At 71.0% G+C, this 54,826-nt stretch overlaps 9 protein-coding genes across 13 annotated transcripts; 5 read left to right on the top strand and 4 right to left on the bottom strand.

Annotated features, from left to right (window-relative positions):
* Positions 1-2,210: 2,210 nt before the first annotated feature.
* Positions 2,211-7,482, bottom strand: CCDC106 (coiled-coil domain containing 106). 3 transcript variants are annotated; one of them, XM_054812142.1, is made up of 6 exons: positions 7,327-7,482; positions 6,414-6,489; positions 6,017-6,124; positions 4,686-4,829; positions 3,631-3,834; positions 2,211-2,538 (listed from the first exon to the last, which is right to left on the bottom strand). In XM_054812142.1, the coding sequence occupies exons 2-6, from the start codon at positions 6,436-6,438 to the stop codon at positions 2,222-2,224; spliced, it is 798 nt and encodes a 265-aa protein (XP_054668117.1). In that variant the 5' UTR covers positions 6,439-6,489; positions 7,327-7,482; the 3' UTR covers positions 2,211-2,221. The 3 variants fall into 3 exon arrangements, with proteins under 3 accessions (XP_054668117.1, XP_054668118.1, XP_054668119.1); XM_054812143.1 differs by lacking the exon at positions 7,327-7,482 and adding an exon at positions 7,090-7,232; XM_054812144.1 differs by lacking the exon at positions 7,327-7,482 and adding an exon at positions 6,928-6,945.
* A 321-nt stretch (positions 7,483-7,803) lies between these two features.
* On the top strand, positions 7,804-9,586 carry LOC129200893 (zinc finger protein 581-like). Its single transcript, XM_054812146.1, has 2 exons — positions 7,804-7,975; positions 8,517-9,586. Exons 1-2 carry the CDS (start codon positions 7,932-7,934, stop codon positions 9,085-9,087), a joined length of 615 nt encoding a protein of 204 aa, XP_054668121.1. The 5' UTR covers positions 7,804-7,931; the 3' UTR covers positions 9,088-9,586.
* Positions 9,587-10,404: 818 nt separating this feature from the next.
* On the bottom strand, positions 10,405-14,436 carry ZNF865 (zinc finger protein 865). Its single transcript, XM_054812154.1, has 2 exons — positions 14,284-14,436; positions 10,405-13,611 (listed from the first exon to the last, which is right to left on the bottom strand). The coding sequence occupies exon 2, from the start codon at positions 13,581-13,583 to the stop codon at positions 10,545-10,547; it is 3,039 nt and encodes a 1,012-aa protein (XP_054668129.1). The 5' UTR covers positions 13,584-13,611; positions 14,284-14,436; the 3' UTR covers positions 10,405-10,544.
* A 538-nt stretch (positions 14,437-14,974) lies between these two features.
* DBP (D-box binding PAR bZIP transcription factor) lies at positions 14,975-19,923 on the top strand. Of its 2 annotated transcripts, none has more exons than XM_054812147.1 (4): positions 14,975-15,834; positions 16,750-16,926; positions 17,529-17,716; positions 18,512-19,923. In XM_054812147.1, the coding sequence occupies exons 1-4, from the start codon at positions 15,453-15,455 to the stop codon at positions 18,725-18,727; spliced, it is 963 nt and encodes a 320-aa protein (XP_054668122.1). In that variant the 5' UTR covers positions 14,975-15,452; the 3' UTR covers positions 18,728-19,923. The 2 variants fall into 2 exon arrangements, with proteins under 2 accessions (XP_054668122.1, XP_054668123.1); XM_054812148.1 differs by having other exon boundaries at positions 14,977-15,834; positions 16,750-16,920.
* A 1,233-nt stretch (positions 19,924-21,156) lies between these two features.
* On the bottom strand, positions 21,157-26,373 carry SPHK2 (sphingosine kinase 2). Of its 2 annotated transcripts, none has more exons than XM_054812150.1 (6): positions 26,244-26,373; positions 25,388-25,799; positions 24,012-24,155; positions 23,660-23,754; positions 23,284-23,399; positions 21,157-22,451 (listed from the first exon to the last, which is right to left on the bottom strand). In XM_054812150.1, exons 2-6 carry the CDS (start codon positions 25,767-25,769, stop codon positions 21,359-21,361), a joined length of 1,830 nt encoding a protein of 609 aa, XP_054668125.1. In that variant the 5' UTR covers positions 25,770-25,799; positions 26,244-26,373; the 3' UTR covers positions 21,157-21,358. The 2 variants fall into 2 exon arrangements, with proteins under 2 accessions (XP_054668125.1, XP_054668126.1); XM_054812151.1 differs by lacking the exon at positions 26,244-26,373 and having other exon boundaries at positions 21,157-21,350; positions 21,391-22,451.
* A 581-nt stretch (positions 26,374-26,954) lies between these two features.
* Positions 26,955-29,158, top strand: RPL18 (ribosomal protein L18). Its single transcript, XM_054812152.1, has 7 exons — positions 26,955-27,077; positions 27,310-27,396; positions 27,496-27,603; positions 28,243-28,341; positions 28,458-28,581; positions 28,673-28,742; positions 29,058-29,158. Exons 1-7 carry the CDS (start codon positions 27,075-27,077, stop codon positions 29,131-29,133), a joined length of 567 nt encoding a protein of 188 aa, XP_054668127.1. The 5' UTR covers positions 26,955-27,074; the 3' UTR covers positions 29,134-29,158.
* Positions 29,159-29,425: 267 nt separating this feature from the next.
* Positions 29,426-35,802, top strand: SULT2B1 (sulfotransferase family 2B member 1). The gene is made up of 8 exons (XM_054812141.1): positions 29,426-29,473; positions 29,981-30,157; positions 31,659-31,867; positions 31,949-32,075; positions 33,014-33,108; positions 34,214-34,394; positions 35,314-35,500; positions 35,742-35,802. Exons 2-8 carry the CDS (start codon positions 30,025-30,027, stop codon positions 35,800-35,802), a joined length of 993 nt encoding a protein of 330 aa, XP_054668116.1. The 5' UTR covers positions 29,426-29,473; positions 29,981-30,024.
* Positions 35,803-36,740: 938 nt separating this feature from the next.
* IL11 (interleukin 11) lies at positions 36,741-42,325 on the bottom strand. Its single transcript, XM_054812149.1, has 5 exons — positions 42,300-42,325; positions 39,815-39,987; positions 39,490-39,576; positions 38,086-38,244; positions 36,741-36,952 (listed from the first exon to the last, which is right to left on the bottom strand). Exons 1-5 carry the CDS (start codon positions 42,304-42,306, stop codon positions 36,788-36,790), a joined length of 591 nt encoding a protein of 196 aa, XP_054668124.1. The 5' UTR covers positions 42,307-42,325; the 3' UTR covers positions 36,741-36,787.
* A 6,015-nt stretch (positions 42,326-48,340) lies between these two features.
* RASIP1 (Ras interacting protein 1) lies at positions 48,341-53,097 on the top strand (the record flags this gene model as incomplete). The annotated part of the gene is made up of 9 exons (XM_054812155.1): positions 48,341-48,457; positions 49,006-49,151; positions 49,253-49,845; positions 49,989-50,338; positions 50,916-51,602; positions 51,759-51,796; positions 52,402-52,550; positions 52,659-52,768; positions 52,857-53,097. Coding segments are annotated over exons 2-9 (2,302 nt in total), but the record flags the coding sequence as incomplete, so codon positions are not given.
* Positions 53,098-54,826: the final 1,729 nt, after the last annotated feature.

The raw sequence follows: 54,826 nt of genomic DNA, 5'->3' as shown, positions 1-54,826 counted from the left end.
GGCAGAGACCCCCAATGGGGGCGATGGGGGGTGCAGCTCCCCCCCCTCCCAGGAGCACCCCGTGGCGGGGGGGGGGGGAGGGGAGGGGCAGGACCCCCCCCCAAGGGCCCCGGGTGGGGGCGGGGCGGTCCCGGCGGCGTGTGGGGGAGGGGCGGCGGCGGCGGGGTGGGGGCGGGGCGCCGCCCCCGCCGGTACCTTGTTTGTTCTCGTTAAGCTGACGCTCGAACTCGTCGAAATCCGACATGATGGCGGCGAAGGCGGCGGCGGTTCCGGCTCCAGCCCCGGCCCCGCTCCCGGTTCCCGGTTCGGCCTCGGCCCCGGCCCCGTTCCCGGCTCCGACCCCGCGCAGGCCGCGGCGGCACCGTCCCCCCGCTCGGCAACGCTCGGCCACTTCCGGCCCCGCGCTCGGCAGCTTCCGGTCGCCGCTCGGAGTTCCTCGGACCACACTCGGCTCTTTCCGGCGACGTTCGGCTCTTTCCGGCAACGTTCGGCCCTCCCCGCTAGTCTTTGCGTTGCTCGGCTCTTTCCGGAACAGCTCGGCTCACCCTCAGGCTCCTTCCGCCACGCTGCTACGACACTTCCGGCGGGAGGCCCGACTGATTTCCGACCGCCGTTTCCGCGCCTCGGATGCCGGGAACGGGAGGGAACAGCCGCGGTCCCGGCGGGGTCCCGCCTCCGCCCCTCCCGGTGGGCGCTGGGAGATCCCCGGTGCGCGGCTCCGTACCGCCCTGCCTCCACCTCGGCGCCACTTCCGCTTCCGCCCCAGTGACTTCCGCCTGACCCGGCCCCGCCCCGCTGTTCGCCCCTTCGGCAGTTTCCGCCGCCGCTCGGCGCCACTTCGGCTCCTGCTGCACCAGGCGCGCGCGGGCCCCTCCCCTTTCCGAGGGAGCACTTCCGGCGGGAGGCGGAAACGTCGTCACAGGGAGGCGGGGCCACCCGTGCCCCACGGGAGACACCCCCCCGCGTGGGGATCCCGTGACACCCCCCGTGACCCCTGACCCCCGTGACCCCTGACCCCTCCCCGAGGCGGAAGTGCCGCACTTTGCCCAAATCTCGGCGGGGTTTTTTCCCATTTATTCGCAGTTTTCCTCTTTTTTTCTCTTTTCCTTTTTCCATTTTTTTCTCCTTTTCCTGGTTTTTTTTTTTTTGTGGGTTTTTTTTTTTTTTTTCCCCCCCGGGCTGGGGGGGGTCGGGACGGGGACCCCGGGGGGGCGGGGGAGGACGGGAGTGGGGGAATGGGGGGGACCAGGCCCCCCCCGGCCTGAGCCCTGGGGGGGGGTGGGGTGTCCTGGGAGGGGGGGTCCCTGTCCCATGGGGGGGTCTGGGGGGTCCCTGTCTGTCTGGGGGGGGGTCCCTGTCCCATGGGGGGGGGTCTGGGGGGTCCCTGTCCCATGGGGGGGTCTGGGGGGGGGTCCCTGTCTGTCTGGGGGGGTCCCTGTCCCCATGGGGGGGTCTGGGGGGTCCCTGTCTGTCTGGGGGGGTCCCTGTCCCATGGGGGGGTCCTGGGGGGTCCCTGTCCCATGGGGGGGTCTGGGGGGGGTCCTTGTCCCACTGGGGGGGTCCTGGGGGGTCCCTGTCCCATGGGGGGGGGTCCAATACAACAGAGGGAGCATTTTGGGGGGGGTCTTGTCCCTCTGGGGGGGTCCTGGGGGGGTCCCTGTCCCTCTGGGGGGGTCCAACATGACAGAGGAAGCATCTGGGGAGGGGGGGGTCCCTGTCCCATTGATGGGGTCCTTGTCCCACAGGGGGGGTCTGGGGGGGGGTCCCTGTCCCATTGGGGGGGTCCCTGTCCCATTGGGGGGGGCTCCCCTGTCCCATTGAGGGGCTCCCTGTCCCATTGACAGGGTCCTTGTCCCACAGGGGGGTCTGGGGGGGGGGGTCCTGTCCCATTGGGGGGGTCCCTGTCCCTCTGGAGGGGGTCCCTGTTGCATTGGGGGGGTCCCTGTCCCTCTGGGGGGGTCCCTGTGGCATTGATGGGGTCCCTGTCCCATTGAGGGGGGGGGTCTGGGGGGGGTCCCTGTCCCCCTGGGGGGGGTCCCTGTCGCATTGGGGGGGTCCCTGTCCCACAGGGGGGGTCTGGGGGGGGGGTCCCTGTCCCATGGGGGGGGTGTGTGTCCCCCCCATCCCACCAGCAGCAACACGGCGGGGAGGGGAGGGGGTGGAAATGCCAGGCTGCGGGCACCTTCCCCCCCCCTTTCTCTGTCCCCCCCCCCCCAGCCCCTCACCGCTTGAAGCGGTAGGTGATGGGTAACAACAATTTGCTTTTTTTGAGGGCCTGGACCTTCTGGAGCGTGTCGGGGTCGAGGGCGAGGAAGCAGCGACGAGAATATTCCAGGAGCCGTTCCTTGGAGGGGTCGAACTCCCCCACCTCCGCCAGCTTTTCGGGGGCCACCAGGAGCAGCTCGGCGATGGGGGTGGTGAGCGCCACGGTGTTGCGGTCGACGCGGTGATGCTCGAAGGCGCGGCTCATGCTCTTCAGCTTCTGGAAGGTGGTCAGGATCTTCTTGTAGCGGGAGAGGACGCCGTCGGCGTCTTTCACTGCGGGGGTGGGGGGATAGCGGGGGGGGGGAGGGGGGGGATACGGGGATGGGGGGGGATGTGGGGATGTGGGGGGGACAGGGGGATGGGGGGGACACGGGGATGGGGGGAGGACACGGGGATGGGGGGGGGGTGGGGGGGGGGGGGACACAGGGATGTGGGGGGACACAGGGATGGGGGGAGGACACGGGGATGGGGGGGGACACGGGGACGTGGGGATGTGGGGATTGGGGGGGTGGGGACAGTGGGGGGATTATGGGGATGTGGGGGGACACGGGGATGGGGGGAGGACACGGGGATGGGGGGGACACGGGGATGGGGGGGACACGGGGATGGGGGGACACAGGGATGTGGGGGGGACACGGGGACATGGGGATGTGGGGATTGGGGGGGTGGGGACAGCGGGGGGATTATGGGGATGGGGGGGGACACGGGGATGTGGGGGGACATGGGGATGGGGGGGTGGGGGGGGATGTGGGGGGGACATGGGGACACGGGGATGTGGGGGGACACGGGGATGGGGGGGACACAGGGATGGGGGGACACGGGGATGTGGGGGGACACGGGGATGGGGGGGGACACGGGGACGTGGGGATGTGGGGATTGGGGGGGTGGGGACAGTGGGGGGATTATGGGGATGTGGGGGGACACGGGGATGTGGGGGGTGGGGGGGGATGTGGGGGGGACATGGGGACACGGGGATGTGGGGGGACACAGGGATGGGGGGGACACGGGGATGGGGGGATGTGGGGGGGACATGGGGATGGGGGGACACAGGGACGTGGGGATGGGGGGATGTGGGGGGATGGGGGGATGTGGGGATTGGGGGGGTGGGGACAGCGGGGGGGTACGGGGATAGGGGGGTGTGGGGGGACACAGGGACGTGGGGGGTGTGGGGGGCACCAGGGGGACATGGGGGGGACACAGAGATTGGGGGGGGGGGACACACAGACGGGTCGGGGGGGGGACAGCCACAGGGCAGAGAGAAGAGACATCGTCACCTCCAGCCTGGGGGGTCCCCAATGTCCCGGGGGGTCCCCAATGTCCCGGAGGGGGTCCCAGGGGGTCCCCGGGGTGGGGGTGGGGTCTCACCCCGCTGTCGCTCGCGGGTCCGGGCTTTGCCGACGCGGCGCCGGGCGACGCCGGTTTTGGGTTTGTGCCTGCGGCGGTCACCGGCGCCGCCGTCCTCGGAGGGGCCAAGGGACGACGCCGCACTGTCGTTGTCCGTCACCTCCCCGTTGTGGGGGTCCCCCGCGTCCCCCCGACGCGGCGCCGACTTCCCGCGGCCGTGCTCCTCTGCGGGAGGGAGCCAGGGCTCTGGGCAACCCCCCCCCGTGTCCCCCAAACCCCCGTGTCCCCGTGTCCCCCCCAAACCCCGTTACCCCCCCGTCCCCCCGTGTCCCCCAAACCCCCGTGTCCCCGTGTCCCCCCCAAACCCCACATCCCCCTGCCCTGCCCATCCCCTGTGTCCCCCCATTCCCCCCCAGTGTCCCCCAAATCCATGTCCCCCCCCGGACCCCATTACCTCCTTGTCCCCCCGTGTCCCCCCCGTGTCCCCCCCAAACCCTTGTCCCCCCCATGTCCCCCCAAGTGTCCCCCCCCAGACCCCATTACCCCTTGTCCCCCCCCAGGTCCCCCCCATGTCCCCCCCAGTGTCCCCCAAATCAGTGTGCCCTTGGGGTCCCCCCAGACCCCATTACCCCCGTGTCCCCCCCATGTCCCCCCATGTCCCCCCATGCCCCCCTCACCGTCCCCCCCCCATGCCCCCCCATGTCCCCTATGTCCCCCCCGTGTGTCCCCATGTCCCCCCCATGTCCCCCCATGTCCCCCCCATGTCTGTCCCCCATGTCCCCCCATGTCCCCCCCACATGTGTCCCCATGTCCCCCCCATGTCCCCCCGTGCCCCCCCGTGTCCCCCCATGCTCCCCCACATGTGATGCCCCCATGTCCCCCTGTGTCCCCCCCATGTGTCCCCCCCGTATCCCCCCCATGCCCCCCCCGTGCCCCCCTCACCGTCCCCCCGTGTTGCCCCATGTCGCCCCCCGTGTCCCCCCTCGTGTCCCCCCATGCCCCCCATGTCCCCCCACATGTGTCCCCCCCATGTCCCCCCCATGTCCCCCCGTGTCCCCCCCCCCGTGTCCCCTCACCGTCCCCCCCGCGGGCGCCCGAGATGAACTTGTCGAGCTGGCAGCGCAGGAAATCCCGCTCCTCCTCCAGGTCCTCGATGCGTTTCTGCAGCCAGGCGTTGCGCTCCAGGGCCAGGTGCAGCTGCGCCCGCGCCCCGGGGGGCTCTGGGGACCCCAGGGACCCCCTCAGCCTGGGGACCCCCCCTTGGCGTGGGGACCCCCAGCCCCACGTCCCCAGGGACCCCCTCAGCTTGGGGACCCCCCCCTCAGCTTGGGGACCCCCCTCGGTGTGGGGACCCCCAGCCCCACGTCCCCAGGGACCCCCTCAGCTTGGGGACCCCCCCCTCAGCCTGGGGACCCCCCCTTGGCGTGGGGACCCCCAGCCCCACGTCCCCAGGGACCCCCTCAGCTTGGGGACCCCCCCCTCAGCTTGGGGACCCCCCTCGGTGTGGGGACTCCCAGCCCCACGTCCCATAGGGACCCCCCCTGCCAAGGTTTAGGGGGTGCTGGGGACCCCCAAGGACCCCCCTCAGCTTGGGGACCCCCCCCTCAGCTTGGGGACCCCCCCTTGGCGTGGGGACCCCCAGCCCCACGTCCCATAGGGAACCGCAGGGACCCCCCCCCAGCTTGGGGACCCCCAGCCCCACATCCCCAGGGACCCCCCCTGCCAAGGTTTAGGGGGCTCTGGGGACCCCCAAGGACCCCCCTCAGCTTGGGGACCCCCCCACAGTTTGGGGACCCCCAGCCCCACGTCCCATAGGGACCCCCCCTGCCAAGGTTTAGGGGGTGCTGGGGACCCCCAAGGACCCCCCTCAGCTTGGGGACCCCCCCTTGGTGTGGGGACCCCCAGCCCCACGTCCCATAGGGAACTGCAGGGACCCCCCCTCAGCTTGGGGACCCCCCCACAGCTTGGGGACCCCCCCCTCAGCTTGGGGACCCCCAGCCCCACATCCCCAGGGACCCCCCCCTGCCAAGGTTTAGGGGGCTCTGGGGACCCCCAAGGACCCCCCTCAGCTTGGGGACCCCCAGCCCCACATCCCCAGGGACCCCCCCTGCCAAGGTTTAGGGGGTGCTGGGGACCCCCCCCCAACTGAGACACCCCACCCCCCCCAATCCCACATCCTATAGGGACCCCCCCCACACCCCAGAGGGGTTCAGGGGACCCCCAGGGACCCCCCCCCCCATCTTGGGGACCCCCGGCCCCACATCCCTGGGCACCCCCTCAAACTGGGGGACACCCCCCCCCCCCGGCCCCACATCCCGTGGGGATCCCTCACACCCGGGGGGGGGGGCTCTGGGGACCCCCCCCACTCCCCCCAAAAAGGGGCCCGGGCACCCCCCCCTCCCCACACCTTCAAAGCTGCTCTGGGGGGGGCTGAGGCTGTAGAAAATGGGGGGCTCGACGTGGGGGGGCTCCTCGAAGGGGATGGAGATCTCAAAGGCCTCCTCGTCCTTCTTCACTGCGGGGGGGGGACACGGGGGGGGTCACGGTCACGCACCCCCCCAGGGGCACCCTGACCCCCCCGCACCCCCAAGGGGGTCTCTGCCCCCCCCCAAATGAGGCCTCTGCACCCCCCCCCCCCGGGCCCCCCAAAACCTCTTGGGGTCCCTGCCCTCCCCCAGGGGTGCCCTGACCCCCCCCCCCGGGTGCTGCCCCCCCCCCCAGGGGTGCCCTGACCCCCCCAATAGGGTCCTGCCCCCCCCCTCCCCCCCGGGTACCCCCAAAGCCCCCCCGGGCCCCCCCAGTACCGGGGCGGCGGCGGCGCTCGGCCATGGCGGGGACCCCCCCGGCCCCCCCGCTGCCTCCGGGCACCTCGGCGGGACGCTGCGGGGGGGGGCGGGGGTGTCACTGGGGTGCGGTGGCACCGAGACACCCCCCACCCCCCCCCGGGACCCCCCCAAATCCCTGGGACCCCCCCCAACCGGGAAACCCCCCGGGACCCCCCAAATCGGTTCCCCCCCCCCCGAGAAGCCTCCATTGAGCCCCCCCCGGAGACCCCAAAACCCAGCCCCCCCCATACCGAGAACCCCCAAAACCGGGACCTCCCGCACCGGGACCGCCCCCTCCCCAAAAAACCGAGGCCCCCCCTCCCCCCAAACCAGGACCCCCCCCCAAAAAAACCGAACCCCCCCCAAAACCCGAGACCCCCCCAAAAAACCGAGCCCCCCCAAAACCAGGACCCCCCAAAAAGCCGAGACCCCCCAAAAAACCGAGACCCCCCCCAAAAACCAGGACCCCCCCAAAAAAAACCGGGACCCCTACATGGGGGGGGGTCCCCCCCAAATCGGGCGGGGGAGCCGGGCCGGGGGGGGTTCCCAATGCGGGGGGGGGAGGGGGTGTCTCTGTTTTTTTAGGGGGGTCCCGGTTTTGGGGGGGTCCCTTGCCGGGGGGGGGGGGGGGTCCCGGCCGAGCCCCCGCGCTCACCCCGCTCCGCATCCGCCCGGCGGCCGCCGCCCGGGCAGGGACCGTCTGCAAAGAGCCGCCGGGGAGCGCCGGCGAAAAACGACGCGGGGTGGGAGTGGGGGGGGGTGGGGGGAAGATACGACTATTGGGGGGGGATGGGGGGCGCGGGGCCCGGTTCCTCGCCCCCTCCCCCACTCCCCCTTCCGCTTCTCCCCGCTTCCGCCCCCCCCCTCCCCTTCCCCCCAACCGGTCCTCCACCTCCGGGGGTGTTTTTCGTCTCCGTTCCGTAGCGGTTCTTTCGCGACGCTCCCTCAGCCACCGCCCGCCCCCGCCTCCCGCGCAGGGACCGGGGCAAAATTCCGAGCGCGGCCGCGGGCGAAAGGCGAAGAGGGGCTGGAGGGGGGGGGCTGGGGGGGGAGCGTCACGAAAGAGCCGCCCCTGAGCGGAGGCGAAAAACATCCCCCCCGGAGGGGGAGGGGCGAGGGGGGTGCCCACGGACACGCGCGTGAGCACGCGAGGCACCGCACTGACACACACACAGAGACACGCGTGGGAGGGGGTGTCAAAGTGCAGAAGCGCCGCGTCCCGTCCCCCCCCGCTCCAGCCCACCCACGGGGGGGGGGGGAAGGAACGCGCCTCCGCGCGGCGTTTCCACCCGGACACCAAACGCTGCGACACCGGCGTGAGCCCAGCCCCCCTCCCCCCCCCCCCGCAGCCCCCCCCCCCCCCCACCGGGCGCCCCCTCCCGCCCCGCGGGGCCGGGGGACCCCGATGCGGCGGCCCCGGACGCCCCCTCCCGGCCCCCCCGGGCTCGCAGCCGGGGTCGGTCCCGATCGGAGACGCCGCGGCCTGAGCGGGGCCCCATGAAGGGCCCGAGGTGGGGCCCGGGGCGCGGAGCCGCCGGGAGGTAACGGGGGGGGGCGGGGGGGCCCGGGGGGAGCAGCGGCGTCCGGGACCCCCAGGTCTGCCCCACATCCCTGGGGACCCCTATTCTCCCCCCCCCCATTCCTGGGAACCCCGGCGTCCGGGACCCCCAGATCTGCCCCCCCCCCCCCGGACACCCAGGTGTGCAGGGCCCCCATATGACCCCCCCCATCCCTGGGGACCCCCCCCGGGGACCCCCTATTCCCCCCCATCCCTGGGGACCCCAGCGCCCAGGACGCCCATATCTCCCACCCGCGGAACCCCTATTCCCGGGGACCCCCGTATCACCCCACCCCCGGGGACCCCGATTCTCCCCTCCATTCCAGGGGACCCAGGTGTGCAGGACCCCCCTATTCCCCCCCATCCCTCAGGACCCCCATATCCCCCCCTCCGGGGACCCCCATATCCCCCCCCCGGGGACCCCTATATCCCCCCCCCCCCCATCCCTGGGCACCCAGGACCCCTACTCCCCCCCATTCCCCCCCTCCACCTCCCCCCTAATCCCCCCCTTCCTCTCCCCACAGCCGCACCGAGACCTCCAGCCACCCCTCGCCACCGCCCCCCGCCCCTCCGCCCCCCTCCCCACCCCCTCCACCCCCACCCGTGGACCCTCCGTCCTCTTCCTCGACCTCTCGCCGTGGGTCCAGCCCCCCATCTGGGGGTCGCTACCTTCTGATCGACAACCAAGGGTTGCCCTATACGGTGTTGGTAGCCGAACCCGGTGGTCCCGGGACCCTCCGTCGTGCTTTTTCCTGCCCGGTTTGCGGTCGTTCCTTCGAGTACCTGTCCTACCTGCAGCGTCACAGCATCACCCACTCGGAGCACAAACCCCACGTCTGTCGCGCCTGCGGCAAAGCCTTCAAGAGAACGTCTCACCTGGAACGTCACAAATACACCCACGCCGGCCGCAAACCCCACGCCTGCCCCCTCTGCCCCCGACGGTTCCGGGACTCGGGGGAGTTGGCCCACCACCAACGCGTTCACACGGGGGAACGACCCTTCCAGTGTCCCCACTGTCACATGCGTTTCGGGGAGAGGAACACCCTCCAACGACACGTCAGGCGAAAGCATCTGCCCCGGCCGCCGGCGCCGTGATGGGGAGGGGAAAGGGGGTGGGATAGGAGGGGTGGGGGGGGACACACACACAATGGGGAGAGGAGAGGGGGGTGGATGTGGGGCTTGTTGTGGAGGGGGGGGGGGGTGGCTACGGAGCTCGACGTGGAGAGATGGAGGTCCCGGGGTTGGGGATGTGGAGGGACGGTGGCCACGGAGCTCAGGTATGGCAAGATGGTGGCCCTGGAGCTCATCGCGGGCAGACGGAGATCCCTGGGTTGGGGACATGGAAGGGTGGTGGCCCTGGAGCTCGTTGTGGACGGATGGCGGCCCTGGGGTCGGGGACGGACGGTGGCCCCGGGGCTCCTGCACGGAGGGACGGTGGCCCTGGGGACAGGGTCTGCGCCGCCCAGCCCCCTGTGAAGCTGCTCCCCCCGCCCCCCCGTGCCAGGCCCCCCCCAGTTGTCATCCCCCCCCCCCCCCCGGTCTCCCCAACTTGATGTTGGTTTTGGTTTTTAATTATTATTAAAAAGCTCTTGTTTTGGTTTTTCCTTTTCTCTCCCGTTGTCTCATTGTGGGGGGTGGGGGGGTGTGGGTGACAGCCCGAAAACCAATGGCCAATGGCCAACACCCAACCACAAACCACCCCCCAACCCCTGAGCCCCTCAACCAACCCACCCTGTAACCAACCAACCCGGCCACGAGCCAACCCACCCACCCATTAACCAACCCACCCACCCATTAACCAACCAACCCATTAACCAACCAACCCATTAACCAACCCACCCACCCATTAACCAACCAATCCACCAACCAACCCACCCACTAACCAACCCACCAACCCACCCATTAACCAACCCGTTAACCAACCCACCAACCCATTAACCAACCCACCCACCAACCCACCCACCCATTAACCAACCAACCCATTAACCAACCAACCCATTAACCAACCCACCCACCCATTAACCAACCCACCCACTAACCAACCCACCAACCCACCCATTAACCAACCCGTTAACCAACCCACCAACCCGTTAACCAACCAACCCACCCACTAACCATCCCAACCCATCCATTAACCAACCCACCCCCCCATTAACCAGCCCCCCCGTCCCGCCGGCGCCGGAAGGAGCCACCCCCACGCTCGCATCCACGGTTTAATGTCGGCTTCGTCTGTACAGCCCCGGCCCCCGCCCATCGCTGCGGCGAGCTGCGCCCGGTCTCTGCCCGCGCCGGGCCCCCCCCTCGGGGGCGGGGAAACTCCCTTATAGATATTTTATATATTGAGATATTTATATTTGCATTTATTTATCTATCGACGGCGGCAAAGAGTCCTTCTGGGGTGCGGTGGGGGGGAAGTGGGGGGGGTCTCCCCGTGCCCCGGCCTTGTATCCACGCGCCCGTTTTACGCCGCGCCGAGCTGCGCCCGCCGTTGACGTTCCGCGTCGCGACGGTACCGCCGCAACCCGCGTCGCCGCCGCCGCCGCGTCCCGTCCTCAGGCGTCCTTGTTCGCCAGGGCGGCCAGGCGCTCGAGTTTGTGGCCGTGCCGGTGTTTCTTGAGGCCGTAGGTGTTCCGGAAAGCTTCGCCGCAGGTGCTGCACTTGAAGGGTCGCCCGCCCTGGTGGGTCTGGAGGTGTTTGCTGAAATATTTGGGGTCCTTGAAGAGCTTGAGGCAGGCGGAGCAGCGGAGGTCGCGGCGGGCGTCGTGGGAGCGCTGGTGCCGCAGGATGGAGGACAGGTAGAAGAAACTCTTGCCGCAAAGCTCGCAGCGGTAAACTTTTTCTCCCAGGTGAACGCGTCGGTGTTCCAAGAGGTTGGAACGGTAACGGAAGGTCTTGCCGCAGGTTTGGCAACGTTGAGGGCGGGCGACGACGTGGAGGCGTTGGTGTTCGGCCAGGCTGGAGGATTGGGCGAAGCGTTTGTTGCAGAGAGCGCATTTGTAGGCGCGTTCGCCGGTGTGCACGACCTTGTGCTGCCGCAGGTACCAGGAGCGCAGGAAACCCCGGCCGCAGACGGCGCAGCGGTAAGGCCGCTCCTCGGTGTGGCAACGTTGGTGCCGCATCAGCAACGCCGCTTCCCAAAACCGCTTCCCGCAAACCGAACAACCGAAATGGCGTTTCTGCAGGTGACGGCGCCGGTGAAGCAGGAGGTCGTAGGCGCCGGCGAAATTCTGCCCGCAGACGCCGCAGGCCAACGTCCGCCGGACCAGGTGGACGTATTTGTGGGTCACCAGCCCCAAAAAATGCTTGAAGCTCTGCCCGCAGGTGCCGCAGGTGAAGCGCTCGCCGCTCGGCACTACCGGGTGCTCCTCGGGGGGCTGCAGCCCGCTCTCGGCCGGCGGCCCCCCCTCGGGCAGCAGCCGCTCGGGGGCGGCTTGGTGAACCAGCTTGTGCCACATCAGGTTCTCGATGAAGCCGAAAGCTTTGCCGCAGGCGTCGCAGCTGTAGGGTTTCTCCCCGGCGTGGGCTTCCTTGTGGTTGACGGCGCGGAAGAGGTCGGGGAAACGCTCGCCGCATTCGCCGCAGCCGTAGCTCAATCCCTCGGGGGGGGTCCCGGCACCCCCTAAACCGCAGGGTAACGGCAGCCGGTGGATCTGCTTGTGCCGGGTCAGGCTCTGGGGGTAACCGAAAGCTTTGCCGCAAAGCTCGCACTTGTAGGGCCGCTCGCGGGTGTGCACCACGTGGTGCTTGCTGAGGTGGAAGGACTCGCGGAAACGCTTGCCGCAGACGGCGCACTGGTGCGGCTTCTCCCCGGTGTGGATCCGCTCGTGCCGCTTCAGCGTCTCCCGACGGCCGAACGCCCGCCCGCAGATGCCGCAGCCGAAACTCTTCCCCGGCGTCAGCAACGCGGCTGGCGGCGGCGGTGGCGGGGGGGACAAGAAGCCCGCGGCGGCGGCGGCAGCGGCGGTGGCGGCGCCGTCGCCCGCCTTCGCCTCCCCCTCCAGCGTCGCGTAAGCACCGGGGAACACCGACACCACCGAGGCCGCCGTTCCCTTGGGGACGCCGGGGTACGCCGCTGCCACCGCCGCCGATGCCGCGCCGGCTTTGGGTCCGGCGTGGACCTGTCGGTGCCGCAGCAGGCTCTGCGGGGCGGCGTAGGCTTTGCCGCAGACCTCGCACTTGTAGTCGGGGCGTTGGCCGCTGTGGGCGGCTTGGTGCCGCAGGAGGTACGCCGGATCCCGAAACTCCTTCCCGCAGATGGCGCAGGGCACCCGCAACAGCCCCGAGTGCGTCTTGACGTGGCGGGTGAGGCTCTCGCGCCGGTTGAAGCTCTTGGCGCACACCGAGCAGCTGAAGGGCTTCTCGCCGGTGTGGATGATCTGGTGCTGGTGGAGGTGACTCGGCTTCTTGAAGACCTTCCAGCACAGCGAACAGGTGAAGGGACCGTCCGGAGCGGCACCGCTGGGTGCCGGGGCGGCGGCGGCGGCACCGCCGGGCGCCAAAGTGACCCCGCCGGGCGTCGGGATGACCCCGCCGGGCGCCAGGATGACCCCGCCGGGGGTCGGGATGACCCCGCCGGGGGTCGGGATGACGCCGCTCAACGTCGCGTTGACCCCGTTGGGCGGCGCGTTGACCCCGTTGGGCGGCGCGTTGACCCCGCTTGCCGCCAGGTTGACCCCGTTGGGCGGCGCGTGGACCCCGCTCGCCAACGGGTTGATCCCGTTGGGCGCCGGTAAGACCACGCCGGCTCCGTTGGGCGCCGGCACGATCCCGGAGGTGGTGGCCACCACCGAGGGGGTGACACCGGCGCTACCGCCGCCGTCCTCGGCTGTTTCCTTGTGGCAGCGTCGGTGGCGGATGAGGCTGGAGACGTGGTTGTAGGTGCGGCCGCAGGTGCCGCACTCGTACGGCCGCTCGCCGCTGTGCACCAGCATGTGCTGCACCAAGTGGGACGACTGCTTGAAGGACTTCTGGCACACGCCGCAGGGGAAACGCCGCTCCATGAAATACTTCAGCCGGCGGAAATAATTCTTCTCTTCTTTTAACGTCGCTTCCGGGGGGGCCGGGGGGGCCGTCGGGGTCCCCGCCGTCACCGTTCCCGTCGCCACCGTCACCGTCCCGCCCCGTTTCAGCCCCCCGAAGAGGTGCTGGTGGCTGGAGAGGTCGACGATGCCCCACTGGGGCGCGTTGAAGGCGCCGGCGGCCTCAAAAATTGGTTGGGGCGGGGGGGGCACGGCCGGGCTGGGGTACGGGGGGGCCCCCGTTTGCACCCCCACGCTGCCCTCCGCCTTTTTCGGCTGGGAGGAGGAAGAGGAGGAGGAGGAAGAGGAGGAGGAGGAGGAAGACGAGGTGCTGCCGCCACCTTCGGCCTTGAAGTCCTTGTGCTTGGTTGGGGGGAGGCGGTCGAAGGGGGGGCCGCCGGGCGGGGGGGGGTAGTCGAAGGGGGGCTGGGGGCAGGGGAGGGCGGGCAGGGTTTTGGGGTGCTCGTGGCTGTAGGGCTCCATGGGCTCGAAGCGCTGGTGGTTGAGGAACTCGAGGAAGTCGAAGGGGTAGCTCTGGAAGTGGACGCTCTCGTCGCTGACGTTGGCTTCCATCTCCGCCCGGGGATGGGGGGGGTTCAACCTGGGGGGGGTGGGGTGTGTGAATATGGGGGGGGTGAGAAATTGGGGGGGGGGGAGAAACAGGGGGGTGGGTGAGAAATGGGGGATGAGAAACGGGAGGGGTGAGAAATGAGGGGTGGGGGTGAGAAATGAGGGGATGAGAGACGGGGGGGGTGAGAAATTGGGGGGGTGAGAAATTGGGGGGGTGAGAAATTGGGGGGGGTGACAAACAGGGGGGGTGAGGAGTTGGGGGTGGGGGTGAGAAATGGGGGGGTGAGAAGGAGGGGTGAGAAGTTGGGGGTGGAGGTAAGAAAAGGGGGGGGGGGGGTCCCCTGGGCCTGGGGAGGGGAGCCCTGAGGCAGGGTTAGGGCTGGGTGATGGGGTCCCCTCGGCTTTTTTGGGGGGGGCAGGAGGCAGATGGGGGGGACGGGAGGAAGCGGGATGTGGGGCTGGGGGGGGTTCTGAGGCCTTGGGGGGGCTGTGAGGCCTTGGGGGGGTCCCCTGGGCCTGGGGGGGGTTCTGAGGCCTTGGGGGGGGCTGCGAGGCCTTGGGGGGGGGCTGTGAGGCCTTGGGGGGGTCCCCTGGGCCGTGGGGGGGGGCTGTGAGGCCTGGCGGGGGCTCTGAGGCCTGGGGGGGGCGGTTCACGGGGCACAGCTCGGCCGGGGAGGGGGGGGTGGGGATGGGGGTCACTCACCTGGGGGTGAACCAGGCCCGTCCGTCCGGGGCCGGGGGGGGTGTGGGGGGTGGGTGGGGGTGTGTGTGTGTGTCCGGGGCTGGGGGGGGGCCGGGGCCGCCCTGGAGCCCCGCACGGACGGGCCGGGCCTGGCCGGAGGCGCCTCCCCCACCGGAGCCGGAACCACCCCCCCCACCAAGGCCGCGCCTGGGACACGTGACGCAAGCCCCGCCCACCCACCCCCGCCCCACAATCCTTTGCGAAACGGGCAGAGAGAGGAGGGGAGGCAGAACCCGGGAAAGGCGGGGAACCGGGATACCGGGACATAAACCCCACGCGGGACGCGGCGGGGGGGGGGGGAAGAGGGGGGGGGTCGTGGAGACCCCAAACCCGCCCCCCCCAGACGGGAGAAGGGGGGGGAGATAAAGGGGGAAAAGGGCCTTGCCCACAGTAAAGATGGCGCCGCGGCACTCTCCTCCCCCGGCCAAGATGGCGGCCGCTGCCCGGCGCCGAAGGAGGCTCGAGACAAGATGGCAGCGCGCGGCCAGCGGCCGCCCTCACCCAAGATGGCACGCGGAGGGCGCCCGCACGCAAAATGGCAGCGCACGACTTCAGTGCCCACTTCAAAGATGGCCGCCGGGTGATTTTTTTTTTTTTTTTTTTTTGGGGGGGGCGCTCCTGACCAATCGGAGGCGCCGGTTTGGGGGGGGGGACGAGGACACGGACCTGCTGCCGGGGGCGGAAATGACGACACGCCCCGCGGGGAGCCGCGAGGACGAGGGCGCCGGACACGGCGTCCACGGCCCCGAGAACTTGGGGGGGGGGGCGGGGGGTGGTGTCTTGGGGACGGTGACGGCACCGCCCGGGACCTCGTCACGTCGGGAGCTTCGTGGGGTTCCCTAGAGCACCGTGCGCCCCTCCCTCAAGGCGGTCCCGAACGCCGCGGTCCCTCCCACCCGGGCGCGGCCACTTTTAAGGCCGCGGCCCCTTTAAGAACTCACCCGCCCCGCCCGCCGGCGGGCACGTGCGGCCCCACGTGCTCCGGGCCCCTCAGGCCTCGCCCTGCGCACCCGCCCCCTATTGGCTAAAACTGGGTCAGGCCCCGCCCACCGCTCGCCGCCCCATTGGCTAAATCTAGGTCAGCCCCCCCCTCCTTCCCCGCCCCCGCGCGGCGCCCATGGCTGCGCCGCATGACTGCCGGCCCCGCCCCCCGTGCTCCTATTGGCCGCGACGGGCGCCAGGAGGCGGGGCCTGGCAGAGAGAGAGAAGCTCCTCCCTTTTGGGGAGGGGGCGGGGCGACACCTGCAGCGGGGGCGGAGATTGGATGGGGGAATAAACCGAAAGGAGCCAATGAGGAGAGCGCAACGTGCGCCTATGGGGCGTGGCCCGGGCCAGCCAAACAGCGCCCCGCTGCCCGGTGGGCGGGGCGAAGGGCGTGGCCCGCAGGCAGGGCGGGCGGCGATAGGCGCGGAGGAGGAGGGGCGTGGCCAGCGTTAGCCACGCCCTTCTGGGGGGGCGCAGCGCCCCCGCGGGCGGCTCATGCCGAGGGCACGGCGGGGCGCGGGGCGGCAGGTCGGTACCGGGGGGGGGGGGCAGCGGGACCGGGGGGGAACCGGGACCCAGGGGGCAGCGGGACTGGGGGGGAACCGGGACCGGGGGGGGGGGAACCGGGACCGGGGGAGGAGCGGGACCGGGGGGGAACCGGGACCGGTGGGGGGGGAACCGGGACCGGGGGGGGAACCGGGACGGGGGGGCAGCGGGACTGGGGGGGAACCGGGACCGGGGGGGGGGAACCCAGGGGGCAGCGGGACCGGAGGGGCAGCGGGACCGGGGGGGGAACCGGGACCCAGGGGGCAGCGGGATCCGGGGGCGGCAGCAGGACCGGGGGGGCACCGGGACCCGGGGAGGAACCGGGACGCGGGGGGGAACCGGGACCGGGGGGACAGCGGGATTCGGGGGGGAACCGGGACCCACCGGGGCGACACCGGTACCGGGGTGGGGGGACCCGGGGGGGGCGAATCGGGGGGGGGGGGGGGGGGGGACAGCGGGACCCGGGGGGGGCAGCGGGGGGAGGCGGCGGATGCGCGAGTGGGGCACGACCGGGGCTCAGGACCGGGGGACACCCCCACACCCCCCACACCCCCCCCGGGATGCCCCGGTCCCGTTCCACGCCTCGCGTGGGAGCCGGGGGGGGGGCGGGGGGGTTGTCCCGAGGTCAGCTGAGGTGAGGGCGCACGTGGGGGCGGGAGCTCCCACGTGAGCGCGGCACGTGCGCCCCTCCCCTGCAGCCCGCGCGTGTCCCGTGTCCCCCACGCGTGTGGCGCCGTCACGTGCGGCCGGTCACGCGGCTCCCGGGGAATTAACGGGGGGGGGGTGGGGGTGCGTTAGGGAGGGAGAACGGGGGTGGGGGGGGTGTCGTGTGTGTGTGTCCCCCCCAAAAAAACCCCCAAACCCACGCGTGGTGACGCGTGTCCGTGGGCGCGGCAGGATGGAGGAGGCGGGCGGGTGCCGTGGGGCCTTCGTGGGCCCCCCCCCCCCCGCCGTGGGAGCGGCCTGGGGCCGCGGGGGAGTTGGAGTACGTGGACCTGGACGAGTTCCTGCGGGAGCACGGGCTGCCCCCCAGCCCTGAGCCCCCCCCCACCCACGAGAGACCGGCCGGTGGGTGTGAGTGGGGGGGGGGGACACGCACACGCACGACCCCCGCGTGGAAAGCGGCGGGGGGGGGGGAATGGGGCGGGCAGGTGTCCGTGGGGGAAGCCACACGCCGGGGGGGGGGGGCACACCCAGGCATCCCTGGGGAAGACACGCGTGGGAGGGGGGACACGCGTGGGGGGGAGGCGGACGGGTTGTCCCTGGCCCCGCCCCGCTCACGTGCGCAGGGATCCCCGGCTCACCCGCGCCGCCACGTGCGGCCCCGCCACGGGGGGGGGGGGGGGGGGGGGGGCGGACGGGACACGGGGACACAGACACGAGTGTGCATCCTTCCCCCGTGCGGCGCCCTGTCGCGATAGACCCCCCCCAATGAACCAGCCCCCCGATATACCACCCCCCCACCGCAAAAGGAACCCCCAATGCCCGACCGCGTTGCGATAGGGACCCTTCACATTGCGATAGGGACCCCCTATCGCGATAGCACCCCCCCCATTACCTCTCCGCAGCGCGGGGGGGAGGGGAACCCCGCAGCCCTTTCCCCGCAGGATCGCGCCCCCCCCCCCCCATCTCCCCGGGGGACCCCCGGCACTGACCGCCCCCCCCCCCCCCCGCAGCCCCCGGCCCCCCCCGGGGTCCCCCCACCCCCCCGGCCCCGGGGTCGCCGCTGCTGGAGACGGAGGCGCTGGGGGGGGCCGGGGGGGGCCCCTTCGACCCGCGGCGGCTCCGGTTCTCCCAGGACGAGCTGCGGCCGCAGCCCATCGCCCGCAAAGCCCGGAAGGTCCACGTGCCCGAGGAGCAAAAGGTGGGGGGGGGCGGGAATTGGGGGGACCCAGGGGTTGGGGGGGACCCAGGGGTTGGGGGGGGGCGGGAATTGGGGGGACCCAGGGGTGCAGGGGGGGACCCAGGGGTTGGGGGGGACCCAGGGGTTGGGGGGGGCGGGAATTGGGGGGACCCAGGGGTGCAGGGGGGGACCCAGGGGTTGGGGGGGACCCAGGGGTTGGGGGGGGGCGGGAATTGGGGGGACCCAGGGGTTTGGGGGGGACCCAGGGGTTGGGGGGGCGGGAATTGGGGGGACCCGGGGTGAAGGGGGGGCAGGAAATGGGGGGACCCAGGGTTGGGGGGGGGACCCAGGGGTTTGGGGGGGCGGGAATTGGGGGGACCCAGGGGTGTGGGGGGGACCCCGGGGTTTGGGGGGGACCCAGGGGTTGGGGGGGGCGGGAATTGGGGGGACCCGGGGTGAAGGGGGGGCAGGAAATGGGGGGACCCAGGGGTGCAGGGGGGGACCCAGGGGTTGGGGGGGACCCAGGGATTTGGGGGGGGGCAGGAATTGGGGGGACCCAGGGGTTTGGGGAGGGAAGGAACTGCGGGGACCCAGGGGTGCAGGGGGGGGCAGGAATTGGGGGTACCCAGGGATCGGGGGGGGGGACCCAGCATGAAGGGGGGGACCCATGGGTGTTTGTGGGGGACCAAGGTTTCGGGGGGGGGGGGGGGGAGCTGACCCAGCAATTGGGGGGCACCCAGGAGGAGGGGGATAAAGTGTCCGGGGGTGTGGGGGTGTGGGGGTGTCCCCCCCCCTCCATCCCCCCGTTCCCCTCAGGACGAGAAGTACTGGAGCCGGCGCAGCAAGAACAACGCGGCGGCCAAGCGGTCGCGGGACGCGCGGCGGCTGAAGGAGAACCAGATCTCGGTGCGCGCCGCTTTCCTGGAGCGGGAGAACGCGGCGCTACGGCAGGAGGTGGCGGCCGCCCGCCGGGAACTCGCCCGGTTCCGCGCGCTCTTGGCGCGTTACGAGGCCCGGCACGGCGCGCTGTAGGATCCGCCCCGCCGCCGGCACGACGGGATCGCCCGGCACGATCCGGCGCGGCGTCCCCGTAGGGATCCCACGCGCACCCCGCACCCACGCACCCCACCCACCCCCCCCGTCCGCGTCCCCGGTGGAGCGCGGCGCTGGATCCCGGCGCGGCGCTGGATGCCGGCACGGTGCTGGATCCCGGCGCGGCGCTGGATCCCGGCGCGGCTCCTACGGCTCCGGATGCCGAGAGGGAGAAACGGCGGCTGAGAGCCGCGATCCCGAGCCGGAGTTTGGGATCGGTCTGGAAATGGGGCTGGGATCCGGCGCCGGGATCCGGCACGGGGATCTGGTACGGGGATCTGGTACTGGAATCTGGCAATGAGATACAGCTCGGGGATCCGGCACTGGGATCTGGCGCTGGGATCTGGCAATGAGATACAGCTCGGGGATCCGGCACTGGGATCTGGCACTGGGATCTGGCAATGAGATACAGCTCTGGGATCTGGCACCAGGATTTGGCACTGGGATCTGGCACTGAGATACAGCTCGGGGATCCGGTACCGGGATCTGGCACCGGGATCCGGCACTGGGATCCGGCAATGAGATACAGCTCTGGGATCCAGCACTGGGATCTGGCACTGGGATCTGGCAATGAGATACAGCTCTGGGATCTGGCACCGGGATCTGGCACTGGGATCCGGCACTGGGATCCGGCACCGAGATCCGGCACCGAGATCCAGCACCAGAATCTGGCACTGGGATCCGGCCCCGGGATCCGGGAACAAGATCCAGCTCTGGGATTTGGCACCGGGATCCAGTAACAAGATACAGATCCAGGATGCGGCACTGGGATTCGGCACCGAGACAGAACTCTGGGATCCAGCTCCGGGATCCAGCACCAGGGTCCGGTAACAAGATCCAGCACTGGGATCCAGCACCGGGATCCAGCACCGGGATCCGGCACCAAAATCCAGCTCCAGGATCCAGCACCGGGATCCAGCACCGCCCCCCCCCCCAACCTGGAACCGGGATCTGGATCCAGGGAGCGGACAGAGCCCCCCCCCCCCCCCCCGAGGTTTGGGGGGGTCCCCAGGACGGACTCTTCCCTCCCCCCCCCCCCCCAATGCCGGTACCGGGGTGCCCCCCCGCCCCCCTTGTAAATATTTATTCAAAGCACAACACGGGGGGGGCTCAGGTGTCTGGGTGCCCCCCCCCCCCCCCAAAACCACTGCACCCACAGACCCCCCCAAAATGAGGACCCAGGCGTCCGGGAGCCCCCGCAGGGTCGAAGACCCTGCGGGGGCTCCCGGACGCCTGGGTCCTCATTTTTTGGGGTGGGGGGGGGCACCCACCGGACACCTGAGTGTTCCCCCCCCCCCCCATTTCCCCCCCCAGTGACCCATTTCCAGTTAAGGCCAGTAGCGTTACTGGGCGGGGATTGGGGGGGGGGCACCCCCAAACGCCTGGGTCCCTGTTTGGGACTGAAGCCAGCCATGGCTGCCCCCCCCCCCCCCAAAAACCCCCCCCCCCCAGGTGTCCGGACCCCCCTCCCCCTCCCCTGCACTTTGACCACTTTACTGCCCCTCCCCCACCCCCCGCACGTGGGTTTTGGGGGTCCGGGGGGTAACGGGGGGGAGGGAATTTGGGGGGGGGGGGCTTTTTGTACAGAATAAATCTCTGCCCCTGCTGCTGGTTGCAGCCTGAACTGGGAGGCCAAACTGGGAGCACTGGGATGGCTGGGGGGGGGGGATGATGTGTATGCCAGACCCTCCCCCCACGCGTGACACCCCCTGCCCCCCCCCCCCCCAAGGACTGAGCTCGCTCCACGCTCAGGCTTTATTGCATAGGTCACGGGGGGGGGGGCGTGGGGGGGGCAGCACGACCCCCCCCCCCCCCCCGAGGGGACCCACGTGCCTGGGGATGGGGGGGGGTGACACCCGTGTCCCCTCCAGTTTGGGGTGGGAGCAGCCCTGGGGGGTCCTGGGGGGTCGTGTGTGACCCCCCCCCCCACGGTGAGGGAGGAGTGGGGGGCAGCACAGGGGTTCCCCCCCCCCCCCCGACAGCCGGGACCCCCCAGCTGCCCCCAATGCCCGGGTCCCTTGGGGTGCCCCCCCCCCCCGTGCCCCTGGGGGTCCCCTGACCCCCCCAGGTCCCCCCATATCCTTGGGGGGGTCCCCTGACCCTTGGGGTGCCCCCCCACCTGCCCTTGGGGACCCCCCCACCTGTGTCCTTGGGGGGGTCCCCTGACCCTTGGGGTCCCTCAGAGCCCTTGGGGACCCCCCCCCACCCGTGTCCCTGGGGGTCCCCTGACCGCCCCCCATGTCCTTGGGGGGGGTCCCCTGACCCTTGGGGTGCCCCCCCACCTGCCCTTGGGGTCCCTCTTAGCTCTTGCCCCCCCCCCCCCCCCAATCCCTGGGGTTCCCCTGACCCCTCCTGTCCCCCCACGTCCCTGGGGGTCCCCCCCGGGGGTCCCCCCCCCCCCGTCACGGCGCAGCGGGGGTGAGCAGCCGCGCCAGCCCGCGGTGGATTTGTCCCTGGAGGGGTCCGTACTCCACCCGCTCCCCGTCCACCGTCAGCACCCCCCGCGGCGTCAGCGGCTCCAGGCGGAAAGCGCGAGCGGGGACGCGCGACACGGGGGGGCCGGCTACGACATCAGCGGCGGCGGCGTCCCCCCCCCCCCTCACCGCCGCCGCCGCCACCTCCTCGCGCCATGGCCAACAACGCCCGCAGCAGGGCCCCCCGCGAGACCCCCGCCCGCACGTAGCAGAGGTGGATGAGGCCGTCGTCCGGCCGGGCTCGGGGGGCCGCCACCAGTTCGGCCCCCAGGTGGGACTGGTAAATGGCCAGGACCAGGACGAAGTCCCCCTCCAGCGTCACCCACCCGGGGGGTAACGGGTGCCCCAGCGGCACCAGTAAATCGTCGACCGGGCCGCCGCGGGGGGAGGCGTTTTTTGGGGGGGACGCGGGGTCGGAGGCGACGCGATGGAATGGGGGGTCTTGGATGTCTCCGAGGTTGGGGGTGAGGTCGTAAGTGGAGGTGAGGGCGGGTTTTGGGGTGTCCTCAGGTCTTTGGGTGACCTCGTGGATTTGGGGGGCCACGGGAATGGCGGTGGTCCCGGAAATGGGGGGGGTACCCACCGCCACGTCCCCACGTCCCGGGGCGTCCCCCCGCACCGGGGCGTCCCCCCACACCGGGGCATCTCCGACGGCGGCACCTTCCTTCTTCCCGGGGTTCTCCCCAAACTCTGGGGGGTCCCCAAACTCTGGGGGGTCCCCAAACCCAGGGGCGTCCCCAGACCTGGGGGCGTCCCCAAGCCCGGGGGCGTCCTCGCCGTCCCTCCAATCCCCCTCGGGGGTCCCGGGGCCGCTCGGGATCCCCGCGCAGAGCCCCAAATCGGAGATAGCGCGGGGTAAGGGGACGGCGACATCGGCGGTGACATCGGCGGCGACATCGGCGGTGGCGCTGCGCGGGACGGCGGGCAGGTAGGAGAGGCGGCCGCGATAGGTGTGCAGGGCCAGGAGGCGCGCGGCCGCGCCCAAAGCGAAACGCGCCGGGCCGAGGCGTCGCAGGCGTTCGCTTTCGATGTCAACGTCGGCCACCAACCCCCAGGCCACGCTCAGGAAGGAGAAGACGCGAGCGCCCGACGCCGTCGTCACCGACACCAGGTCCAGGGGGGACGGCGTCCCCCGGCACAGCAGCACCGCGCAGTTCTGAAGGAGGGAGAGACCCAGCGCCGGGGCCAGCCTGGGCGGGGAAGGGGGGGGGACACACACGGGACACGGACACGGTCACGCGTGGCGGGGACGCGGTCACGCGTGGGGACGCGGCAGAGGGACGCTGTGTGGGGACGCGGCACGCACGGGGACGCGGCAGACACGGGGACGCGGCATGGGGACACGTCGCAGACACGCGTAACACACAAGAACACGGCACAGGGACGTGTCACACACAGGGACGTGGCACGGGGACGTGAAAAGCACAAGAACACGGCGCGGGGACGCGTCATGCGTGGGGACGCAGCACAGGGATGTGTCACGTGTGGGGACGCAGCACAGCAACGCGTCATGCGCGGGGACGCGTAAAGCACAAGAACACGGCGCGGGGACGCGTCACGCGTGGGGACGTGGCAGACACGGGGACGCAGCACGCGTGGGGACGCAGCACAGGGATGCGTCACGTGTGGGGACACAGCACAGGGACCCGTAAAGCACAAGAACACGGCGCGGGGACGCGTCACGCGTGGGGACGTGGCAGACACGGGGACGCCGCCCAGACACGCGTAAAGCACAAGGACCCACGAAATGCCCGTGGGGACGCATCACGGGGACGCGTCACGCGTGGGGACGCGGCACAGGGACATTTCGCCCGTGGGGACACGGCGCGGGGACGCGTCACGCGTGGGGACGCGGCACGGGGACGCGCGACGCACAAAAACACAACGCGGCGACGTGGCCCCCCGTGGGGACGCGCGTCAGGGACAAGACCACGGCACAGGGAGCTCCCCCGTGTCCCCCTGCCCCCCCCGTGTCCCCCTGCCCCCTCCGTGTCCGTGTGTCCCCCCCCCGTGTCCCCGTACCCGGCGTGGAAGTTGATGGCGGCAGCCAGGGCGTTGCCGGAGCCGCAGGGCAGGATCCCCAGGGGCATGCGCAGCGCCGCGGCCCAGTCCGGCCGGTCCATCAACCCGTTCACCACCTGCGGGGACACCGGGGACACCGGGGACACGGCTGGGTGGCCCCCCCTTGGGGAGGGGGGTGGGGGGGTGTCGTGTGTCCCCCCCAAACCTGGGGGGTCCCCAACACCCTCTCCAGGATCCCTGGGTACCCCCCTTGCAACTCCTGGGTGTCCCCCAGCCCCCTGGGTGTCGTGGGTGTCCCCCCCCAGACCCTTGGGTATCCCCCGGTTGGGGGGGTCCCGTACCCCCCCCCCGATCCCTTTTTTGGGGGGGGCATTACCTCGTAGAGGAGCCCGTCCCCCGAGACGGTGACGATCCCGTCCCACTCGTCCAGGCTGATCCCCGTCACCAGCTCCCGCGCGTGGTTTGCCCGTTCTGGGGGGGGGGAATATCAGCCACGACCCCCGGGGACCCCCAAACCCTCCAGGGACCCCCAAAACCCCCCTACCCCCCTCCCAGCCCCCCCCAATCCCCCAGCCCCCCCTCCTCCAACCCCCCACTATGTCCTGCCAACCCCTATAGCTGCTGTCTGGCACCCCCCTCCCGGCCCCCCTCCCAGCCCCCCCTGAGCCCCCCAACCCCCCCCCCCCCAGCCCCCCCAAACCCCCCCGGCCCCCCCAAACCCCCCTCACCGGTCTGGATGAGGTTGAAGCTGATGTCGGCCTCGGTGATCATGGGCAGGACGTGGCTCTGGCACCAGCTCAGGGCCTGGCCCCGGCCCCCAAACGGGTTCAGCAGCAGCAGCAGCCGCCGCCGCCGCGGCTCCGGCAGGATTTCTGCGGGATGGAGACCCCCCCCCGGATGTGTGGGAACCCCCCCAATCCCAGGGACACCCCCCAATCCCAGGGACACCCCCCCCCAAAATCCCCAGAGACCCCATCTCAGAGACCCCCCGGACACCTGGAGCCTCACCCCAGAGACCCCCCCATGTGCCCGAGCTCCCATCTGGGGACCCCCCCCCAAACCCAGAGACCCCCCCCAAATCCCTGGGGCCCTTTCTGGAGACCCCAGGGTTCCCATCTGGGGATCCCCCCAAACCCAGAGACCCCCCCAAATCCCTGGGGCCCCATCCCAGAGACTCCCCCACGTGCCTGAGCTCCCATCTGGGGACCCCCCCCCAAATCCCTGGGCTCCCATCCCAGAGACCCCAGGGTTCCCATCTGGGGACCCCCCCAAACCCAGAGACCCCCCCAAATCCCTGGGGCCCCATCCCAGAGACCCCAGGGTTCCCATCTGGGGAAGCCCCCCAATCCCAGAGACCCCCCCAAATCCCTGGGGCCCCATCCCAGAGACCCCCCCACGTGCCTGAGCTCCCATCTGGGGACCCCCCCAAACCCAGAGACCCCCCCCAAATCCCTGGGGCCCTCCCTGGAGCCCCCCCAAACAAACACCTGGGTCCCCACCGCAGAGACCCAAAGGGGATCCCCAATGTCCGGGTGTGTGTCCCCCCCCTCCCCCCGCCGTACCCCGAGGGGACCCCGGCGTCGGGGCGGCGCCCGCCCCACCCCACCCCCCCCCCCAACCCGCAGCCTTTCGGGCCGGACTCGTTCCACCTGCCGGGACCGGCCCCACGGGTGGGGGGGTCCCCTCTGGGGGGGGGTGGGGAGCACCCCGGATGGCTGGGTCCCCTCCTCATCCCTGGGGGGGGGTCCCCCCAAATTCCCACCCATCCCTAGGAGTCCCCGATATCTGGGTCCCATCCCTGGGGGGGGTTGTACAGAAACTTGGGTGTCCCCCCCATCCCCACGGCATGGGGGGGCCCCCCAATTCCTGGGGGGGTTCCCCAATTCCTGGGGGGGTTCCCCAATTCCTGCCCCCCCCAATTCCTGGGGGGGTTCCCCAATTCCTGCCCCCCCCCCCAATTCCTGGGGTCCCTTCCCCAATTCCTGGGTCCCTTTCCCCCATTCCTGGGGGTCACCCCCCCAATTCCTATGGGGCCCAAACACCTGTGTGTGTGTCCCCCCCCCGTCCCCCTAACACCCCCCCACCCCTCTGGCCCCCCCCTTACCGGTCTGGGGGGGCAGGGGGAGCCCCCGGACGAGGTAGCGGATGGCGCGGGCCCAACGTTCGGCCGTCGCCCGGTTTCCTTCGTAGTGGGGGGCCGCGTCCACCCGGAATGTGGGGGCTCGACGACGCCGCCGGGGCCCCCCCGAAACCCCCCGGCAGCGGGGGGGGTAAGCGTAGACGGCGAAGAAAGCAGCGGCGGGCAGGGAGGGGGCGCGCAGCGTGTGGCAGCCCACCACGTCGGCCAGGCGCAAGACCCCCCCAGCTCCGGGGGGGCCCCCCTGGATCTGCAGCTCCGTCCGAGTCAGGCGAAGGTGGAAACGGGGCGTCCCCCCCGCGCCTGGGGGACCCCCAAAATCCCCCTCCAGCAACGGCTCCTCGTTCATCGGGGCGGGGGGGGGCAGCTCGGCCAGGGCCTGGGGGGGGGGAGATTGGGGGGGGGGGGGTTGGGAACGGGGTGGGGGGGACACCCGGTGCTCCCCCCATCGCCGAGACTCCCGCCCCGGTCCCTCCACCCCCCCGGTGCCCCCCCTCATCCCCGGTACCCCCCCCCACCTGCGCAAGGTGCCCGTCCCGTTCTCCTCGCCCGACACCCATGGGGGGGGGGGGCGGGGAAGGAGGGGGGGGGACCGGGGCGGGACCGGAGGCGGCGGAGCTGCGGGGGGGGCCGAGCCACACGGGCTGGGAGTGCTTCCCCCGGGGCCGGTGATACCCCCGGGGCCTATTCCCCCCCCGAGTGAATTCCCCCCCCCGGGGCCTGCTCCCCCCCCCGGGGCCTGCTCCCCCCCCCCAAGGGCTGTTGTCACCCCTCCCAGACCCTTACAACCGCCCCCCCCCCCGGGTTCCCCCAATGCTCCCACCCTGTCATGGGCCCCCGATATCGGGGAGGGCCCCGGGGCGGCCCCCCCAGGCCCAGGCCCAGGCCCGGGCCCGCGTCCGCCGCCCCCCCCCCCGCCCCAGGCGCCGGTGCCGCTGTCGCCCTCTCTCCCCTCCGGCCGCCTTGCCCCGGAAGTGCTCCCCGCCTCCCGTCCTTCCCACCAATCGTGAGGCGCCGAGCCCCTCCGCTCGCAACCAATGAGAGAGGCGTCGCCGCGTTCGCCCCGCCCCTTCGCGCCCCCGGCATGTTGATTGAGGGCGGCCCCGCTGTGGGGAGACGCGGGTGGCGCCATTTTTCTTCAGGGCGTTGCGGGTCAGGCGGGGTACGGCCGCCGTCTTGGGGGCGCGGACGGCGAAGCAGCCGCTTCAGCCAATAGGAACGGTGGAGCCATGGCAACGGTTGCCTGGGAGCGTGGCCTCGGCGGCCATCTTGACTGAGGGCAGGCCCGCTTTTCCGTGAAAAGCCCCGGGGTAACGGGTCCGGGTGGGGGTCGGCGGGGCCGTGGCGCGCGCCAGGACATCGGCGGGACCCCGCTTCTATCCCTCCCGCTGCCTGCTCGCCTTACAACCCAATTAACAACGCTAATTAAACGTAAAGTTCCTCCACGCCGCTGACTCTCTACCCACCGACTCAGCCTCTATGCTCACCGCCGCCTTCCCATTGGACGCTGCGGTCCTCCCGTACCATCGAGCGGCGTCGCGCAGAGCGGCGCCGTACACCTACTTCCGGCCACCGGGCGGAAGTGACCGCCGTTCTCCCATAACCCCCCGCGCCAGGCGCGCTCCTTCCTTTGCCTCCATCTGCAGCCGCCGCTATGGTGGGTCCGCGCTGGCAGGCGGGGGGGGGGGGGGGACACACGCTCATCCGCCGCCATCCGCCTCTGGGGAGGAGCGGGCAGGCGCCGCCGCTGCCGGGGGAGGCAGGAGGGAGCCTGGGGGATGTGATGGAGGCGTTATGGCGGCGGTGATGGGGGGGCCGTGGCGGGTCCGGTACCCGTTGGTTCCCGCTGAGGCCTAGCGGCGGCCTGACCCTCCCCGTTCCATATTCAGGGTATCGATATCCGGCACAACCGGGACCGGAAGGTTCGGCGCCGGGAACCTAAGAGCCAGGACATTTATCTGCGGCTCCTCGTCAAGGTGGGCCCCCGGGGGTGGTGGTGGGGGGGTAGCGGGGGGGTCTCCGCCGGTGCTGACCCCCCCCCCCCCCCCGCTCCCGGTGGTTCCTTTTCCCCGCAGCTCTACCGGTTCCTGGCCCGGCGAACGAACTCGGCTTTTAACAAGGTGATTCTGAAACGGCTCTTCATGAGCCGGACCAACCGGCCGCCGCTCTCCCTCTCCCGCATGGTGAGTGTCCGGGGGGGTCCCGGTGTCGTGTGCCCCCCCCCCCCCCCCAATCGCCGCCACTCTGCGACTCGGGGGAGGGGGCGGTTTCCTGTGAGGGACCCCAAAATGCCGCTGTTTGCACCCAAAACTCTTAATGAAGTTTGGAATGCGGGGTGAGGGTGTTAGGGGGTGGAGAGGCACCCTTGGGTCCCCTCGGGGGGGGGGGTTGGGGGTGCAGCCGGACCCTCTGGGTCCCCTCGGGGGGGAGTTTGGGGGTGCAGCTGGAGCCCGGGGGTCCCCTCGGGGGTGCAGCCGGACCCTCTGGGTCCCCTCGGGGGGGGTTTGGGGGTGCAGCTGGAGCCCGGGGGTCCCCTCGGGGGTGCAGCCGGACCCTCTGGGTCCCCTCGGGGGGGGTTTGGGGGTGCAGCTGGACCCTCTGGGTCCCTTCGGGGGGGAGTTTGGGGGTGCAGCCGGACCCCTGGGGGGGAGTTTGGGGGTGCAGCCGGAGCCTGGGGGTTCCCTCGGGGGTGCAGCCAGGCCCCCTGGGTTCCCTTGGGAGGGGTTTGGGGGTGCAGCCGGAGCCTGGGGGGGGTTTAGGGGTGCAGCTGGAGCCCTGCTCCCCCCCCTCCAGCCCCCACTTTTGCCCCCCCGCCCCCCCAGATCCGGATGATGAAGCGGCCGGGGCGGGAGGACAAGACGGCCGTGGTGGTGGGCACCGTCACCGACGACATCCGCATCCAGGACGTCCCCAAGCTCAAGGTCAGGGTCGGGGGGGGGCTCGGGAGGGGGGGTCCCCAGCATTTGCGCGTGCGTGGGGGCGCAGCTGGTCCTCACCCCACCCGCGGTTGGGGTTTTTGGGGGTTTTTTCCTCACAGCTCTGCGCCCTGCGGGTGACGCGGGGGGCTCGCACCCGCATCCTGCGGGCGGGGGGCACCATCCTGACCTTCGACCAGTTGGCCATGGCCTCCCCCAAGGGCAAGGGCACCGTCCTGCTCTCTGGTGAGTGACCCCTCCCCCTCCCCGTACCCCTGGGGACCCCCCCCGTGGCCGTGGGGTGACCCCCTTCGTGTCTGTGGCCCCCCCCACTCAGGACCCCGCAAGGCTCGGGAGGTTTATCGGCACTTTGGGAAGGCGCCTGGGACCCCCCACAGCCACACCAAGTGAGTGGGGGGGGGGGGAGATGTGGGTGTTTGGGGGGGATCTGGATGTTGGGGTCCCCGGGGGGGAGGGGGTGGGTTCTTTTGGGGGGGGTCTGGGTGTTGGGGTTCTTTGGGGGGGGTCATGTTTTGGGGTGGGGGGCGTCCTAGGGGAGGGGAATCCGCGGGTGCTGGGGGTCCTTGGGAAACAGGAGGGGTCCTGGGCTTTTTGGGGGGTCCTTGGGGGGGTTGATGGGGACTCCTGGGTGGTGGGGGGGTGTTACGGGGGTGTCCCGGATGCCGGGGACCCCCCCTGACCCCCCCCGTGCCCCCCCCCAGGCCTTACGTGCGCTCCAAGGGGCGGAAGTTCGAGCGGGCGCGTGGGCGTCGCGCCAGCCGGGGCTACAAGAACTGAGCCCCAATAAACCGCCGTGACCCCCCCCGTCGCTGCCTGGTTTTGGGGACCCCCCGAGTCTGCCTCCTCCCCCTCCCCAATTTCCTGTCACCCCACGGGGGTGTTTATTCCCCACCCCCTCGTGGTTTGGGGGGGGGGGGGGGTGTCACATCCAGCCCCCACGCGGGGTCCGTGTTTGCGTGGGGGGGGGGGGGGCGGAGAAACCGGTCGGGGGGGTGTTGCGCAAGGCGGGGCAGGGGCGGTGCCGCCCCACGGGTGGGGTGTGGGGGGGGACACACGCGTGGCCCCGCCCGCCACGGCCTGGCTCGTTGCGATCGCGGCGGCTCCGTGGTGCTGCCAGGTACGGGGGGGGGGGGGGGGGGGGTTTGTCCACGGGGGACTGCGACCCGCGGGGGGAGTAGGTGGGGGTGGCAGCCCCCAGCGTGGAGTGACCGTGGGGAAAACCAGTCGGGGGGTGGGGGACGACACTTGTGGGACCAAAACCCCGCGTGGGGTGGCCGTGGAGGAGCGACCCGGGGGAGGGGGGGGTGGGCCGTGAAGGGGGGGGGGGGGGAAGCCCGGCGTGGGGCACCGGCTGCCCCGTGTTTTTTCCCCCCCACGCTGTTGCTTGGCGTGGGGCCGCGCCGCCCCCGCGGGACCTGGCGTCTTCCTTCCCTCCCTCCCTCCCTTCCCCCCACGGACCCGTTGCCGCGGCGCCGCGTGGGGCCCCTGGGACCCGCGTGGGGGGTGGAGGCAGCTCCGGGGCCGGTCCCGTCTCTCTGCTCCTCCCCTTCCGTCTGTGATCCCCCCCCCCCCCCCGTGATCCCCCTCCACACACACACACACACACACACACCCCCCCACGCAGGTCCCGGTCCCGCGTGGGTTCTGTGTGCGTGGACACCCCCCGCCATGTCGCGGGGGTACTTCCAGCACGGCGGCGTCACCTTCCCGGGGCTCCTCTACTCCCCCCGGGGGCTCGAGGCCGCCCGCGATTTCCCCGTGGAGGACGACGACGTCTTCAACGTCACCTACCAGAAATCGGGTGGGGGGGCGCGTGGGGGCACCCCAAAGTGGGAGGGGGGGGGGCAGCACCCCAAATTTGGGGGGGGGGGGAATCTAGGAGCAGTCCTGGGGGGAAGAAAGGGGAGCCAGGAGCACCCAAAAGTGGGGGGGGGGGGGAAGGGGGACCCAAAGTGGGGTGGGGGGCACCCAGGAGCACCCCAAGGCAGGGTGGGGGGTACAGGGGCACCCCGAGGAGGGAGGGGATGTCCCAAGGTGGGGTGGGGGGCACCCAGATGTGCCCCAAAGGGACCCCGGGAACCCCAAAGGGACCCCTGGGACTCATCAGAGACCCCCCCCCCCAAAGGGACTTAAAGACCCCGAGGAGATCTCAGAGACCCCCAAAGGGACCCAGGGACCCCCCCCAAAAGGACCCCAGGACCCCTGAGACGCCCCCAAAGGGACCCAGGGACCCCCCAAAGGATCCCTCAGACCCCAAAGGGACCCAGGGACCCCCCCAAAAGGACCCCTGAGACCCCCCCCAAAGGGACCCCAGAGACCCCCCAAAGGCACTCAGGGACCCCCCAAGGACCCTGAGATGCCCCCAGAGATCCCCCAACTGGACCCCAAGGACCCCAGAAACCCCCCCCAAAGGGACCCTGGGGACCCCAGAGACCCCCTCAAAGGCACTCGGGGACCCCCAAAGGGACCCCAAGGACCCCAGAGACCCCCCCCAAAGGACCCCAGAGACCCCCCAGTCGCCCCCAAAGGCACCCAGGGACCCCAGAGACCCCCCCAAAGGACCCCAGAGACCCCCCCAAAGGCACTCAGGGACCCCCAAATGGACCCCAAGGACCCCAGAGACCCCCCCCAAAGGACCCCAGAGACCCCCCAAAGGGACCCAGAGACCCCCCCAAAGGGACCCAGAGACCCCCCAAAGGCACTCAGGGACCCCCAAAGGGACCCCAAGGACCCCAGAGACCCCCCAGTCACCCCCAAAGGCACCCAGGGACCCCAGAAACCCCCCAAAGGGACCCAGAGACCCCCCCAGTCACCCCCAAAGGCACCCAGGGACCCCAGAGACCCCCCAAAGGGACCCAGAGACCCCCCAAAGGCACTCAGGGACCCCCAAAGGGACCCCAAGGACCCCAGAGACCCCCCAGTCGCCCCCAAAGGCACCCAGGGACCCCAGAAACCCCCCAAAGGACCCCAGAGACCCCCCCAAAGGGACTCAGAGACCCCCCAGTCACCCCCAAAGGCACCCAGGGACCCCAGAGACCCCCCCAAAGGACCCCAGAGACCCCCCAGTCGCCCCCAAAGGCACCCAGGGACCCCAGAGACCCCCCAAAGGGACCCAGAGACCCCCCAAAGGCACTCAGGGACCCCCAAATGGACCCCAAGGACCCCAGAGACCCCCCCCAAAGGACCCCAGAGACCCCCCAAAGGGACCCAGAGACCCCCAAAGGCACTCAGGGACCCCAAATGGACCCCCAGGCCCCCCCCCAGGCCCCCCAACGCCCCCCTCCCTCCCTCCCTCCCCCCAGGCACGGTGTGGATGCTGGAGATCCTGAGCCTGATCCGCAGCGACGGGGACCCCCACTGGTGCCGCTCGGTCCCCAACTGGGACCGGGGTCCCTGGCTGGAGACGGTGCTGGGGCTGCGGCGGGCGCGGGGGAACCCCCGACCCCGACTCATCAGCTCCCACCTCCCCGTCCAGCTCTTCCCAAAATCCTTTTTCACCTCCAAGGCCAAGGTCAGGTTCGGAATTTGGGGGAGGTCGGGGTGTCCTCGTGCGTGGGACCCACTTTTTGGGGGTCACCCCCCCCCTCCCCAGGTGATCTACACGGTGAGGAACCCCAAGGACGTCCTGGTGTCCCTTTACCATTTTTCCCAAATTTTCCGGCCGTACAAGGACCCCGGGAGCCTGGAGCAGTTTCTGGAGAAGTTCCTGGAGGGAGACGGTCTGGGGGGGGGGGGGCAGGGGGGGTTGGGGGGGGTTATGGGGTGTTGGGGGGCACCGTGGGGGGGCTGGGAGGGGCACTGGGGGGGCACCGTGGGGGGGGGTTATGGGGTGTTGGGGGGCACCGTGGGGGGGCTGGGAGGGGCACTGGGAGGGCACCGTGGGGGGGGGTTATGGGGTGTTGGGGGGCACCATGGGGGGGCACCGGGGGGGGGGGTTATGGGGTGTTGGGGGGGGCACCGTGGGGGGGTTATGGGGTGTTGGGGGGCACCGTGGGGGGGCAGGGGGGCACCATGGGGGGTTATGGGGTGTTGGGGGGGCACCATGGGGGGGCTGGGAGGGGCACTGGGGGGGCACCATGGGGGGTTATGGGGTGTTGGGGGGGGGGACCGTGGGGGGGCACCATGGGGGGGCACTGGGGGGGCACCATCGGGGGTTATGGGGTGTTGGGGGGGGGAACCGTGGGGGGGCACCATGGGGGGGTTATAGGGTGTTGGGGGGCACCATGGGGGGGCACTGGGGGGGCACCATCGGGGGTTATGGGGTGTTGGGGGGGGCACCATGGGGGGGCTGGGGGGGGCACCGTGGGGGGTTATGGGGTGTTGGGGGGGGCCATGGGGGGGTTATGGGGTGTCAGGGGGGCCATGGGGGGCTATAGAGTGTCAAGGGGGGGCACCATGGGGGGCTGGGGGGGGCAGTGGGGCTGGGGGGGCACCATGGGGGGTTATGGGGTGTCAGGGGGGTTGTGGGGTGTCGGGGGGGCACCACGGGGGGGCTGGGGGGTGGCAATGGGGCCATGGGGGGGGGGCACAGGAGCCTCCAGGCTTTTGGGGGGGTCACGAGTGTTTGTGGAGGGGGTGGGGGCTGTGGGGCCTGTGTCGTGTGTGTCCCCCCCGCCCCCACTGGGTGCCAGCTCCCCCCCCCCCCCCCCCCCCCCAGTGCCCTTCGGGTCCTGGTTCGATCACGTCCGGGGGTGGCTGGAGCTGCGCGGCCGCGAGAACTTTTTCTGCATCAGCTACGAGGAGCTGCAGCAGGTCCGGCCCCCCCCGTGTCCCCCCCCGTGTCCCCCCCACCCCGTGTGTCTGTGTCCCCCCTCCCCATGCCCCTCTGTCCCAGTGCGTGGCCCCCCCCCCGTGTCCCTGGCATGACCTACACAGCAGCGTGTCCCCCCCGTGTCCCCCCCACGTCCCTGGTGTCCCCACGTCCCCATGTCGTCCCCATGTCCCCATGTCCCCCCCACGTCCCCGTGTCCCCCCCACATCCCCGTGTCCCCCCCCACATCCTTGGTGTCCCCACGTCCCCGTGTCCCCCCCACGTCCCCGTGTCCCCCCCCACATCCCTGGTGTCCCCACGTCCCCGTGTCCCCCCCACGTCCCCGTGTCCCCCCCACGTCCCCATGTCCCCCCCCACATCCCTGGTGTCCCCACATCCCCGTGTCCCCCCCACATCCCTGGTGTCCCCATGTCCCCGTGTCCCCCCCACGTCCCCGTGTCCCCACATCCCCGGGTCCCCCCACGTCCCCGTGTCCCCCCCACATCCCTGGTGTCCCCACATCCCCGTGTCCCCCCCACATCCCTGGTGTCCCCATGTCCCTGGTGTCCCCCCCACGTCCCCGTGTCCCCCCCACATCCCTGGTGTCCCCATGTCCCCGTGTCCCCCCCACATCCCCGTGTCCCCCCCACATCCCTGGTGTCCCCATGTCCCCGTGTCCCCCCCACGTCCCCGTGTCCCCCCCACATCCCTGGTGTCCCCATGTCCCCGTGTCCCCCCCACATCCCCGTGTCCCCCCCACATCCCTGGTGTCCCCATGTCCCCGTGTCCCCCCCACGTCCCCGTGTCCCCACATCCCCGTGTCCCCCCCACGTCCCCGTGTCCCCCCCACATCCCTGGTGTCCCCACATCCCCGTGTCCCCCCCACATCCCTGGTGTCCCCATGTCCCTGGTGTCCCCCCCACGTCCCCGTGTCCCCCCCACATCCCTGGTGTCCCCATGTCCCCGTGTCCCCCCCACATCCCCGTGTCCCCCCCACATCCCTGGTGTCCCCATGTCCCCGTGTCCCCCCCACGTCCCCGTGTCCCCCCCACATCCCTGGTGTCCCCACATCCCCGTGTCCCCCCCACGTCCCCGTGTCCCCCCCAGGACTTGCGTGGCAGCGTGGAACGCCTCTGCGCCTTCCTGGGCCGGGACCTGAGCGCAGGGGCGCTGGACGCGGTGGTGGCCAACGCTTCCTTCGCCGCCATGAGCCGCAACCGCATGAGCAACTTCAGCCTCTCCCCCCTCTTCATCCTCGACCTGCGGCGCGGCCCCTTCCTGCGCAAGGGTGGGGGCGGGGGGACGGGGGGATGGGGACGGGGGGACGTGGAGACCTGGGGACGTGGGGATGGGGACCTGGGGACATGGAGACATGGGGACGTGGGGATGGGGATGGGGACAGGGATGGGGACATGGAGATGTGGGGACATGGGGATGGAGATGGGGACGTGGGGATGGGGATGGGGACGTGGGGACATGGAGACCTGGGGACGTGGGGATGGGGACGGGGATGGGGACGTGGGGATGGGGACGGGGGGACCTGGGGACGTGGGGATGGGGACAGGGATGGGGACACAGAGACATGGGGACATGGGGATGGAGATGGGGACATGGAGACCTGGGGACGTGGGGATGGGGACCTGGGGACATGGAGACATGGGGACGTGGGGATGGGGACACGGAGACGTGGGGACATGGAGATGGGGACAGGGATGGGGACCTGGGGACATGGAGACCTGGGGACACAGAGACGTGGGGACGTGGGGATGGAGATGGGGACGTGGGGATGGGGATGTGGGGATGGGAACGTGGGGATGGGGACGTGGGGATGGGGACAGAGACGGGGACACGGAGATGTGGGGACATGGGGATGGGGACGGGGACGGGGACGTGGAGACCTGGGGACGTGGGGATGGGGACAGTGGGTCATGGGGACAGAGATGGGGACGTAAGGACAAGGGATGGGGACCTGGGGACAGGGGGACAGGGGACGTGGGGGTGGGGATGGGGACGGAGAAGTGGGGACGGGGACGAGCTGGGGGTCGCGGGCACCAGGGACAAGGGGGGGGGGGGCAGCGGGGAACTGGGGTCACTGGGAACAGGGTGGGGAGATGGGGGGGGAGCACTGGGAGCGGGGGGCCTGGGAGGGTCTGGGGGGTCCCTGGGGGGGTCCCTGGGGGGGGGGTCATGGCCCCGTGCGCCCCCAGGGATCTCCGGGGACTGGAAGAACCACCTGACGGCGGAGCAGAGCGCCCGCTTCGACCGCGTCTACCGGGAGCGCGTGGCCGGGCTGGGGGTCACCTTCCCCTGGGACCCCCCCTCGCAGCCCCCCCCCGCCCTCAGCCCCCCCCCCGGGACCCCCCGGGACCCCCCCGAGGAGGAGACCCCCCCCCAGGACCCCCCCCCGCACCCCCCCCAGTCCCCCGCTGACCCCTGAGCGATGCTGGGGGGGGGGGGTGCAGGATTGGGCCCTGCCAGGATTGGGGGGGGGGAGGGGCACCACGCTTGGTGGCTCAATAAAGCTGCTCTGGTGGGGGAGGGGTGGGGGTGTCCTCTGCCCCCCCCCCCAACCCACCCCACGGTTTGGGTTTGTTCCGCTGGGTTTAACGACCGCGGTGTCGTCGGCCCCCAACAGCGCCTGGGGACCCCGGGGGTCGTCGTGCCCCTCCCCCCCCCCCCAGCACCCTCCCCATTGACGCGGGGGGCAGTGGGATGGGGGGGGGCAGTGAGTCCCAGCCCCCCCCTGTGTCCCCAACTCCTGCCCCCCGCTGTCCCCCATTCCCTGCTGCCTTCTCTGCCTGCATCCCTGCCTGCATCCCTGCCTGCATCCCCCATCCCTGCCTGCATCCCTGCCTGCATCCCCCATCCTTGCCTGTATCCCCATCCCTGCCTGCATCCCTGCCTGTATCCCTGCCTGCATCCCTGCCTGCATCCCCCATCCCTGCCTGCATCCCCCATCCCTGCCTGCATCCCTGCCTGCATCCCCCATCCTTGCCTGTATCCCCATCCCTGCCTGCATCCCTGCCTGTATCCCTGCCTGCATCCCTGCCTGCATCCCCCATCCCTGCCTGCATCCCCCATCCCTGCCTGCATCCCTGCCTGTATCCCTGCCTGTATCCCTGCCTGCATCCCCCATCCCTGCCTGCATCCCCCATCCTTGCCTGTATCCCCATCCCTGCCTGCATCCCTGCCTGCATCCCCCATCCCTGCCTGCATCCCCCATCCCTGCCTGCATCCCTGCCTGCATCCCCCATCCTTGCCTGCATCCCTGCCTGCATCCCTGCCTGCATCCCTGCCTGCATCCCCCATCCCTGCCTGCATCCCTGCCTCCCTCCACCCTCCCCCACGCAGACGCTGCGTCACCTTCAAACTTTTTTTTTTTTAATCCTTTTCTTCCAAAAACAAGTTTACATTTTTTTTCCCTCTTTTTTAAAAAAAAAAAAAAAAAACAGATTAAAAAAAACCAAAACCAACAAAAGGGGCCGAGCTGGGGCCTGAGTCAATAAATTACAGCAACCTGCTGGGGGGGGGGAGGGGGGGGGTCCCTGAGCATCGGGGGGTCCCCAGGAGCGGGGGTGGGAGATAATTAATTAATAATAATAATTAATAACAATAAAATAAGGAGGGGGCCGTGGGGCGAGGCGAATAAATAAGAATAAATTAGGGGCGGCGGCGGCGGCGTCACAGCTTGTTGCGCAGCAGGACGAGGGCGCGCGAGGCCCAGTCCAGGTAGAGGTGGAGGCTCTGGAACACGGCGTGGCCGCCCTGCACGGCCGCCCAGGGCGACCCGGGGCTCGGCAGCGGCGGCTGGGGGACGCTGGGCCGGGGGAGGCTCAGGCGGGAGAGCTGGGGGGAGGGGGAGGGGAGGGGGGAGGGGGGGACACGCGTGGGTGTGAGGGGCACACGGGGGGGAGGGGGGTGGGGGGGGAAGGGGAGGCCACGCCCCTTTGGCAAAGGGCACGCCCCCCCCACGCGTGGAAGCCGCGCCTTTTATGGTGTGGAAGCCCCGCCCCCTTTGCGCAGAAGCTCCGCCCCTTTGTGCAGAAACCACGCCCCTTAACCCAGAAGCCCCTCCCCCTTTGTGAGGAGCCCCGCCCCTTAGCCCAGAAGCCCCGCCCCCTCCGCGCAAGCCCCTCCCTCGCACACAGGTGCACGTGGTGAGCAAGCCCCGCCCCCAGACGCAGCCAAGCCCCGCCCCCTCCCGCAGAAAGCCCCGCCCCTTCACCAACCCCCATCGACCCGCGCAAAGCCCCGCCCCCACCTCACAGCCCCGCCCTCACCCCAACCCCCCCAAACCCCCCGCCTCCACCGTGACTCCGCCCCACTCAAACCCCGCCCCTCCCCCCACAAACCTGCGGCACAAGCCACGCCCCCTTCCCCAAAGCCACGCCCCTTCCCAGGCCGCACCCCCACCTCTTCCCATCCACAAACCTGCAGCACAAGCCCCGCCCCCTTCCCCAGGCCCCGCCCCCTTCCCAGGCCACGCCCCCGCTCCTTCCCCTCCACAAATCAGCGTCACAAGCATCGCCCCCTTTCCCCAGGCCCCGCCCCCTTTCCCCAGGCCCCTTTCCCCAGGCCCCGCCCCCTTCCCCAGGCCCCGCCCCTTCCCCAGGCCCCGCCCCTTTCCCCATGCCCCGCCCCTTTCCCCTTTCTCCAGGCCCCGCCCCCTTTCTCCAAGCCCCGCCCCCTTTCCCCAGGCCCCGCCCCTTCCCCAGGCCCCGCCCTTTCCTCAGGCCCCGCCCCTTCCCCAGGCCCCGCCCCTTCCCCAGGCCCCGCCCTTTCCCCAGGCCCCGCCCCTTCCCCGGGCCCCGCCCCCTTTCCCCAGGCCCCTTCCCCCAGGCCCCGCCCTTTCCCCATGCCCCGCCCCTTCCCCAGGCCCCGCCCCTTCCCCATGCCCCGCCCTTTCCCCAGGCCCCGCCCTTTCCCCAGGCCCCGCCCTTTCCCCAGGCCCCGCCCCTTCCCCAGGCCCCGCCCCCTACCAGGTGGTCCAGCCGGCGCAGCAGCCGGTCCAGCCGGGCTTGCAGGGCTCCCAGCTCGGGCTCCAGCGGGCGCAGCGCCGGGCCCGCCCGCCGCAGCCACTCCAGGTGCCGCCGGTACCGCTGCAGGTCCCCGCTGAGCCGCCCCAGCGTCCCCGCCGCCTAGCGGCAGGCGTGTCAGACCCCCACGGACACGCGTGGGGGGGGGGGGGGGCACGGACCCCATGGGTGTGGGGGGGAGACGCTACCCAGCCACGGGAACCCACGCTCGTGATCGGGGACACACACACACACACACACACACACCCGTGGGGAATATGGTCCCACCCACGGGGAGCCCACTCCCACCCACGGGGGGGGTCCCGGACCCACGGGGAACCTGCTCCCACACCCACAGGGAACTCACTCCCGCACCCACGGGGAACTCACTCCTGTACCCACGGGGACCTCACTCCTGTACCCACGGGGAACTCACTCCTGGACCCACGGGGAACTCACTCCCACACCCACAGGGAACTCACTCCTGTACCCACGGAGACCTCACTCCTGTACCCACGGGGACCTCACTCCTGTACCCACGGGGAACTCACTCCCGGACCCACGGGGAACCCACTCCCACACCCACAGGGAACTCACTCCTGTACCCACGGGGAACTCACTCCCGGACCCACGGGGAACTCACTCCCACACCCACAGGGAACTCACTCCTGTACCCACGGAGACCTCACTCCTGTACCCACGGGGACCTCACTCCTGTACCCACGGGGAACTCACTCCCGGACCCACGGGGAACTCACTCCCACACCCACAGGGAACTCACTCCTGTACCCACGGAGACCTCACTCCTGTACCCACGGGGACCTCACTCCTGTACCCACGGGGAACTCACTCCCGGACCCACGGGGAACCCACTCCCACACCCACAGGGAACTCACTCCTGTACCCACGGGGAACTCACTCCCGGACCCACGGGGAACTCACTCCCGCACCCATGGGGAACTCACCCCTGGACCCACGGGGAACCCACTCCCACACCCACAGGGAACTCACTCCCGCACCCACGGGGAACTCACCCCTGGACCCACGGGGAACTCGCTACTGCAGCTGGGGGGGGCAGGAATCCACACCCACGGGGACCCCGCTCCTATACCCACGGGGGTACCCCACACCCACGGGGAACCGTGTCCCACATTGAGGGAACACACTCCCAAGAGCCAAAGGGACCCCACTCCCACGCCCGTGGGGAACCCACTCCCACAGGCTCCACACACACCCCCCCCACCCACGGCACCCCACTAACGCACCCAGGGAGACCCCCACGGACACAGACCCCCCGCACCCTGAACTTCCACACACCCCCCCCACGACATCCCCCCCCCCACTCGTGTCCGTGTCCCCGCTCCCCACCTGGATGTTGGCCAGCTCCACGGCGTTCATGGAGAGGACGGGCAGCGAGTCCAGCTTGTGCTCCCCCTCCGCCGGGAACCGCGACTTCTGCCCGTGAGACGTGGGTTCAGCCCACGCGGGACAACCCCCACCACGCGTGGGGGGGGGCGGGATGAGGGTTGGGGGGGGGTGGGGGAAGCTGTGGGGCTGAGCGGGGGTGGAGGGGGGGGTGGGGGGTGTCCGGGGCTGAGCCAGGGGTGGGTGGGATGATGCTAAGCGTGGGGTGGGCATGCCGTGGGGTGGCGTGGGGTGGCGTGGGGTGGCGTGGGGGGGGGGGTGTACCCACGAGGAGCACGAGGAAAGCCTTGGTGTCGCTGAGCAGGGCCTTGGCCAGGCTGATGACGCTGTCGAGGTCGGCGCGGGGGTCCGGGGGGCGCAGGCGGGGGGCGGCCGCCAACCCCGGGCACGGCCCCGGCCACAGCCCCGGCCACAGCCCCAGCAGCGCCAGCCACAGCGCACCTGCGGGACAGAGGCACGCGTGGGGGGGGGGAGGGGGCGGGGCTAACCCCCCCCCTCCACCCGGGATCCCCGGGGATCCCAGAGCTGGGGGGGGGTGGGGGGCTCCTGGGGCTGGGGCATCACGGGACTCCCGGAGCTGGGGATTCTGGGGCTCCCGGGGCTCCTGGGACTGGGGGATCTCGGGACTCCTAGAGCTGGGGATTCGGGGGTTCCCGGGGCTCCCGAGAGTGGGGGATCCCAGGACTCCTGGAGCTGGGGATTCGGTGGTTCCCAAGGATCCCGGGACTCCCGGAGCTGGGGATTCCGGGGTTTCCGGGGCTGCCAGGACTGGGGGATCCCAGGACTCCCGGGGCTGGGGATTTGGGGGTTCCCAAGGATCCCAGGACTCCTGGAGTTGGGGATTACGGGGTTCCTGGGGCTCCTGGGAGTGGGGGATCCCAGGACTCCCAGAGCTGGGGATTTGGGGGTTCCCAAGGATCCCGGGACTCCCGGAGTTGGGGATTCTGGGGCTCCCGGGGCTCCCGAGAGTGGGGGATCCCAGGACTCCCAGAGCTGGGGATTCAGGGGTTCCCAAGGATCCCGGGACTCCCAGAGCTGGGGATTCAGGGGTTCCCAAGGATCGCAGGACTCCCAGAGCTGGGGATTTTGGGGTTCCTGGGTCCCCTGGGACTGGGGGATCCCAGGACTCCCAGAGTTGGGGATTCGGGGGCTCCCAAGAGTGGGGGATCCCGGGGCTCCCGGAGTTGGGGATTTGGGGGTTCCCAAGGATCCCGGGACTCCCGGAGCTGGGGATTCCGGGGTTTCCGGGGCTGCCGGGACTGGGGGATCCCAGAACTCCCAGGGCTGGGGATTTGGGGGTTCCCAAGGATCCCGGGACTCCTGGAGTTGGGGATTACGGGGTTCCTGGGGCTCCTGGGACTGGGGGATCCCAGGACTCCCAGAGCTGGGGATTCGGGGATTCCAAAGGATCCCGGGACTCCCGGAGCTGGGGATTTGGGAGTTCCCAAGGATCCCGGGACTCCCGGAGTTGGGGATTCTGGGGTCCCGGGGCTCCCGAGAGTGGGGGATCCCAGGACTCCCAGAGCTGGGGATTCAGGGGTTCCCAAGGATCCCGGGACTCCCAGAGCTGGGGGATCCCCGGTAATCCCGGGGTGGGGGGGATGTGCTGGGGGATCCCGGGACTCCCAGAGCTGGGGATTCGGGGGTTCCCAAGGATCGCAGGACTCCCGGAGCTGGGGATTTTGGGGTTCCCGGGTCCCCTGGGACTGGGGGATCCCAGGACTCCCGGAGTTGGGGATTCGGGGGCTCCCAAGAGTGGGGGATCCCGGGGCTCCCGGAGTTGGGGATTTGGGGGTTCCCAAGGATCCCGGGACTCCCGGAGCTGGGGGATCCCCAGTAACCCCGGGGGGGGGGGGGTTCGGTACTGGGGGATCCCGGGGCTCCAGGAATTCGGGGTTCCCGTGGCTGGGGGGGTCCCGGTGCAGCGGGGGCTGGGGATGCCCGGCCCGTGGGGGGTGGGGGGGGTGGGGCGTGGGGTGGGCGTGGGGGTGGGGGGGGTGGGGCGGGGGGCGGCGGCGCCCTGGGAGGTCCGGGCTGGAAAGAGTGATGCGGGGTGAGTCAGGGGCGGGCGGCACCTGGGGAGCCCCCGCGAGTGGGGGGCCCACCCGCACGGGGGGGGGGGTACGCGTGTGTTTGTAGCCCTCCGTGCGCGTGAGAGCCCGCACAACTCCATCCGCGCGTCCACGCGTGTCCGTGCAAGACACACACACACACCACCCACACCCCCCCACACACGCGCCTTCACACCTCTGCGGCCGGGCCACGCGGGCGGCCGTGTCCACGCGTGTCCACGCAGCCACTCACCACCCCCCCACACACACACCCATCACCCACCCACCCCCCCCCCGTCCCACTCCCCCTTCCCCACGGGAGGCGCGGCCGCCGCGGGCGGGCAGGTGCGCCGGGGCCGTTTGCGGTTTGAGGCGCGGCGGCAGCTGCCCGCGCCCCGAGGCCACGGGGATGGACGCGCCCGGTCCCGCCACGGCCGTGGGGTGGGTGAGTGTGTGTGTGTGGGGGGGGGGGGGGGGCGGGGGAGCAGGATCCACCCGCGGACACCCCCACTCACACACACACACACACACCCCCTCTCTCCCGGAGAGGGGGGGGGGATGGAGAAGCGGCGTGGGAGGCACCGAGTCGCGGTGCCACGGGTGTCGCCCACCCACCCGCCACCCACCCGTTCCCACCCCCACGCGTGTCTCACCCCCACCCCACCCCACCCCACACCCCACCCGCGGCGAGGCGACACTTACTTGTCATTGCGGGGCGGGAGGGTCCTTCCCCGGGGTCCCCACGGGGCGGGACGGGACCCTTCGCACCTGCGGGACCCACCCGCGGCGGGGCCGGGACCGTGGGGGGGTGTGGGGTGGGTGGGAGGGGGGCGGGGAGGAGCGGCTTGGGGGGGGGGAGAGGGGGGGGCCGGACCCTTCTGCCGTGCAACGGGCTTGCACGCGCACTTACACACTCACTGACACGCTCCCGCTGCCGCGCTTCACACTGGGATGCTCCCACTCGTGCTCGCACTCACGCTCCCACGGACGCGACGACACCGCTCCCAACTCGGATTTGCCACGCTCCCGCTCGCGCTCTTTCTGACACGCTCACGCCGTCACGGACACGCTCCCACTCACACTGACCCACTCCCCGGGACGTTCGCACTCCCACGGACACTTTCCCAACTCCCACTCGGAGTGACACCCTCTCGCTCCCACGGACACACTCGCGGGCACTCTCCCACTCTCACGTTCGCGCTTACCCACTCACCGCCACGCTCCCACTCCCCCACAACCGCTCACCCACTTTTCCACTGCCACTCTCCCACGCTCCCAGACACTCTCCCACTCACCGTGACACACTCCCACGCTCACTCCACGCACAAACAAACACCCAAACACACACACAAAACCACAACACCGGCGGGGTGAGGTGGGGGGGGGGGAAGAAAAACCACCGGGGAAGCGACCGGGGGACTCGAGTGGGAGCTGCCGCCCGCGTCTCCCGCGTGGAAGCGGGAGCGTGTCCGTGGTGTCCCCGCGTGACGCCCCGGCTCCGCGCCGCCCCTTATATCCCGGCGCTGCCGCCGGCTGCGATGACACACGCCTGAGTCACGGCTTTTCCATTCAGCAACGAACCGGGGGGAGAGAAACCCCCCACGGCGGACACGGCGTGGGGGGCGGCGGGACACGCGGAACATTCCCCCCCCCCCCCCCTTTTTTTTTTTTTCTCCTGCCAACCCCCCCCCCCCTCCCCCTCCCCTGCCCTCCACATCCCACGCACCGGGATCGGTCTCGCCGGGTCGGGATGGAGCCGTGGGGATGGAGACTGCTCCGCCCCCCCCCCCACTCACCCCCACACACACTCCCACCCCCCCGGGGGACGCGACGTGACGGGACGGGGGTGGGAGTGGGGAGTGGGGGGGGGGTCGGCATGGAACCGGGGGCGCTCCCTGCACTGGGGGGGGATCCCGTACCGGGGTCGGTCCCGCACACGCGTGGGTCGGTGTCGTGTCTCCCCCCCCCCCCACACACACACCGGGGACGGTCCTTGCACCGCGCTCTGTCCCACACGGGCATCAGCACACGCGTGGGGCGCTCCCGCTCCGGCACCCACTTGCACCGGGCTCGGTCCCCGCACCGGGACCCACTCGTACCGGCCCCGGGACACCACCCCCCCCCTCCCGGCGGTTCCACCCGCGACCTCACCGCGCGTGGACGTGGGGTCACCACACACACACACACTGCCCCCCTCGCCGTCAGACGCCCCCCCCCCCCCGCGTTGAGTCACCCACACACCACCCCCCCCGCGGATGTCTCACCGCCCCCCCGGGCCGCGCCACGCGCGTCAATGTCGGGACCCCCCGTGGGGTTGCGGGCGGCCGGGACCGCCCCGGGGCGGGGGGGAGTGGGGCGGGGTTGGGGCGGGGCAGGGCGGGGCCACCGTGCGTGGGGACGGCCCGGGGATGCTCCAGTGCGTGGGGACACCTCGCGTGGGGACACCTCGCGTGGGGACATCCGGGGGGGGGGGTCGAAAGGAGCCGGTGTCCTATGGCATGCACCCACGGAGAGCACCCACGGAGAGCACCCACGGCGAGCACCCACCGTGCGCACCCACAGCACGCCCCCCCACCCCACCCCACGGGGCCACCCATGGGTGGGCTGTGGTGACCCCCACGTGGGTGCTGGGCCCACGGGGGTCCCTTGGGAGCGGTGGGGGGGGGGGGTGTGTGGGGGGTGCACGCGCGCGTGGGTGTCATCCCCCCGCGTTGGGCAACGCCGGACCGGCGGCGGGTGGGGGGGGGGGGGGGGGGGGGGGTGCGGGGGGGCCCCGATGGCGTCAGCGCCGGCAGCAGCGGAAACCCCGGCAGCCGCAGGCAGCAGCCGCAGGCAGCGGCCCCCCCCCGACCCCCCCCCCCCGGACCCCCCGCAGCTGCCTCCTGCCCCACGGCCCCTGCGTCAAAGCGTTGCCCCACAGCCACAGCTTCCTGCCCCCCGTAGCCACCGTGTCCTGCCCTGGGGCTGCCACCCCCTGCCCCACGGCCACGGCCCCCTGCCCCATAGCCACTGCCCCTGCCCCACAGCCACTGCCCCTGCCCCATAGCCACTGCTCCTGCCCCACAGCCACTGCCCCTGCCCCATAGCCACTGCCCCTGCCCCACAGCCACTGCCCCTGCCCTATAGCCACTGCCCCTGCCCTATAGCCATGGTCTCCTGCCCCATAGCCACTGCTCCTGCCCTATAGCCATGGTCTCCTGCCCCATAGCCACTGCTCCTGCCCCACAGCCACTGCCCCTGCCCCATAGCCACTGCTCCTGCCCTATAGCCATGGTCTCCTGCCCCATAGCCACTGCTCCTGCCCTATAGCCATGGTCTCCTGCCCCATAGCCACTGCTCCTGCCCCATAGCCACTGCTCCTGCCCTATAGCCATGGTCTCCTGCCCCATAGCCACTGCTCCTGCCCCATAGCCACAGCCCCTGCCCTATAGCCATGGTCTCCTGCCCCATAGCCACTGCTCCTGCCCCATAGCCACTGCTCCTGCCCTATAGCCATGGTCTCCTGCCCCATAGCCACTGCTCCTGCCCTATAGCCACTGCCCCTGCCCCATAGCCACTGCTCCTGCCCCACAGCCACTGCCCCTGCCCCATAGCCACTGCTCCTGCCCTATAGCCATGGTCTCCTGCCCCATAGCCACTGCTCCTGCCCCACAGCCACTGCCCCTGCCCTATAGCTATGGTCTCCTGCCCCATAGCCACTGGTCCTGCCCTATACCCACAGCCCCTGCCCTATAGCCATGGTCTCCTGCCCTATAGCAATGGTCTCCTGCCCCATAGCCACTGCTCCTGCCCCATAGCCACAGCCCCTGCCCTATAGCCATGGTCTCCTGCCCCATAGCCACTGCCCCTGCCCTATAGCCACTGCCCCTGCCCCATAGCCACTGCTCCTGCCCTATACCCACAGCCCCTGCCCCATAGCCACTGCCCCTGCCCTATAGCCACTGCCCCTGCCCCATAGCCACTGCTCCTGCCCTATACCCACAGCCCCTGCCCCATAGCCACTGCCCCTGCCCCATAGCCACAGTCTTGTGCCCCATAGACACAGCCCCTGCCCTATAGCCATGGTCTCCTGCCCCATAGCCACTGCTCCTGCCCTATAGCCACTGCCCCTGCCCTATAGCCATGGTCTTGTGCCCCATAGCTACTGCCCCTGCCCTATAGCCACAGCCCCTGCCCCATAGCCACTGCCCCTGCCCTATAGCCATGGTCTCCTGCCCTATAGCCACTGCCCCTGCCCCATAGCCACTGCTCCTGCCCTATAGCCACAGTCTTGTGCCCCATAGCCACCGCCCCCTGCCCTATAGCCATGGTCTCCTGCCCCATAGCCACTGCTCCTGCCCTATAGCCACAGTCTTGTGCCCCATAGCTACTGCACCTGCCCTATAGCCATGGCATCCTGCCCTATAGCTACTGCCCTTGCCCTATAGCAGAGACCCCCTGCCCTATAGCCACTGGTCCTGCCCTATAGCCCCCACCTCCTGCCCCATAGCCATGGCCCCCTGCTCTGTAGCCACAGTCTTGTGCCCCATAGCCACTGTCCCTGCCCCATAGCCCCTTGCCCCACAGCCCCTGCCCCATAGCCCCAGCCCCATAGCCACTGCCCCTGCCCCACAGAGCCCCACCTCCTGCCCCATAGCTACTGCCCCCTGCTCTATAGCCACTGCCCCCTGCCCCACAGCCCCCCCTGCCCCATAGCCACTGCCCCCTGCCCCACAGCCCCCCCCGCCCCACAGCCCCCCGCCACCCACAGCCGTGCCGGCGTTGCCGTGGGGCGGGGGGCCGGGCGCCGGCGGCGTTGGACGTGTGAGGGCACGGCGGTGGCGGCGGCGGCGGGGCCCTGCCAAGGCAAACAGCCGGCGCGGTAAATATTTCGCTGCCAGGTGACGGTGTGGGGGGGTGGAGGTGGGGGGTGGGGGGGACGGGACACCCCGACACCCCCCGCCGCTGCCTGTCCCGGCACGTGGCTGCGCCCTTGGCGCGGCGCCGGCGGCCGTGGCGTTACCGCGTGGCTGCGTGTGCCGCCGGCCGGGGCCCTGCGGGTGTTTTCCCAGACGGCGGTCGGTTATTGGGGGGGGGGGGGGGAGGAAAAATTGGGGGGGGGGGGGGAGCTGCCCATCCCCCCCCCCTAAAAACGAGGGGTAGGGGGATGGGGGGGGGTGGGGGGTCGGGGCCCGGCGGCCGCGGTCGCCCCCGTCCATCAGCGCCGCTTGCGTCCGCGCACGAGGGGGCGGGAGGGGACGTGCGTCAGGCGCGGCCGGCGGTGACGCCGAGGGGGCCCGGCAGGATGCGGCCACGCGGGGTGCGGGGGCACCCACCGGGTGTGCGCGCGTGTGAGCGTGTGTGCGCGCGTGTGCGTGTGTGCACGGACACACGGGATTGGGGGGGAGGGGCTGGAGCCCCACAGCTGGGACGGACAGAGACGAGAGCCTGCGTGTGCAGGCGTGTGCAGGCGTGTGCGGGCGTGTGCGGGCGTGTGCGGGCGTGTGCGGGCAGGTCTGTGCGTGCGCCCCGCTGGGCACGCGTGTGCAGATACACCAGAGCGTGTGTATGTACATGCGTGTGTGTGTACGTGTGTGCACACATGGAGATGCTGGGGGGGGGCGGGGACGTCTCTATGCACACGTGTGTGCGTACGTCTGTCCGTAGGCGTACACGCGTGGGCACGTCTGTGGATGTACGTGCAGGCGTGTAAACGTGTGCGCCTGGGCGTCCGCGGACATGCAGCCGTCTCTGCGCACGCATGCGTGTGCACTTACATACGTGTGCACGCCTACATATGTGTGCACACCCACACACGTGTGCACACCCACACACACGTGCACACCCACACGCGTGCATCGATGCACACCCACACACGCATGCACACCCACACACGCATGCACACCCACACACACGCATGCACACCCCCACACGCGTGCACACCCCCACACACGCGTGCACACCCACATACATGTGCACACCCCCACACACGCGTGCACACCCCCACACGCGTGCATCGATGCACACCCACACCTCCACACGCGTGCCGCCACACGTGCACACACACGCATACACCCCCCGTACGTACGCGCGTGCGTCCCCGCGTGCGCCCGTGCCCGCATTGGGCACACGCGTGTGCACGTGCACGCGGCCGTAGGCGCGCGCGCGCGGCCGTGTACATATATGGGAAGGGGGCGGGGCTCTGAGGAGAGGCCCCTCCCATTGGGGGGCGTGTCCACCCATCCGCGCCTTCTGATTGGCTCCCGCTCTTCCCGCCGAACCTGCTCTCTCCCCTCCCGCCCCTCCTCTCCGCGAGCACCCAACGATCACGCTGGGCGAGCGGCGGGCGGGAGCGTTCCGTTCTCTCATTGGCTACAACCCGTCGAAGCGGGAAAAGCTCAACCAATAAGAAACGCGGGTTGGGGCGCGGTGGGCGGGTCCGTCTGTGAGGGAGGGGAGGGGGCGATGGCGATGGCGGCCGCAGCGATCGTGGCGCCCGGCCCCGGGGGGGGGGGGGGGGGGGGGGTTCGGGGGTCTCCGGGCGGCCGTGAGGGGCCGGACCCGCCCGAGGGGGTCGGGGATGGTTCCGGGGAAGGGGGGTGCAGGCCCAGGCCCGGTTGTGTCGGGGGGGAGGTCGGGCCTAGGCGGCCTCTTCGTGCGGCCCCAGCGGTGAGGCCCGGCCCGGCCCCCCCCCCCCTTCCCCGCCTCCCCTCCACCCCACCCCGGCGTCTCCTTTCCCCCCCCCCCCCAGCAGGGACACGGGAGCGTCGTGTGCCCCCCGCCCCGGGGCAGGAGGGACCCTGGGTGCTGCCAGCGAGCGACCCCCAAACGCCGGCCGCACCCCCCCACCCCCCACCCCAGCAGCGGTTGCCGTGGTGTGGGTGAGTCCCGGGGGGGATGGGGGGGGGGGGGCAGAAGCACCTCACGGGGGCCCCGATCCCGCCGTCACCGCGGCGTCGGGTCTCTGCCAGCAAAGGACGGGGACGCCCCGGTGTTTCGGTTCTTTCGGGGGGGACCCCACCACCACCCCCCCCCCCAAACTCCTGGGCCGCTGCCCTCAGCCGTGCCCCGCTTCCCTCCACGCCCCCCCCGCCCCGTCCAGCCGCCATCCCGGTTTCCTGGCCTGGCTCGCCCTTTCCTGTCCCCCCTTCTGTCAGCGCCGCGAAGGGAAATCGCCGCTCAGTGACCGCGCCGGAGGCAGCGAGACAAAGGGGGGGACGCGGGACATGAGGACGCGGCGCTGAGCCCGGGTGGGGGGACGCAGCCGCCGACGGCACCGAGCGCCCGTGGGAGCCGGTAACCGTCGCGATTCGGGGGGGGGTGAAGGGGGCGGGGGTGTCCCGGCTTCGTCGCCCGGTGTGGGTAGGGGGACGATTCCACCCACGCCTCGAGCGTCCTGGGTGGGTGTGACGGGGTTTTGGGGGTGCAGGACACCGCCGCCATGTTCCCGGAGGATCGCAAGGAGGGCAGCCCCCGTTTCGGCAAACTCCACTTCCCCGTCGGTCTCTGGATCAACTCGCCCAAGAAGCGCCTGGCCAAGATGAGCCGACGGTGGCCCAGCGCCGGCTCCGTCAGGTGAGAGACCCCCCCACCCCCACCCCGACCCCCCCCCCCCCCCCCAAATCTTCGCCATCCCCGCGCCCCCTCCCCCTATATCCCCCCCTTCCCCGCCGCAGATCGACCTCCTCGGACACGGCCAGCCGCGGCAGCGAGACGGTGGAGCTCCGTCCACCCGGCAAAGCCAAACCCTCGCGGCACAAACGTCTCTCCAACCTCTTCCACCGCAGCGGCGCCGGGACGGGCGCTGCCGGCGCCGGCGGGCGTTGGGCCAGCGAGAAGAAGCTGGCGGAGCTGGTGGACCCGGTACCCGAGGTCCTGGTGGGGGGAGAACAACCCCCCGGTCAACGTCAACTCCCCGGTATCCTCAAAATTTTTGGGGGGGACATTTCCCGGGGAGCAAACTACAAAAGCGTTTTGGCTACGCCGCGTTCCACCGCCCGGCAATTGGTGCGGGAAGCTTTGGAACGTTACGGTTTAGCTCCGGAAGAAGGAACGTCGGGTGAATACGTGCTCTGCGACGTGGTGGGAAGACCCGGCGGTCCCGGAGGAGCTTGGCAGGTAGAACACCTGCGACCGGTGGGCGACGCCGAACGACCTTTGGTGCTTCAAGATGTTTGGAAACCGAAAACCGGCTGCTCCCGCCGTTTCGAGATCCGTCGGCGACAAGAGGTGGAGCGAATCTGCGAGGGCGAGGACGCCGAGACCGCCGGTGAGCAGCGCGTGTGCGCGTGTCCCCCCCCCCCCCCTCACACACACCCACCGTCCTCCGCGGTGCCGGGGGGGTGACACCATTGGGGGGGGGGGTGTGTGTGTGTGTGTCCCCCTCTCTTCCTCCTCCTCCTCCTCTCGCAGGCGTCAACGCCCAGGCCCGTCGGCTGCAGAAGAATCGCTCGCGGGCGGCGTCGGGGGGCCCGGCCCCCCCCAAAGATCGCGCCGACAACCTCTCGCTGCGCCGCAGCATCAGCGACATGAACCTCAGCACCAAACGACGCCGGGAACGGAAAACGGTGTTGAGCGTGGCTGGGGGTGAAGCCGGGACCCCCCCGAACGACGAGGGACCCCCCGAAACCCCCGCCGGGGAGGGGGCGGCCGGCGAGGAGGAGGCGGGGGAGGGCGCCGGCCTGGAGCAGCTCTCGCAGTGCCTCATCCAGCCCCCCCAGCAGCACCCCTACTTCCTCCTGCTGCAGGGCTACGGCAAGCAGGTGCCTGGGGGGGCCCCCAAGTGTCCCCCCCCTTTCCTCACCCCCCCAAAGTGTCCCCCCCCATCCTTGCCCCCCAAATTCCCCCCATCCTTGCCCCCCAAATTCCCCCCCTTATCGCCCCAAGTGTCCCCCCCCTTTCCTCACCCCCCCAAAGTGTCTCCCCCTTTCCTCACCCCCCCCAAGCGTCCCCCCCCTCTTTGTCACCCAAAGTGTCTCCCCCTCTTCTTGCCCCCCCAAATATCCTCCCCTTCCTCATCCCCCCTGAGTGTCCCCCCCCTTTCCTTGCCCCCCCAAAGTGTCCCCCCCTCTTCTTGCCCCCCAAATATCCTCCCCTTTCTTTGCCCCCCCAAGTGTCCCCCCATCCTTGCCCCCCAATTCCCCCCATCCCCCCAAGTGTCCCCCCTCTCTTTGCCCCCCCCCCAATTCCTCCCCTTTCCTTGTCCCTTCCAGCGTGCGTCCCCCCCCACTCCCCAAATTCCCCCCCCTTTCCTCATCCCCCAACGTGTCCCCCCTTTCCTCGTCCCCCCAACTTTCCCTCCCCCCTCCTCACCCCCTCTCCCCCCCCCCCTCCCCGCAGGACTTTGTCATCTACGTGATGACCCGACCCCAACACGTCTTCGGCCGCCCCGAACGCCGAGGGACCCCCGAAAAAACGGGGGGTTGCCTCGTCGACACCTTCCTCAACGCCCCCGACATCCTCCCCCGTCACTGCCTGGTGCGGGCGGCCGAGGGGGGGAACGACCCCTCCGTCGCCCCCCCTTCCACCGCAACCGTCCGACCTTTTCGGGGCGCCCCCGTCACCCATAACGGAGCCCCCCTTTTACGCCAAACCCCCCTCAACCCTGGCGACCTGCTGGGCTTGGGCCAACATTTCCTTTTCCTCTACAAAGACCCTCGGGGAGCGGAGGGGGGGTCTCCCACCCCGCGTCCCCCCTGGTTACCGCAGGTCTCTTCCTCCCCTGGCCTGGTTGGAATTTTGGGGTGTCCGGGGTGCGGACGTTCCCCCCAAGAACGACAGGAAGCCGTACGGAACCGCCTGGAGAGCCCCCGGCCGGAATTGCGGTACCGACCCCAGGACGAAGAGGTTTTGCTGCGGGAGATCGTGCGGCTGCCGGAGGGATGCGGGAAGGGGAACGAAACGGGGGGGCTGGCCCCCGCTTTCCTCCTGGGATTGTGTTTGGAACACGCCGCTCGAGCTTTTCCACCCGAACGCTTCCCCCAGCTGCTGTCCCGCGTGGCTCTGCTCGTTAAGGAGACCGTTTGGGTAACGAGGATACCGCGGTTTGGGGGTGAGGGGGGTTTGGGTAACGAGGATACCGCGGTTTGGGGGTGAGGGGGGGCGGGGGGGACGACACACGGACGGGACCGGGGTGGGCGCACGGGGACGCTGACGGGGCTGGGGGGGGGTTTCTGTCGGCAGGAGAAGATCAAGGAGATCGGGGACCGGCAGCCGGAGAAGTGAGTGACCCCCAAATCCTCGGCGGGGGGGTGTGGGGGGGCTGCTCTGACCCCTGCCCCCCCAGAACTGCACCCCAAATCTGGCTCTGATTGGGGGGAGGGGGGCAAAGCTGACAGGGAGGACACCCCAAAATTGTCCCTGATGGAGGGGGCCTCAAAACTGGCTCACAAAGAGGGGGGGACACCCCAAAGATGAGCACTTGGGGGGGGGGGGCAACCCCAAAGCTGGCCCTGATGGTGGGGGGAGGACACAACGATGCCCCCCAAAACTGGCCCTGACAAGGGGGACCCCAAAGTCAGCCCCAGGGAGGGCTCACAGCGGGGGTGGGGGGGGCACCCCAACATCATCCCTGGTGGAGGGCGCCCCAAAACTGGCCCACGAGGAGGGGGAAACCCCAAAGCTGGTCCATGGGGAGGGCACCCCAAAGCCTGCCCCAACAGAGGGGACCCCAAAGCTGATCCGTGTGGAACGGGGACCCCAAAACTTGCCCTGACGGGGGGGGGGACGGGGACATGACACACCCCAAAGCCGGCCGCTCCCCAAAACTTGGGGGGGGGGGGTGGGGTGTCCCATGGGGTGACCCCCCCCCCCTTTCTTTTCGCAGCCAGCAGGATGAGGCCCCCGCAGCGCTGAGCATGGAGGCGGTGACGTCCGACCTGCGGCCCCTCATGCTCTGGTTGGCCAACGCCATGGAGCTGCTCAACCTGGCCCAGGGCCGCGTCCTGGAGCTCGAGAAGGAGCTGGAGCTGGAGGGTGAGGCCTCAGCACCCCCCCAAACACCCCGGGGAGGGGGGGGGGGGGTGTCCCCTCCGGCTTTTCGGGGTGACGCCGCCCTTCCGTACACCCCCCCCACCTCCTCAGGGCCCTGCCAGGAGCTGACGGGCGACCTGGAGACGTGCGACGAGGCCATGGGCGTCCTCGATGAGGTCATCATGTCCACCTTCCAGCAGTCCGTCTACTACCTAACCAAGGCGAGCCCCCCAAAACCCCCCCCCGAACCCCCTTTTTGTGACACCCCCCCCCCCCGTCTCACTCCTGCCTTTCCCCCTATACCCACAGACGCTGTACTCTGCTCTACCCGCTCTCCTGGAGAGTAACCCCTTCTCCGGGGCCGGGGAGCCCAGCGCCGGGCAGGATTTGGGCAGCGTCCCCGAGGGGGTGCGACCCACCCTGGCCGTTTACCAGGCCGCCCTGGAGCTGACGCGCGATTGCCAGCTGCACCCCGACCTGGTGTCGCAGACCTTCGGCTACCTCTTCTTCTTCTCCAACGCCTCCCTCTTCAACACCCTCATGGAGAAAGGTTGGGGGGGGGGGGGGTTGGGGGGGTTGGAGGGGTTCCTGGGGGGGGCTGGGGGGGGTCCTGAGGGTTCCTGGGGGGGGTTTGAGGGGGTTCCTGGGGGGGCTGGAGGGGTTCCTGGGGGGGTTGGGGGGGGCTGGGGGGGTTTGAGGGGGTTCCTGCGGGGCTCTGGGGGGTTCCTGGGGGGGTTTGGGGGGGCTGGGGGGGTTTGAGGGGGTTCCTGGGGGGGCTGGGGGGGGTCCTGAGGGGGGCTGAGGGGGCTGGGGGGGGTCCTGGGGGGGCTGCAGGGGGGTTTGGGGGGGCTGGAGGGGTTTGAGGGGGTTCCTGGGGGGGCTGGAGGGGTTCCTGGGGGGGTTGGGGGGGGCTGGGGGGGTTTGAGGGGGTTCCTGCGGGGCTCTGGGGGGTTCCTGGGGGGTTCCTGGGGGGGCTGGGGGGGTTTGAGGGGGTTCCGGGGGGGGCTGGGGGGGGTCCTGAGGGGGGCTGAGGGGGCTGGGGGGGGTCCTGGGGGGGGCTGCAGGGGGGTTTGGGGGGGCTGGAGGGGTTTGAGGGGGTTCCTGGGGGGGCTGGAGGGGTTCCTGGGGGGGTTGGGGGGGGCTGGGGGGGTTTGAGGGGGTTCCTGCGGGGCTCTGGGGGGTTCCTGGGGGGGGTTTGGGGGGGTGGGGGGGTTTGAGGGGGTTCCTGGGGGGGCTGGGGGGGGTCCTGAGGGGGGCTGAGGGGGCTGGGGGGGGTCCTGGGGGGGCTGCAGGGGGGTTTGGAGGGGCTGGAGGGGTTTGAGGGGGTTCCTGGGGGGGTTTGAGGGGGTTCCTGGGGGGGTTTGAGGGGGTTCCTGGGGGGGCTGGAGGGGTTCCTGGGGGGGTTGGGGGGGGCTGGGGGGGTTTGAGGGGGTTCCTGGGGGGGCTGGGGGGGGTCCTGGGGGGCTGCAGGGGGGTTTGGGGGGGCTGGAGGGGTTCCTGGGGGGTGGGGGGGGGGGTCCTGAGGGGGTTTGAGGGGGTCGTGGGGGGCTGCAGGGGGGTTTGGGGGGGGGCTCTGGGGGGTCCTGAGGGGGTTTGGGGGGGCTGGAGGGGTTCCTGGAGGGGTTCCGGGGGGGTTTGGGGGGGCTGGGGGGGGTCCTGGGGGGGTTTGAAGGGGTTTGGGGGGGCTGGAGGGGTTCCTGGGGGGGTTGGGGGGGGGTCCTGGGGGGGTTGGGGGGGGCTGGAGGGGTTCCTGGGGGGCTGGAGGGGTTCCTGCGGGGGGCTGAGGGGGCTGGGGGGGGTCGTGGGGGGCTGCAGGGGGGGTTGGGGGGGCTAGGGGGGGTCCTGAGGGGGTTTGAGGGGGGCTGGGAGGGGTCCTGAGGGGGTTTGGGGGGGGGTTGAGGGGGTTTGGGGGGGCTGGAGGGGTTCCTGGGGGGGGGCTGGGGGGGCTGGGGGGCTGCAGGGGGGGGTTGGGGGGGGCTCTGGGAGGTCCTGGGGGGGCTGGGGGGGTCCTGGGGGGTTTTGTGGGGGGTTTGGGAGGGCTGAGGGGGTCTGGGGGGGCTGTGGGGGGCTGGAGGGAGGGGTTCAAGGGGGCTCTGGGGGGTTTGGGGGGGTCCCTGGGGGGTCCCCGCCCTGCCGTGGGGCGGCTCTGTGGGTCCAACCCCCCCATCCCCAGGCCCCGGGGGTTCCCATCACCCCCCCCCCCCTTCCCCATCACCCCCAGTTTCCTCCCATTGTCCGTACTGGGAGCCGCAGGAAGCTGCCTGTTTCCGCGGGCAGGG

Source organism: Grus americana, unplaced genomic scaffold (genome assembly GCF_028858705.1).
Source record: "Grus americana isolate bGruAme1 unplaced genomic scaffold, bGruAme1.mat scaffold_634, whole genome shotgun sequence".
NCBI classification, from domain to species: domain Eukaryota; kingdom Metazoa; phylum Chordata; class Aves; order Gruiformes; family Gruidae; genus Grus; species Grus americana.
The sequence above is the reverse complement of the archived record's forward strand: the minus strand, read 5'-3'. Positions and strand labels throughout refer to the sequence as shown.

Coding starts and splice junctions, on each gene's coding strand:
- CCDC106 (XM_054812143.1), bottom strand. Junction 6,125..6,413: donor CGAGCGCCGCCGCCGCCCCG/GTACTGGGGGGG, acceptor CCCCCCCCGCAG/TGAAGAAGGACGAGGAGGCC. Junction 2,539..3,630: donor GACCCGCGAGCGACAGCGGG/GTGAGACCCCAC, acceptor CCACCCCCGCAG/TGAAAGACGCCGACGGCGTC.
- LOC129200893 (XM_054812146.1), top strand. CDS start 7,932: ATGAAGGGCCCGAGGTGGGGCCCGGGGCGCGGAGCCGCCGGGAG. Junction 7,976..8,516: donor GGGCGCGGAGCCGCCGGGAG/GTAACGGGGGGG, acceptor CTCTCCCCACAG/CCGCACCGAGACCTCCAGCC.
- ZNF865 (XM_054812154.1), bottom strand. CDS start 13,583: ATGGAAGCCAACGTCAGCGACGAGAGCGTCCACTTCCAGAGCTACCCC.
- DBP (XM_054812147.1), top strand. CDS start 15,453: ATGACTGCCGGCCCCGCCCCCCGTGCTCCTATTGGCCGCGACGGGCGC. Junction 16,927..17,528: donor CGAGAGACCGGCCGGTGGGT/GTGAGTGGGGGG, acceptor CCCCCCCCGCAG/CCCCCGGCCCCCCCCGGGGT. Junction 17,717..18,511: donor ACGTGCCCGAGGAGCAAAAG/GTGGGGGGGGGC, acceptor CGTTCCCCTCAG/GACGAGAAGTACTGGAGCCG.
- SPHK2 (XM_054812151.1), bottom strand. CDS start 25,769: ATGAACGAGGAGCCGTTGCTGGAGGGGGATTTTGGGGGTCCCCCAGGC. Junction 23,755..24,011: donor CTTCAACCTCATCCAGACCG/GTGAGGGGGGTT, acceptor CCCCCCCCCCAG/AACGGGCAAACCACGCGCGG. Junction 21,351..21,390: donor AGGAGGTGGCGGCGGCGGCG/GTGAGGGGGGGG, acceptor CTGATGTCGTAG/CCGGCCCCCCCGTGTCGCGC.
- RPL18 (XM_054812152.1), top strand. Junction 28,582..28,672: donor GGGCACCGTCCTGCTCTCTG/GTGAGTGACCCC, acceptor CCCCCCACTCAG/GACCCCGCAAGGCTCGGGAG. Junction 28,743..29,057: donor ACCCCCCACAGCCACACCAA/GTGAGTGGGGGG, acceptor GCCCCCCCCCAG/GCCTTACGTGCGCTCCAAGG.
- SULT2B1 (XM_054812141.1), top strand. CDS start 30,025: ATGTCGCGGGGGTACTTCCAGCACGGCGGCGTCACCTTCCCGGGGCTC. Junction 34,395..35,313: donor CGGCCCCTTCCTGCGCAAGG/GTGGGGGCGGGG, acceptor GTGCGCCCCCAG/GGATCTCCGGGGACTGGAAG. Junction 35,501..35,741: donor GAGGAGGAGACCCCCCCCCA/GGACCCCCCCCC, acceptor GGCCCCCAACAG/CGCCTGGGGACCCCGGGGGT.
- IL11 (XM_054812149.1), bottom strand. Junction 39,577..39,814: donor AGGCTTTCCTCGTGCTCCTC/GTGGGTACACCC, acceptor TCTCACGGGCAG/AAGTCGCGGTTCCCGGCGGA. Junction 36,953..38,085: donor TGCGCCGGCTGGACCACCTG/GTAGGGGGCGGG, acceptor CCCTCCCCCCAG/CTCTCCCGCCTGAGCCTCCC.